The sequence below is a fragment of the Cryptomeria japonica genome, chromosome 11, assembly GCF_030272615.1.
Source record: "Cryptomeria japonica chromosome 11, Sugi_1.0, whole genome shotgun sequence".
NCBI classification, from domain to species: Eukaryota; Viridiplantae; Streptophyta; class Pinopsida; order Cupressales; family Cupressaceae; genus Cryptomeria; species Cryptomeria japonica.
Window position 1 is genome coordinate 517,538,587 of NC_081415.1, and position 72,089 is coordinate 517,610,675.

General features: G+C 33.4%; 1 protein-coding gene across 2 annotated transcripts; it reads right to left on the minus strand.

Moving 5' to 3' along the window:
• Positions 1 to 42,595: 42,595 nt before the first annotated feature.
• Positions 42,596 to 47,701, minus strand: LOC131062279 (cytochrome P450 71AU50). 2 transcript variants are annotated; one of them, XM_057995898.2, is made up of 3 exons: positions 46,760 to 47,701; positions 43,012 to 43,381; positions 42,804 to 42,931 (listed from the first exon to the last, which is right to left on the minus strand). In XM_057995898.2, exons 1-3 carry the CDS (start codon positions 47,654 to 47,656, stop codon positions 42,900 to 42,902), a joined length of 1,299 nt encoding a protein of 432 aa, XP_057851881.2. In that variant the 5' UTR covers positions 47,657 to 47,701; the 3' UTR covers positions 42,804 to 42,899. The 2 variants fall into 2 exon arrangements, with proteins under 2 accessions (XP_057851880.2, XP_057851881.2); XM_057995897.2 differs by having other exon boundaries at positions 42,596 to 43,381; positions 46,760 to 47,698.
• Between the last annotated feature and the right edge of the window lie 24,388 nt (positions 47,702 to 72,089).

Here is a 72,089-nt window from a genome sequence, read left to right on the forward strand (position 1 = left end):
AAAGTACAGTCATGCAAAAGTCATTTAGTGAAATCATCAAGAGTTTTTAATCCCAAAACAAATCTCAATCATAAATAGAAAAGGTGCAATAGTAGGATTGACACAAACCAGATAAAGATCAAGTACGAGAAGCAGTGAGCAAGGTCTTTTACATATAGGGTAATAAAAGTAATGAATAGTGGCCCAAAATTATGCAAAAGGTCAAGAAATAGAGCAAGCTCAAGAGTCAAATTCAAAAGACAAAGACATCATATGATCATTGAGCAGTGATCTGAAATGCAAATAATAGCAAGGTATTGTGACTATAAGATAGAAACCATCCTAGGAGCCTCCAATATATCAAAAGTTGAGAAAGTAGAAAGCTTATAGTACAAAGACAGTGATCACTATAAAGTTGCAGTCAAGTTCAAAGCATTGATTTGTGGGAACAAAGGATTTCATATGGGGATAGAGCAGTCTCATGAAATATCATGACAGTCATAATCATAATCTAAAGAGTAGTAAAATATTCAAGATAGATTGGTGATAGTGCAGTCATTCATTAATTGTTTTGGACATTTCAAGCCATGTTTTTCTAATAGATGGTCAAGTATAGAACAACAACACTCAGAAAATATAGTCTAGAGATATTGCAGTCTACAGTAAAGCCAGTAGGCAGTCATACCTAGTACCAAATAAAATGACTGTAATCAAGTCTACTGAGTGAAAAAGAGCAGGGTATAAGTTTCTAAAAGGTCTTTTCAAACCTTAACAACAAATAACACGTTATTGTTGCAGCATTGTCAAAACTTGACAAGAACAACACCTTATAACCTCAAGAGGCATGGCAGTCATAGGGCAACTCATGTCAAATGTGCAACTCAATACAATAAATAATCTTAGTTTGTAGCCCTATAGTATCATAATGCAATCCTTGACCAAGTATGCATACAAGAAACATCTAGTTCTATCAAGGCACAAGCATCAAAGTCTGAGGTTATGACAACTAGTCAAAAACATCAAGTACAAAAAGGTTAGTCTCAGTCACTAGAACACAATTTGCAACATGCATTAGGAGTTGTCCTCCTTACAAATAGTGCAACATTAAAAAGGTATTATCAAAGCTACAACCACAATTCAAAGAAGAAGCTTACAAAGATAGGACAAAGCTAGGTACAGTCATAAGTCAAGGAAAATACATAGTTGAAACTCAGTCCAAAATAGTGAAAAAGTGCAACAAATGACATGAGAAGTCTAAAGAGGTATTATAGAAATCATGAGTCAAGGATTAATGAAGATATTTTTTGCATCCATGATACAATCCTTAAAAGCATCCATGATACAATCTCAAACACACTTTTTACCATTCTCTTGGTGATTGTGCCCAATTGTGTATGTCTTGCTTATGTATGAAAATGGTATTTTGCAGCTTTCCACTGACGATGTATTTGAAATGTCTTTGATTTAGATATGGCATGATCTTAGTTGTAGAGTGAGACTAGGGAGTTGGACCATCTCAACCATGGTGCGCCTGCATATGTATATAGTTTTGTGTATTCATTAAAGATTTTCATTTAATTTTAATCAACTAAAGGGAAATACTCATGACTTACAAGTAATAAAAAAACTTACAAGGATGAGCCATATTCATAACTTTTGCAGTCCCACCTTGGATATCAACACTAGAAGCAACTCATATTGTTCGTGTACAGACAAGACAATATGGGAGTTCATTATACCCAACAACTTGTGGTGTTGTTGTTCATGTTGGCTCTGTTGGACCATGCAATTAAGATTCAATATATATTATTCAATAAGATTAACTGTGCAACATAATGAAATATTGAAAAGTGTGTTATCTTGTTGAGCTTCGCTTGGTTTCGAGAATAGTTTAATATTCTCTACTTAACAGGGCTAACCACGTGAAGGTGGAAGCTCATTTGGCCCCTCCCCCCCCCTAACATCACTCTATATTCTCCATTAACATCTTATAACATTCATTATTTCTACCATTAATAAAATATAGCATTCATTCATTAATATTACATAACGTTCATTAACACATAACATTGATTAACATTAATTAACATGCAACATTCATCAATATTAATTAACACATATCATCCATAACCATTAATTAGCACATAATTACATTCCCTAACACATAAAAATCAATCATTATCAAATAAGTTAGATTACAATCATTTCTTTCTTTGTTTTTTCTTTGAAGCTATGAAAAGACTGTGGAGCATCGATTTCTTCATCATTTCCCCCCTCTGCCGATGTATGCCTAGTCCTACACTGAGGATGAGGACACTGAAGTGAAGGGGGCCCTCTGCAATAACAAAGAAATGGGTTAAATTAATATATATATATATATATATATATATATATATATATATATATATATATATATATATATATATATATATTATTGTTACAAGTATTTCATTAATTTAGAGAACATAATTGTTGTGCTCTTTACCTGATGGGGCCACATCATTTTGTGTAGCCTCAACCTCAACATGCTGAACACCCTCTAGATCATCTAGAGTTGAAATACTAAAGGTTACATTAATGCTAAACACCAATTGCAATTATATTTGTTTAAAGCAACAACAATGGTCCTCTTTACCTAAGTGGGGAACATCACGTTCTTGATGTTGTGTACCTAGGTCATGCTCCACTTGCTCACCATCAACTACATGCTCTAAAATATTAACAAAAAAGGTTACATTAATTACTACTCTAATTAAAAATTAAGATTTTTAATTGTATTAATAGATAAATAAATAAATTTGAATAGCAAATGAATACCTCCACTACTGGGATGCACATCTGGACCTTCATGTGCAGGTGGTGTTTGACAATTAGCAAGCTGCATTCCAATGACATGCACATTGTTATCATTGCTTGCTTATCTAAAACAAATATAGTCACTTTATGTTGGAACTCAACATCAATTAGATTATTGGTAAAGTAATCAATTTGAAACAACTTCCATTTAGTATATTTACCTGTGTGACGGGTGCACTTGAATGTTGTGTATGCCCACTCAATTCTCATAGCCGATCAACCACGACTGAATAGCCTTGTCGGTAGGTGATTCTTTTGTCATCTTCTGTGGGCACTCTATTGAATTCAGAGCCCTGCATTTTTGCTTGGTACCATAAATTTTGCTTGCATTGTTTGATAAAAAATATATTTGCAATTTATTAATATTTTGATGCAATATTTCGTTTACATGAGGTACTTACAATTCAAGCAACAAGTTTCAATATGTAACCACTAGAGCCAAGTTTGTGTTTCCCATGCTTTTCTTTCCTTGCCTTGGTTGCCTTCGACGTGTCACTCAATCTATAAAAAGTTTGAAATATGTTAGATTATATAAATATAAAGAGTTATTAATTAGTACATAATTACATTCTTAATAGTATCCCGTACCTTCTTCTGGCGTCTAGTGGTGTATTTCCTTTTTTCCTTTCAATTTTCTCCTTGGCATCCAAAATCAGGTCCTTCCAATCCCTCTCTGGAATCATGGGGGGATGCTCGTACTTTAGGTTCCTCTCCAAATGGGTCCTGTATTGGTCCCTCACATACTTTAGATATGTGCCAGCTTTCTCAAGGAGCTTGGTTTTGTCAAAGGTGTCATTTCCAAACCACTCAACCATTTGGTTTTTCAATTCATATTTTAACCTTTTTTCTTGGTCATTCCACCTTTTAAAGTAAAAACAAACCTGTTAGATTCAGAAATGAACTAAATCTACATTTATTACACTTCAAGAAATGGATCAAAGGAAAACTATTCTAGCAATGATATGAAATCAAAAGTGGATTAGGGTTAGTTCACATATGATGTACCACCTTTTATGTATGGTGGGCCCAAATATCTGCAATGCAATGTCACTAAGATGTTTATAGAAAATATCATTGCCTATGAAAAATTCATGGGATCATTAGTCCAAAACAAGTGATCATAAAGTAAATTACAATTAGAGTATATATAATAATAATTTTAAAGTACCTGGAACCTTTTGTATCTTTAAGGGAATCATTTCTTCATCGCTCACCACCAATGTGGCCTGCAACGTTCCCGTGCTAGCAATATGAGAAGATCCAGGAAATGATGGCATGTTATCAGCAATAGTCGCCTCTGGCATATCCTCATGTGCATCTCCTCTTGCAAAAAATGAATCCACTATGAAATGGCATTAGAATTCAAGAAAGAATGCTTGAAGGGAAATAAACACATGACATAAGATAGAGAAAAAGAGGGATCTACCAATAGTGGGCGGGCCAATATGACATGCACTAGAGGATGTCTGTATGCTACGTGTTGACTACATTGTAGTCGGCAATACAGGTGAGGGTAACCTCTGATGAGGCGGTGGCGACATTTGCACAGTAACATTGACAACACCTAAAGAATAATACATTAAATATATGAAAAGTGCAAGAATTGTAAACAAGGATGAACCTTTATTTTGAATATTGACAGTATCAAGTATGATGTGTTTTGGGTACGTAGAGTGATAAGCCAAGCAAGTGATAATACAAGAAAATTGTCATCACCTGAAGATCCTGCAACATCTTGATCGTGGGAATGACTTTGATGAGGGCAGATAAATTGTTGTAAAAACAATATGTACATATTTTAGTTAATGACAAAAAAGAGAATAAAATATAAACCATTATTGAACGTTTGTTATAATTAAAGCTTTCATTACTGCTTACTTGCAATTTTTTTGCTGTCTGAAGCAATAATGCCACCCTCTCTCATATCTCATCAATGATAGGATGCACAATTGCCAAAGCAACAATCTCTTTTCTAATTTTTATAAGAGGCATTTTAAAGAATTTCATAAGGTGTGTGGGATCTTCAAGATCATCATCGCTTAACCCTAATGATTCCACATCCCTAGAAAGGTGCTCAAGTACTGCAACTCCCTTTCCCTTTCCTTGAACATCCATCTGTGTCAAGAATATCATTAACAACTACAAAATTAGTATAAATCACTAAAAAAAAGAACATAATAATGTAACAGTTTGCTTCTATCTACTTTGTAAAATTACAATGAGGTTTACCTTCTCGGTAGAAGTGTCACAAGCTACATCTCTGTCTGTGATATGTGATAGATCCATGTCAGCCTGTGACAAAGAAAAAATATAAAAAACGTTAGCGAAATTAAACCAATAGACTTAGCAAAAAAACTTCACAATAAAATGGTATATTGGATTCATTAATTGGAGGTTGGTTAATTTAAATGGTATATAGTACGTACCACCCCCATGATATTAACTTTATTTATATCTATACGATTCAAACTGTAGTCGATTAGAAGCTCTTCGCCTCCACTTATTGATTTTATCGCACATACAAATACATGATTTCCCTCGCGCACCTCAAATATGCAATTGGGTTGTTTATTAGTTGACCCAAGTCACATACTATTTATAAAACCTGTAATATTCCCTATTTCTTTTGGCCGACCATCAATGTATATAGCCACTCATTTACTTCGATCATTATATTTTTGTTGTATATAATTTATTGACAGTGCATACCTATGCATACTTTTTTTATATTTAACAATCTGCATCTAATGATTGTAATTGTAACAAGGTCCAACAAACTCCATCAATTCTGCAACTCTATTGTAATAGACCTTTATGTTGTCCATGGAAAATTAGCCTAAACCATGTAACGATGAAGGTGCTATGCGATATATCCTATCGTTAACACAAAAATCGATGTTTATTGGAGGAAGTTCCTTGGGCACCCATTTTTTTCTGTAGATGTATGTACCTCAGTGGCACCTCAATGTCACCTTTGGTCTCATAATCATAAGAACATGACCCCCCTTGAGAAAGGAAAAATTTCATGTGTTTATTGAATTTTCTTCTAATCTTTTGACCTCTTGTTGATCTCCCTATTATAGACCTACTACATGTGTCACTTTCATTTTCTATTACTGCATTTTCCTCACCCGAGAAAGACAAATTTGACAAATAACTATTTGGGGGTACCTACACTCCATGAAATGAGAGAGTTAATTGGTAATGAGAGAGAAATTTTGCAAATGAGGGTAATGTTGATGAAGAAGTCAGCCCTAAAGTTGATTTTGGGATGAAAATTGGAATAAGTCCAACTAGGGCCTCAAGTGTTGATAACTGTATTAGATTTGTTGTTAATGTCGAGGTTTGAAACACTGAGGAAGTATGTTTTCCAAGTAATTTTAAAAAAATAAACTATTTCTATAGGGTGTATTGACTAGTTATACCTGTCCATCCATGAGACTGTGCGGGATCCTCGTCAAAGGGGTTCAGGGTCCTCTACAATGTAATTCAATTATCTTATGTTAGCTAAAAATTACATAGTACACAACATGAACAACATTAACTTTGTAGACAAAAAGAGTATTAAATAATAAAAAGATGTTGTCATCAAAATCATTGTAATTTTTTTAATTCCTTACCTTTACTTTATGTAAACTATGCAGGATCCTCAGCTAAATGGTTGCCGATGTCTGTAGTCAACGACCTGTTCCCACCAAGGGTGACAACATCACACAGGGACTATACTTGAAATCAACACCATGAATTGAGCATCATAAGCATTACTTCATTTGTAAGTTGATAAACAATAAATATATATGTATCATAAGCATCAGAAGCATCACATGATGTGTCATCATATATGTAATTGAGCATCACAATTAGCATCACATATCATGTGTCATCATAAACATGTAATCCATCACATATGTATCATAAATCACCATCCATCACATAGGTAATAAACAATCCACATTCTATAAATAAACACAAAGTTCAAAAAATGTCACATGCATCATCATAAACATGTGATCCATCACATATGTATTTTAAATCAACATCCATCACATAGCTAATAAACAATCCAATTTCCATAAATAAACACAGTTTAAAAAATGTCACATAAATAGTCACTCTCCCTATTTCCATCTCCATATTAAAAAGTGCACCATGAATTAATTATGTAATGGCATTAGAATTCAAAACATAATGAATTAATTATGTAAAAAAAATTCTATCAAGAAGTCAATATTAAATAGATAATATACTAATCGCATACCTCATAAATTTCATTCTTCATCATCATGAACATCAAGGTCATCATTTCCAACATCATCATCATCATCATCATCATCATCATCATCATCATCATCATCATCATCATCATCATCATCATCATTGTCATCATCATCATCGTCATCATCATCATCATCATCTTCAACGTCTTTGCCATCATCACCATCACCATCACCATCACCATCACCATCTTCTTCTTCTTCTTCTTCTTCTTCTTCTTCTTCATCATCATTGAGAAGCTGTCGATCATGATCATCATCCACTTCATATTCTACTTCTTCAGTATCTTCTTCTACGGTATCTTCTTCTTCCATCACATTATACTTTATCGGCCTTCCTCTTGGATCTTGTCTAACAACAAATGACCAACCTGGTTTATGTGGAACCTTTGAGTAAAATACTTGCTCACATTGGCCTGGAAGAACATAGGGCTCATCCCCAACTGGTTCAAATGACCTTGTATTTAGCATTATAAAGCCATTATCATGTTCAATAACAGTTCTATCAGGATCATTTTTATTCAATCGTAGCCTATACCATTTGACGATGAACAAAACTAATTTGAAGGAATTAAAGTTACACTCAAGTATATCATCCAAAATGCCATAGTATCGATTTTGAGACTGTTGAGGATGAATGTCACTTCTCGATGAAATATTTGTCACCTCAAAGACTGCAGTGATACGAGAATCACAAGTTTTCTTCGTGTCATCCAACTTTTTTATGCGAAATTTATGACCATTGCAGCACATAGCATTGTGGTGTTTGACCTGCAATATGTCAAACATGTAAAATTTATTGCATTGTGAGTTGATAAACATGGGTGATTAATAAATTTATATGTACCTGTTTATCTCTTAAACCATATGCTAAATCAATTTCCCTTTGCATAACATTGGAATCTCCATTACGATGTGCTTCTTTAACCAATGAAGCCACACCTTCCCATGTTAACGTGCGTCCAAAATGTTGACAACATTCAATCCATACCATCATCCAATCAATATTGTTTACAATATGCAAATGTAGTACATCCCACTCTCGACCAACTGTATAAAAAATAAATAGACGTCTTACAATCAATTTATTTTGAAGATTAAGAATTAATTAACTACAATAACATCTTATAATTACCTCTCACTTTCCTCAATCTACCTTTCCCTGTCAAGTACTCCCCTTTGAATTTGTTAATGGTGTTGGGATCCCAAATGCAATCTACATGGATCTTTGCTGCAAACTTAGGAAGATATTCAGAAATGTACACCATAGTCTGGTATACCATATATCCCTCCACCATAGAACCCTCAGGATGTGCTCTTTGTTGAACCAAAGCCTTCAAAAATTTCAAGTGCCTCTTAACCATCCACATTGACCTAGTGTGTACAGGTCCACACAATTCAATCTCCTCAACTTGGTGTATGAGGTAGTGTTCTTGTGCATTGAAAAAAGATGGAGGTAGACACTTTTGCATTTCACACATTAAATGAGGAATTTTTCTCTTCCAATATTTTATATCATCTTTATGGATTTCTTTACATGACAACCACCTATAAGGTATTCAAGACGCAAAAAAATATATTACATAACAAGTAAAACAAATCACAAATATAATATCTATACAATGAACTAAACAAATATCAATACTTACCTCATGTATTTTCCAAGATCATATATGACTTGCTTGACATTATTGTCGAAGTCATTTGGGAGAGATAGAGGTAGAACGTACTGCAACAATTATAAAATTATCTTTTCAATTTTTTATAACATAATGAAAAGTACACGTACATGTAGTACTTAAATACATACTAAAAACACAAGAGCATGAATTACCTTAATGAAGGTATGCCAATTATGCGTTTTCATCCCTAGCCCAAATTCACTTTTCTTTGATATGAGATTGTTTATGTTCACAGCAAATCCTGTGGGAAATTGAATTTTTCATATGACATCTTTTATAGCATTTCTTTGCTGGTCCGTTAATAACCAAGGAAGCTCACTTATATTAATCTAGTCTCCATGGCTATTTGATTGAATGACATTTATCATTGCATGATTGGAATCTTGAATGTCACTACATATTTTGACAATTTTTTCTTTGTCACTCCTTCCATCCAATATTTTCCATACTGTCTTTGTTATATTCTTTCCAATATGCATACTATCAAACAAATGAACAATTTGTAACTTCTTGTAGTAGGGCAACCTACTAAATTATCGGGGATAACTTTTTAGTCCCTTAGGAAAGTGGTCGTTTATGCCTTCATGACCTTCAAGATCATCAATCACATCATCAGTAAACAAAACAAAATAGAAAAGATGTTTTATGACAAACCAATAGACGGAATGGCATTACCTTGATGATTAATTCTATTATATTCCAACTTCCACAGGTGAGGTGTCATTCTTTGTGGCTTTGATGTATTCTCTTCTTTCCCATTGAAAAGATGTTTTTCAGTATTTCGATACTTATGATTTTTGTGGAGAAAGTGCCTATACTCATCAAACACCTACTTTCCTAAACTTTTTGAATGACAAGATTTCATCTTTGGACCACAAACAGGACATGCAAATTTTCCCTTTGTTTGAAGACCTACAAGATAATGTATAATTGGATTAAATATGATAATTTTTTGAATTATAATGTTCATGCACAACTTAAACACTATAACATACCGCAAAAATGTGTTAGCCCCGGGGCATTGTGTATTGTCCATAGAAGCATCGCATGGAATTGAAATTGTCTTTGTCCTATTGGTCTAGAGACGTCATACATAGTGACACCATTCCATAACTCCAACAACTTGTCGATAAGAGGCTCGATATATACATTCATATTTTTAACTTGGTACTTACCTAATCGAATGAACAAAAACATTACACAATTATTATGACCATTTTACTGCAATATTTATATTTAAATTTAGATGACTATATTTAAATGATAAAATACCTAGAACAATCATTGCCAACATTAAATGATAAAATACCTAGAACAATCATTGCCAACATTATGTGCCCCCTCTTTATTGACATCCATGGAGGAATGTTATTGTTGATAACAAAAACAAGCCACACTAAGTAAACAGATCTCATCTCTCCAAATGGATTGACACCGTCCGCTGCCAATGAAAGCCTGAGATTACGAGGTTCTTCTTTAAAGTGTGGCCACTTTTCCTCTATGTCCATAAATGCTGAACCATCAGCAAGCATTAGAATAATGTCATCTCGACTTCTATTGCATGCATGGTAATCCATAAATTGTGCCAAGCTAGTGCACTTGAATAATCGTTGCATACGTGGAATAATGGGAATATAGCGAAGAACCTTGTGAGGAACCCTTTTTGTTATTTGATATGTTCGATATCTACTGATATGACATTCAGGACATTCAGTTTGAAATTCATGTTGTTTGTGATATATAATATGATCATTGGGACAAGCATCTATTGCTTGATACTCCATTCCAATATCTTTCATAACGGTAGATAATTCTTGGTATGAGCGAGGTAGAATATTTGATGGTGGTAACAAAAACTCACCTATCAATCTACAACAAAAAAATATAATTTGTTATAATAAAGAATATTAATGGTACAACATGATTCACAGTTTATTATGACATATATGACATACCTTAACATACGTGACATTGTTATGTTGGATAAACCACTCATAACCTTCAAGTTCACCAACAACAATACAACGGAGAGAAGAGTTGCCTACGAGCCTTCGTAAAGGGCCTCAGATGCCTTCTCAAGTAGAGGGACATCATAAACAACATCAAGGTCATCTTCATCATCATGATCAGCTATGCGAGTACTAAATGAGTCATGGATCAATGTATTTGTACCATCATCTTCAATTGTGTTTTCTGGCTCATGATCGTCATCTTCCATGGGTTCATTATCTTCAGCTTCAATATTCAAACCTCCATGTTCGTCCACTTCGAAAACCATATTCTCAGGGTTGTGTTGATCCATACCATGTGCTCTGGGGTGCTCGACCTATATAAAATTGATAAACATAAATAAACCGTGATCATGATCTCATCATCACGTGATTTATTATGTATATAAATTGTCAAAATGATATAATAAAAAACTTACCAATGGATGATAATCATGTCCACCTTCAATGTGACAATGCAGCCTACAATGTTTCTTCGTTGTTTTGATTAGAAGTCTTCTAGTCTTTAACCCCTTAAAAATTTTGCACGGACAATAACATTTTCCATCACCTTTTCTTTTCAAGTTAGACCACAATCTAGCAATTGTCTCCTTATTTTGTTGTTCGTTGATATTGTCTGACATGGTCTTTCTTCACAGGCGAGAAAATTGGGCTATAGAACTAGTTATATAGAAGTTGAAATATTAGTTATGAAATCAAGTTTCAGTATAATATACTGAATCAAACTACTTGAAAATAGAAATTATCATCATCAAATTACTTGAAAATAGAAATTATCATCATTGAACAAAGCATCTTATTGAATTTAGATTTCTAGTTTGCTTATGGTACATCACACAACATGGGAAACAAGAAATACTTAATAAATAACAAGATTCATTGATCTAGTATTATCACAATTTGCACTTGGCCTTCAATGTTTTCTCCTCCTAACACTGTTTATCCTTTACCTGTCAAGTACAGAACTCTAAAACCTATGGCTATTAAAATACATAAGACAACATTGTAGCATCTTATAATCATCTGTTATAAAACCAAAGCACTTGGGAGTGATTCTTTTGTTTGTCATAGTCTAGGAAAATGGTGTCTACTGGAGCCTTGAATAATTGACTAGAAAGATTTTTAATTCCTTTTCTTTTTCCTTCTGATTTTTTCGCTGTCACTTCCATCCTCCTAGTCAGATGCCCTCGCCCTTTTCTTTCTTCTTGTTTTTTCATACTCATTGTCATGCTTTGAATTATTTTTCTTTCTTGGCGACTCCTTACTGCTCCCACTGTCAGTTTCACTCTCAGAATCTGAGACTAATGTATCAGAATCTGACGAACTTGATGAACTAGAAGAATCGTCATTAGAGGTAGATTCATCTGACTTAGGAATAGACTTTTGCTGCTGCATTACAAGCCTTGGTATATTCTTCAAATACTCACGTAAACTCTCAGTGATACCACCAAGACCAATAGAAGTAAAGAAATTGATAGAAAGTGAATTTTTGGGATTGTCCTTTGAAGAAATTGAATCAAAAGACTCCTGCATTGTTGGATCGTTCAACCTTTCATTAAGCAACAATATACCAAGATACTTTGCTAGCTCCTGCAAGAGAATATATATAAAAATACGGGAAGAGGAAGTAGTATATTCCTCTGTCAAATGTATATAAGCAAGACAATGCCATGGAAGAGCATCTGTGCCAAGTAAGTGAGCAAAAAAATTTGCAACATTACATAGTTTATTTGTTTCCAGTCTGTGTATCATAGAATATTGTTGTACAAAACACTTATCAAAAAATTCCTCATAAATTTTATTGATCATACATAATATTTGCCCAAGAATACCATAATAACGAAGGTATGTTCTCTCTTGACTAGGTTCAATGTTGATCTTTAGTAGCTTATGACCAGCTTCCTCAAAATCAACACTTGACATGATTGTCAAATAAATTGTACGTCTTAAATTGACCAAGTTTGTCTCTATCTCATCCTGTATTCTCAGTGCTTCCTCACCTTCCTCTTCATCATCATCATCATCATCATCATCTGAATCATCACCTTAATCATTCTCCCCTTCTGCTTCAACTGAAGAAACATCTCCAAGGACATCTTTCTTCATTTTTTCATAGGTTGCCTCATGCTCTAAGAAATTAGGATCTGGCTTGAAAACATCCAAACCAACTTCTTGATCAAGTTCATCTTCTAGGAAAACTTCATGTGTTAACTAATCTAGATGCACATCTGGATGACCCTCAAACTTAGCTTTGTGAGTTGCAAAAAGGCCTTCAATTAAAAACTGTACTCATTTGTCAATTTCCCCCTCATGGAGAATACCTCTAAATCTTTCAAAAATCCCATAGAGACCTTTGGGTGAAAGGTCTTGCAACAAAGAACCACATTATTTCATGAACCCAACATCAACCTCTACACTGTCATCTATGGGGTTCTCTAGTAAAAGGGTGAGAAGTTCCAAGGCAATGATCTCATGTGCAACTTGTTGATTGACCAAATGAGCTATGAATTTGGCTGCTGCTATCAACATGTGCTTATCATTATGTTGGCATGCCCTCTTAAGTTGCAAAATTATTCTTCGCAAAAGTAGATTGCCAACTTCAGAAAATTTTGTACTTACCACAGCAACCAACACAACAAAAACATCTGTAAATCCAGGGGATGCCATTTGGGATTTCATACAATACCTACAAAATAGACCCCTCCCATGGATGAGATTCTCTGCAAACAAATCTAGAATGATGTTATTGATGTTAGATGCATTTACCTTGTTTACTAAACCATTGATACTCTTCCGAAGGGCATCCCATGTCATGCACTGGTATTCCACACTGCTCTTGTCTTCCACATCTTTCATCATTTGAGCTAGCTTAAATGGGGAAATGTAAACACCCCCACTTCTTCCAACACCCTTCTCAGCTCCTCTTACAACACCTTCACCATTCCCATTTTGAGATGGAGTAGACACAACACTAGAAGTTTTCACTTCCACTGCCTCTTTGTCCCTCTTGTTTCTAAAAGCCCCTTTACCACTTAATTTGTGCTTATTTCTGTACATAAACCCATCAGGAAGCATGAGTTTTTTCATATAAGCTTGCCCAAATATTTTACAGTTATTTTTCATCAAGATTCCCTCAGGAGCTGGCAGATCCTGCTTCCATACTTTAATTATGCTTTCTCAAAGGACAATCCTAAAAATCCATGCATTGCAAACAACTTTTTACACCTTTGTTGGTTGTGGTGGCATCACAGAGAGTTTACATCAATAAATGAAGAACATGCCAATGCTTTTAATGCAGCAGTAGAAGTCTATCTCTTATTCAATATCTCTAGTGAAACCCCCATGATCTTTTGTTGGAGTAGAATTTGTTATATTCTAGAAAGGGTCTTGTCCTTTGTTGATGGGATATTCATCTACCTCAATAAATAATTGTTCTTTTCTCCAACAAGAAGTGGAACTAAATGAAGATCTAGCACCATGAAATGAATCCTCAAAATGATTACTATAGTTAGTTTTGGTAGATAATAATCTGGGTAAAATGCTAATGTGGCTTTAGGAAACATTATATACTAGCTTAGAATACTCTAACAACTTTGGTGAGACATGCTACATGCAATTAAGTCTCCATCAGTATCTCTATTGTGTTTATGGATTGTGATTCAATGTACTCTTTTTATACATGGATTTTACTTTCAACTGAGGAGGTTTGTATGTACTTGTCTTTTGATTGTATCCCTATTTCAAGAATTTCTTCTATCAACAAATAATTTGTTGTAAGTTGTACAAGTGGAAGCTTGAACATGCCCTCCATGCTAGCCTTGTTGATACGTTCAACACCATCTTGTGCAACAAATCTTTAGAACTCCACTATTTCATTGAAGAGTGAGTAGTAGGGACAATCTAGGACACTTACAAAGGTTTTGCAAGAGAGATAAATAGACCTAAATATTATGGCTTAGTAATGATCAATAGGTAAATAGATAAGAAACTCTCAATATCAAAATGACTTTCTCAATTGTCTTTACTAGAAATGGATAGATCTTCTAATAATGGCTTTATGACTATATGTCAACTTTAGACTCAATCCAAGAAGAGCTATAACTAATATGCGATATCTAGATTTATGATCTCTATAATATAACAATCCCATAATTATGTTTCCACACATCTATACCACAACACAAACATCATGCTAGTGTTCAGCCATAGCAATTGATGTCCTAATTATAGAATGTGAAATATGCACATAACTATGAATAAAGATTAAGAAAAACAAAGAAAGATGCTTATTGCAAACATAAATGACTAATGGACAAGAATTGAATTCATTGTAGATAGTTTTGAATATCAAATTCACTTATTTGTGTGCATTTAGTAGCTCATGTACTTGTGGCCAACCATTTATCTCTTTCATAAATTAAACACTTATTAATAACATTAAATGGCTGAGTAATTATGTTCTAGTTGAAATTGAAAATAAAATATTTTATTTCAGGATAGCTCACACTATTCCCTATCATATTTTAGACTCTCGGTTTTGTTAGTAGTGGTTTGATGTCTTTGGAGCTGATCATTGCATTTCTTTAGTTACGTTTGCAAGCGTACTCCTAGCCTGTGCCAAAATGGGAGCTTTGGAACAGGGTATGGACAGCCATCAAAGCATAAAAGATAGAGGAATTTTGTCAGATGTAGTTGCAACTACTCTGTTAGCATGTATGCAAAATGTGGAAGCATAGACAAGGCACAGGAACTATTTGACAGATTGCCTCAAAGAAATGTGGTTTCCTGGACTGCAATGATTGTCAGATATGCACAAAATGGATTTGTTGAGAAGGCTTTAGAAACTTTCAAGAAAATGCAATCGGCAGGTGTAAAGCCAAAGTCCACGACCATTGCTACTATCCTCCTTGCCTGTGCCAAAATGGGAGATTTGGAATAGGGTATGGACATTCATCGAAGCATAAAGGATAGAGGAATTTTGTCAGATGTTGTAGTTGCAACTACCCTGGTAGACATGTATGCAAAATTTGGAAGCATAGACAAGGCACGTGAACTGTTTGACAGAATGTCTGAAAGAAATGTTCTCATGGACTGCAACAATTGTTGGACATGCACAAAATGGATTTGTCGAAAAGGCTTTAGACACTTTCAAGCAAATTAAATTGGAAGGCATAAAGCCAAATTCCACAACCTTTGCCAACATCCTCCCTGCCTGTGCAAAAATGGGAGCTTTGGAAAAGGGTATGGACATCCATCAAAGCATAACAGATAGAGGAATTTTTTTAGGTGTTGTACTTGCAAATGCCCTGCTTGACATGAATGCAAAATGTGGAAACATGGACAAGGCTCGTGAATTGTTTGATACAATGCCGCAAAGAGATGTGATCTCATGTGAACAATCAACACACGTGTATATGGGAGGAAGGGATTGCTGCTACAAAATTGAATGCTCACTCCTCAATCATAGTTCTATGGTTTTATGAGATTAAACTAGGGCAATTAACCACCACATGTATAGTTTTTGCAACATGAAATTAAAAACTAGGGCAATTTGAATCTACCTCCTGGGTGGGATTGCAAGTAATGCCACAAATACCTTCGACGCAGGTTTGATGTTCTTGGGGGTTGAAGTCACCACAAATGCCTACGTGGGATTGCAATGCACAAATGAATTCCCCTCTTCTTTTTTTTAAGTAATGGCCATTGTCATCGAAATTATGACGAACTCGAGCACTTTTTTGAAAAAAAGAAAATTCTCATTGCTAATGCCTTCTTCGTCGAAACCAAATGGCAAATTGTCATCGGAATTACGACGAATGCGGCCATTTTTTCAAAAAAAAATCAAATTTGGCCACAATATACCTTCTCCGTTGGAAATCTCAGTCAGAAATCTAGTCCAAATATATTAGTGCCATCTCAGATCCCTATCAATCTAGATGGTCTGCTGAACCTTGGAAAGATGTCTCCTGAGGGAAAGCTCATGCTTGCAGCTATTGTGAAAGCTTAGGCTAGCCAGGACTTGGTGAAGTCTGAATCTAAGGACAAGAAGCTAATTTTGATGTCAGTTGGTGTTTTGTAGAAGGTGCCCCAAATGTACGGTTTGATTCCAATAACAACCCCTTTGGTAAATTGGTGCAATTAATTAACATTGTAAATACAAGTTTTGATTCTTTGGAGAAGACTGCTACTCATAAATTTTTAGATAAATTTAAGGATATTAGAATTCATACATTCTAGAAGATGATTGAGGATGATAGAGTGGGATTAAATAAGAGACTGTAGATCATTTTTGATACATTATCAGAAGGTGGTAAATTGTATAAATCTTGCCTAATTTTTCCTAAGTTCACTGTTGACATAGACAAGTAGATAGGTATTTGCTAGGGCAAGCTTGCTGGTATTTCTCAGTCTTTTGATCCTAATGTAACTCTAGCCAGATGTATTTTAGGGAAGATTATAGCTCTGAATGATTAGATCTGAAGCCTCCAAGCAAACAAGGACAAAATTTTGAGAAATGTTGGTGAACTCCAGAACCTGGTTACCCCTTGGTTGGATACTATGTTAAGAAATAAGGTAGATTGTATGAAGGAGATGGCGTGGCCTGTGTCGTCTGACCTAAGGGAATTAGAAATTCATGCTACTGTATTTAGTGCATTCATCACTATTTTGGATAACTTGAAGAGTGAGTGGTATACTCACCTAGGATTTTTGAAGACTATTTATGCTGACATCTTCAAGTATTTGTAAATATCTCTGTCTTTGGCATTGTTGTCAAAGGGAGAGAGGAACGGTGAAAAATATACAGTATTGAAAAGTGGAATTCTTTGTCTAAGGGGGAGAGGAACGGTGAAAAATGTATAGTATTGAAGAGTGGAATTCTTTGTCTAAGGGGGAGCCTTATAAATTCTTTTGATTCTTTTGAAGTGGTGTACAATGCTCAACACTTAGTCATTTTTTACGAGTGTTGCCATCAATGCCAAAGGGGCATAATGCTGGAAATTGACACACATTTGATGGTTGGCTATTGGTTTAGGGTTGTTATTTATGGCCACTCTTCATGGAGATTTGATCCGGTGGTCATAATTATTTGTATCCAGAAGCAAGTGCTAACCAATAGCTTGTTAACTGATATTTCAGGAAGAATAGAGTATTTTAGGTTTTGGAAGATTTTTGATGATTGTAATGCATTGAACCATGTTTTTGTTGATTGGGCCGACTTAGACACATCATTTTATTACCATTTTGTTGATCCGCATTGATCTTTGGTGATCTGGTCACGCTGACATGTGACTACACATTACACTTGCAGGGTGACATGATGTATGATATATTTTATGGTTGTCAGTATATAAGTTTGGTGTGAATAATCTTTTTGGTGCATGATACGATTGTATGCGAGCGAGAGGTGATCAAGAATACTTTGTAGCACAGTTTTTTATGCGTATTATTGATCTGGTCAGTGTATTTATTACTTAACCAAAACTCATCCAAATTTTTTTTATGCTATTTCAGAGTTCACTTACTGTAATTCATCACTGTAACAACTTTGTAAGTCAGACAGACTTCCTTGAGGGTTGTAGCCTTTTGGGTTATTGTAATTGAGCACTGAGCTCTAGGAAGTGTGCCTAAATGCCTGTGCACTCCCATTTTGTAACATTGTTTTTCTATTAGCCACAGTGGAATAATATTGTGGGTTCAAATCCCATAGTGGTTTTTCTCATTTGGGTTTCCACGTAAAAACACCGGTGTTATGATCTTGTGGTTATTTGTTTTATATTTCTGTATTTCAATTTCAATTATTTGCTTCTGGTGGTTGAAAGTTGTTGGATTTTGCCAAGATCAAGAGCTCAATGAAATGTACAAAATAGAGGCATAATATGGGACAAGAATAAACTGTATTCTCATCAATAGAAAATGATCAATAACAATGATTCAATAGTTGCATATAATGTAGATGAGCCTGCTTATATAGGCAACGCTAGGGATATGTGAGCACACAAACATGACATGTGGCTCAATAAGAAACAAGGGTAGGTAGGAAATAGGTGTGGGTAGGTAGGAGAAATAATATAATAGTCCACATGAGGTGGATCACCCACTAAATGTGGAGTGTAACAACAAGATCAACACCATAAAAGGTGGAATTTCTCCTACACACACTATCCCAATGTGGCACAAACACCCAAGTGTCTCATACCCAAACTACTATGAAATGCATTATCCTAAGTAAACTTAAGTAAAGTGTAATAATATCCAAGATGAATAATTATTTACACCAACACCCCCCCTTAAGTGCAGCTTAGGGGAATGCACTTAAGTCTACAATGCAACTAAGCAAAGCAAGATGGGTCCTGACTACGAGGCCATGCTAGGTACCCATGTACAAATGCAAATGCATGCAAACCAATGCAATGAAATCTCTCACAAAGTGGGGAAAGAGAGAAAAACCCAATGGGAAAAAACCCTCCCCCAAAAGAGAGATGAAAAGCATACAAGAGAACTCTCATAGAAGAATGTGAAGGACAAAACCCCATGTGAGGAAAAAGTCCCCCCCATATGAGAGAAGAAGAGAAGTCAAACTATGACCCCCCCCTCAATTGAGAATCTGCACCACTGATAGAAGCTCGATGTATGAAGAAACTGCTCCATGAACATCGAACAACATTCCTCCCCTTAGGAAGAAACAAAACCAAAGGTGTATCCATGAAGTCTCCCCAATCATGAAGGGAAGATGTATGAAGAAAACTCATGATGAAAGGAATCTCTGAAAACTACTCAAGTGTCCCCATGTCGATGCTAAAAGATACCCCTTCCAAAGGTGGTAAACTGTGCCACACTGCTAAAAAAGGCACTCCAAGATCTAGTGGAGATGGATGTAGAACATGTCCCAAAGACTCACATGTCTCCTCAAAACATAAAGAGACCTCCTCCAACTGCTGTACATAAGTATCCACAATCATTTCAACCTCGAAAGAATGATCATGTAGAGAATGAACAAGAGGGTCAGAGTGTGCCCTCGCAACAATCGAAGAAGGATCATCTTCATCAAAGAGAAGATGGATGTCATCAATGATGTCTCCCAAATTTGCAATGTAGGATTCCATAAACAAACCTGCAATGTCTGTCAAGTAATCATCCCATGAATCTGAAGCTGGAAGACAATGAATATCCTGCTGCACTAAATCACATGAAGGCAAAACTGTTGCACTATCTGCATCATCAGGTGCAATAGGTGATGTGATATCAATATGAGGAGATGAAATACAAGACTCAAGAACGGGGTCACATGTGAGAATCCCCATGTTCAAGTGTCCAAAGTTCTCCTCAAAATCTGAACCATCACAAGAAATGTGATCATCATGTGTAGAATCATCAAATGTGAAATCATCATCATCAATAAAATCTGAAAAGGAGTATAACTGAGATGCATGATCAACCACCCCAGTCGCAATGATAGCTCTAGTCTCCATGTCTCTAATGAAAACTGAGTCAGGTGTGAACTCCACAACTCTCTTAGTTGCGCCATGTGTGATTTGATAGATAGAAAGGAGATTGTTTGTCAAGTGGGGTACACACAACACATCATTGAAGGAGTTATCCCCAATGTCAATAGATCCTTTCTCAATCACATCCATGTATGTATGATTGCCCATCAAAATCTGTTGCATGGTGCAAGGCTCAAATGTAGAGAACATAGATTGTGAAGATGCCATATGATGAGAAGCCCCTGAATCTAGAAGCCATCTCTCTGAGTCATGACTAATAGTAGCACATAGAGCTTTTCCTTTTCTTGTTCCAAAAGAGTGAGTCTTTCCACTTGTAGAAGCCATAAATGCTTGCCCTTTTCCTTTTGAATGTGAGGAAGTGGAAGTTGTTGAATCATCCTTCTTGTAGACTTTAGGCAAATCAATGTTATGCTTTTTGATGATATGTGTGAGCTCATCAATCTTCTTAGAATGGCAACGATGCTCCTCATGACCAATCTTTTTACAATAAGCACAAGTAGGTCTCTCTCTCTTTGGTGAATTATCTCTCTTGGAAGAGGATGAATCTCCTTGTTGTGGAGAAGATGTTGCTTTTTCTTTAGGCTTTGATTGCCACTTCTTCTTGTTTGAGTTGTCCTTTCCTTGATTTCCTTTGTTTCCTTGATTTGCCACTAATGCTTGAGACTTAGAAGCCTTAAGAATGCCCATGCTTATTAACTTAGTTTGTTCCATCATCAACATTTCATTGAAAGCATCAAATGTAGGCATTGTGTAGCTTGAACCCATTGTCATCCTATGGGTTTGGAAACTCGAAACAAATGCTGCATATTCTTGTGGAAGCTTGCCTATCAAGTTGAATATCAATTGAGTATCCTTCTTATCAATGCCACAATCTTTGAGTTGTGCCCTCAACTCATTTGCCTTAGTGATATAATCTTGTATAGTATCAAAGTTCTTGGGATCTAACATGGTGAGATCACTATCAATTTGATATCCCCTAATCTCATCAACTTGACCATACAAGTCTTGAAACTTTTGACAAGCATCCTTGATTAGAGTACATTTCTCAATATGAAAAACGAGATCCTTTGATACATACTTTCTTAAGGTACCAATTGCCATGATATTTTTAGTGAGCCAATCTAAGTGACCAACTGGATCAGCCTTAGGATCAACTGGAGCAACAATAGTTCCATCAATGTAATGAGTGAGTCCTTTTTCCATAAGTTTACTCCATGCATCAATTTTCCAAGTAGCATAATTATGTGGAGTTAAGAGAGGAAACTTAGAAGAACCCATAGCAGCAAAAAAGAAGGAACACAAGAGCACAAAATCACAAGAGACACCCCCCCAAATTCACTCAATCAAAGTACCCCCCCCCCAAAGTGATGATTTTGGCACTTTATACTTAGTGTGATTACAATGAGCCACTTGCAAAACAAGGCAAAGTGGACTTATGATGCAAATTTTACAACTTCACAAATGAGATACAAGAGACTTCAGTCAATAGTGCAATGAATCTAACTGAGATTCAAGCAAATATTCAAGTACCAAGAGAGCCAAAAATGGCCAAAATATGAAAGTACAATTTCTACTTACAATGACATCAATCTGATAGCATCATGTGAAAGTAGATGAAAAAATAAACACTTTCAAAAAAAATGGAACCTGAAAAGGAGGTCGTATGACCCCAAACGAAGCCTCTGAAGTTGCAAAAACTGGGATTACTCAGGTACAGTCACCAAAAACTGCATTTTATGAAAAATCAGTGCCATCAAAATCAAAAAATTTCTTCACCACTATGGAGAGCATGAAATTCTAGCCCATTTCAAAAAAAATTGCACCCAAAAAGGAGCAAAAATGAGCAAGTTATGGCCATTTGAAGTTGAACTGCAAAATCAAAAATGCAAATGAGAGGGGCCTGCCAAATTTTTGAAAAATGCTGACGTGGCGCTGACATCACCAAGTCACTGGGTTAAATTTGACGGCCGTATGACCATCGCAAAAACTTCGCCCTTTGCTGACTGGGTGTCTGTACTGTACGGACAACTAACTGTTCAAGTGATTGTGCAGGTGACTGTGCAGTCGTAATGTACGAAATTGCTGATGTGGTGCTCTGTGTGGCAAATGGCATGGCATCCGTACCATATGGAAAGCTGACTGGGCACAGGTGACATGGCAGACGACTCGGTGTATGGCAGCTGACTGTGTGTACGGTTTTACCCGTGGGCCAGTGGCCACCTGCCACGTGGCGGGCGCGAGATTCGCCGATCTGGTTGTTCGCCGGCGGAGCGAGCACTGTTGGAGAGGAGAAGCGGTGGGAGGAGCCGCTTGTGGCACTATGCGGAGGACCGGGAGCAGCGACTGGTGGCGAGGACCTACGAATGGTGTCTGGAGCTGTGGCCAGGAAGCGGGGGAGGCGCCGGGAGCTGGGCGGCATAGGTTGAAGCGGCTGGATAACACTGCGGTGGCAACGGGACCGGTGCTGCAGCGGGCGCCGGAGATGGGAGGAGCCGACGCAAAACCTGGGCACCGACGACGTCGATCTGCGGGACGACGGCGTATACCGGTGGGGAACGTGGACAGCAGGGAGGACACGGCGTCCGGAGCGGTCGCTTCTGACAGGTACGGCAGCGCCTGCAACCTGCAACATGTAGGTACGGGGTACGGGGGTTCTGTGGACCCCCAAACACAATTTTTTTTTTGATTTTTGATTTTTCCTGAAAAATAATTAATTTTTTTTCGAAATTCGTACAATACTAGCAAAATTGGAGAAAAAAATTTTCTCACCAAAATAGGCCAACTTTATAACCAAAATTCATGGAAATGACCTTCTGGACGCAATGGCGGGGTCGGATCTGGTCTAGGATGCCTCCAAAAGATGCAACTCCTCAGATCTGCCTCTTGACATCGCAATAATGCCTCTTCAAGATGAATCAATGAAGCCCCAATGGCTCTGATACCATGTTGGATTTTGCCAAGATCAAGAGCTCAATGAAATGTACAAAATAGAGGCATAATATGGGACAAGAATAAACTGTATTCTCATCAATAGAAAATGATCAATAACAATGATTCAATAGTTGCATACAATGTAGATGAGCCTGCTTATATAGGCAAGGCTAGGGATATGTGAGCACACAAACATGACATGTGGCTCAATAAGAAACAAGGGTAGGTAGGAAATAGGTGTGGGTAGGTAGGAGAAATAATATAATAGTCCACATGAGGTAGATTACCCACTGAATGTGGAGTGTAACAACAAGATCAACACCATAAAAGGTGGAATTTCTCCTACACACACTATCCCAATGTGGCACAAACACCCAAGTGTCTCATACCCAAACTACTATGAAATGCATTATCCAAAGTAAACTTAAGTAAAGTGTAATAATATCCAAGATGAATAATTATTTATACCAACAAAAGTTAATTTTGAAAACCTGCTAACTAGTAGATCACTAATTCACCCCCTCTCAGTGATCCTTGATTCCAGCAATAGGATGGTGTCCAATGTTAAGGGACAATTTCTACCTGGTGACTATGCAATTCATACCTTTAGAAAGCTTCAATATCTCAAACAAAAAGAGATGGATGGCATGGATTAGATAGAGGAGTTTCATAAGTTGAGTACTAGAGTAGGTCATGTTGAGGATGAAGTTGAGAAGATGGCAAGGTATGTAAATGGGTTAAGGTTCAATATCCAAGATGAACTGAGTCTTGTCACCTGTAGAATGGTGGAAGAGTGCTTTCAATTGGCTGTTAGGGTAGAAGAAAAGTTGAAAAGAAGGCAAGACAAACAAAATAGGGGCTGAGGCAGAAATATCAAGGGAATAGGTTCATTTTCTAATCCAAGGTAGTTATTTGAAGGTCAAGAAGATATAAGAAAAGGTTAAGAATAAGGGTCAGATTAGAGAGGTGGATTTAGAGGATGTAGATTAGGCTTTAGAGGCAAATTTGAAGGTCAATAGAGAGGTTATAATGCATTCATAGGAAGGTGCTATAAATGCAACAAGTTTGGACATCAAGAATGACAATGTAATTGAGGACGTGCTTCTACTTCACATGGAGGAGAAAGAAGAAATCAATTGGTGTAAGAAGAGGACAATGAGAGTGTAAACTCTCCATTAAAGAAAAATAACACATCTAGACAACTAAAGGGTGAAATATTTTTTTTTTAAGATTAAGTGCATTAATTATAACCATTGCACGTCTAATAACACAACAGAAGACTAACACATGATTTCCTAAGGGTTACCAACGAAGATTAATCATAAATTATATTAACACCATGGTTAATCCAATTGTTCATCTAATTAGGAAAATTAAATGCTTAAGACAAAATCTACACATATATCTAAATTCCATAATGAAAGAATCAAAGTATTCCAAAGCAATTATTTTCCCATGGATCATATATACAAAAGATCAAAGCAATTGAATTAACATACATTCCAATGATCCAATATTACAATATCCATAAATACATGGCTTCCAATAATACCATGGATTACAAAGTTACAATATCAAGGTTAAATAAAAATCTGATACAATGACCACAAGGTCTCAATTGAACAATGATCATGAACAAGAGCTGGTACATGAACCATGAACCAAGAAACACCAGCAAAGCCTTCCTCACCTGAAGATACAATCCAGAACATCCAATGGGAAGTGGCACTACCACCCAACCATGTGATCCCGAAATGGAACCACCCCACCGTGCTAGGAGACAGTAGAAAACCCTCAAGCAAGCAAAGTAAGACAAGTATGAAAGGAATACAAGACTCTACAAACATCCATATAACTCAACTCACAAAACACTAGTGACTCTAAGGAAAGAGTGTCATCGCATAACTTAATGGTTACCATGGTAGGCCTCCTAGGTCCCGACTCTCTGTCCTGGTAACCTCTCCTGGCTTCCGGCTCCAACTAAGTCTCATGCAGACCCTACCAATCCTTTCATGAAGACAAGGTGGTAATTTTTCCATTCTAGGCCTTCTCGTAAGATTATGAACCCTGTACAAGAGCTACACCTATGCACGAGGTACATTATCTTAATTAATATTTATTTCACTCCCCCCCAATATATTATTAGGTTATCACTTGTTAACTAAATTTCGATGGGTTATCCTATCATCCACTTCGGGCGGCCCCCGCTCGAAAGCCACTCTCTCTCATAGGACACTAATAGGAAAGGTTTCTCTATGAGAACTCTATGGTGAAATAGACAACCATAACTAATCCTGACAAAACATAGGTGAAGGATACACAATCACTAACCCAAGATTGACCATTTGGACAAAACACACAATGGCTCATATCAACAAGGTTATACAACAACACCTGACCAAGGAGATATAATAACATACGACATAATGATATCACAACCAGAATTGCAATGAAATTAAGCTTGACTGCAAATACCATTTACACAAGATCCTAATACAGGCAATATTTTCTTAAAATAGCCAAATGCATAAATAACTTGCAATTAAAGAGTTTCCTGACAATAAGAATTACAACTATATTAAATAAATCAATTTTGTCATTTGTCCAATAAATTCACATATGAATTAATCTCCTAATGTATTTCGAAACACAAATATAAAATCTAAAAATTATAAGCTTTTCTGAAAACACCCATACTATAAATTGAATTATATATATATATATATATATATATATATATATATATATATATATATATATATATATATATATATATATATATATATATATATATAATTGTATGCATACCTATATATACATTATATATATATATAATATACTTATAATTATATTACATATATATATATATATCAACTCATAAATTAATTTTCTTAGTATTAAAATAATTCTAAAAATAATATAATGGTCATAATAAAATAAACTTATATATATGAATATTTATATATATACATATATCATATATAATAAATTTATTTTAAAAAGAATCAAATTAAATAACTACATAGAAATCTGAAATTTCATATTTTGGTTTACTTGAAATACAACTGGGAAAAAAAAGGCGAATTTAATTACGACCTTCTGCTCCCTGAACGGTAACACGTGCTGCCATCGGTAGCACTACTACCGCACGGTAGCAAATACTACCACCAGTAGCATACTACCGTCGGTAGTGGCTACCGATGGGTTTTTATTTATTTATTTATTTTAATTATTATTATTTTTTATTTAATTTCCTTTGCTAAATACAATAAAAATAAATTTCCAATACCAATGAAAATTCTCTCTCACATAATTTTATTATATATATATATATTTTTGTTCTAAAATTAAAATAATTAATTTTCCAAGACTTATATATCGCAATAAATTTAATTAATAATTAAATTTATTTTCTAAAGTCAATAAACCATTTCACAAAGATCCAATTATTAAACAAAGACTACCATAGCCCAATCTCAGAACAAAATCAAACAAGAGGGAATGATTTCTCTGGTAAATCTCATTCCTCCCAAATCTTGCAATTTCCATGCATAATAAAAATCTTGGAAAAATTTGCCATAATAAACTCCCAATTTTCTCAAAATCAAATCCACAAACACTCTGGAAATAATTTCTTTTCATAAACTAGAAATTAACATTAGGAATGGACTTTAGCCAAGAACAAGAAATAATCAGACAAGATTTTAGATTAAACAAAACATCTTAACACACACATCAATCAGAGAGATAAAATAAATAAAACTATTTTCTTTAAAACAACAATCAAAAGAAGCCACCCAACCTAGTATAGCTTTTCTGGAAGAAATCCGTAGAAGAGCCCTAATCTTTCCAATAAATTTCTTCACCTAAATTCCTGATCTATTTCCTGTCCCCTCTAAAATAATGACCTATTCCTCTTTTTAAACTAAATTTCTAGGTTGAATATTTTTTTTCCCAAAAACCTAAATTTAGTAATAAAAGCAATTTTATTTTCTTTTCCAATTTTCTAACAAAAGACAAGTTAACATGCAATAATTAAAAATCATTTTTCTTTCTTTTCTTTTCTCATGCAAATTAATTAATATTCTAGATAAAGAAATTAAAGCAATACTTTAATTCTAATTAATTCTTTTATTCTTTTATTTATTTAAAATTCTAGGAACAATAAATGAAATTAATCTAATTTAAATTTTTCCACTAAAATTTGAATTAAATATATTTCTAATATCATGCAGCTTGCAGTTTAATGCATAAACTTCTTTTAATTAATTAAATTTATAATCTCAATGCATACATAATTCAACCATGAGATAACTCTATCAACTTAATTAATTAATTAAATCCACTAAAACACACAAACTAAGCAAACCTCAAGCAAATACTCATAAAAAGATAAAACAACAAAATACGAAGGCCGAACAAACTGACAGGATGACCAACTGAAAACACTCACACGAGTGTAATTGAGTAAAATGGGGTCAACTACTATCTCCTCCACTTCCATCAGAAAATATAAGGAGCGCTCAGACCTGTGAAGCCAGGTGGAGACAATACCCTATACCTACCCGGTACTTGTACTTGCAAAATCTTGCATCACCGAACCACACATGCATATATATACAATATAGAAAACACGACATACACACCGATGAAGGAGAATTGTGACGTTCCTTGTCTCACCGAAATGAGGGAAAGAAAATCGTCCCCTTGCATCCAATACACTCACAAACACACAACATATAATTACACATTGCAAATAAATTATGCATCTCATATCCAGATAAAGCATGAAATAATGTCATAAAAGTCTAAATAACACATCATGGTAATGTATCCATTGAAAGTAAACAATAATTAAATATGAGTCTAATAAGTCCAAACGAGTAGGGGTACTACAATGTTGCTCTAAAAGTTGGTGAATCACTAGTTAATGTTAAGAAGAACTCTCATCAAAGCACTGGTAGAGAAGGAGTCATCACATAGGAACAATCTCTTAAAATCAAATTGTAAGTGCTTGGGTCAATTTTTTAAAGTTGTAATTAATTCAAGAAGTACATATAATATGGTTTCAGTTGAGATGGTTGAAAAACTTATGTTGCCTAAGATACCACATGCTACTCCTTACAAAGTCTCTTGGTTGAATGGGGTCGATATGTTTTGGTGAATGAACAAATTTGGGTGGAGTTCAACATAGGAGGGTATAAGGACAAAATTTTATGTGATGTATTACCCATGGATGCATGATATTGGTTGCTAGGGAGGCGTTGACAATTTTTTGGTATACTATGTATGATGGGAGAAGGAATACCTATGAGATAGAAAAGGATGGGATATCTTATGCTTTCACGCCCTTGAAAGAAGAGGATAAAGGACAAACCAAGAAAGATAATGTTTTTGATCAAGTGAAAAGTAGGTTTTGAAGGGGCCCCAAAACCCTAATACAAAAAGATAATCAAAAGATAAGATAATAAAGACCAGCTAAATAGAGCAAAACACAAAAAACAGACAGCTCGGAAAGACAAAAAGCTAGCAAGAAGCCAAAAGAGGGAAAGAGAAAAAACAGAGAAAACTAAGGGACAACCATGAGAAACAGACCCTAAGAAAGGTTTATGATTAGATCCATTGCTTCTTGCTCCAACTAGACCATAGAGGCAACAACGCTTTTCAAATCCTCTAGTTCCTTGGCATGTTGGGTCATCTTCCTAGTCAAGAAAGCTAATGTTATGATGGTAGGCAGAAAGGAGTTCCTAAAGGTAGGGAAGAGAAGCACACAGACCTTGCAACGACTACTAAGCTTGGAGATGTTATGACAGTAGTCTTGAGAAATGATTTGATTTTGGAGGAAAATTATGTTGAGTTGGTCTTAAGATCTACTACATTAAATGTCAAGGATAAATTGATCTTGGAGATCCAAGGTTGGCTTAAGAAGTATGTTTCCATGATGGTGAGAGAAGTGTTCCATTCATTTCTTTCACAAGGGGATGTTGGTAATTCTTTCACACCAGAGGTTAATAAACTTGAGCAAGCATCTGATATAGGGGTACAACGATAGGTGGAAGAGGTGAGAAACAAAGGTGAAGAGGTTAAGGAAAATTTGCAAAAGGATATAGACAAGTTCAAACATACACCTAAAGTGAAGAAGTGGGGAGTTTGTTACAAGGATGTAGGAGGTATGGTAGAAGGTAATGATGCAGGTTTGACAACATTCTCAAATGATAAAGGAGTCAAAAATCATCCATCAATCAAGTCTCTGAATTTGTAGCATATCCAAGGTGCCAAAGAATTGAGAAAGACAAGAGATAGTGCCCATTTTAAGTATTTGGTTCATTGGAAGGTATACCAAATGGAGTTATCACTTGGAGGTTAGAGAATACTTGATCAAGAAGGATTCTACTATTTCCACATAGTAATCCTCAATGGGACTTGAGTCTATATTTTCGAGGGAGTATAGTGTAGGAGCACCCTAGGCTTAGTATGTTCAAAATAAGAATTTTGGTTTTATTTAATGTTATTCCATGTAATAAGGAATTTAAGACCATGTTATGTGTGTTGGACTCCATATTACATCTCTAGGTGTGTTGGAGTGTCCAGTTGCACAAGTTGTCAATTTTGCTAAGTGTTGCCAAAATTGCAAAACATAGAATATGAAGTGTCATAAGTTGTAAATGTGGGAAATTGAATGGTTGTAGTTTTAAAGGTAGTTAGTTATTGTTGAGGATCTATTGATAAATTTTTTAAAAGGCCTTGTATGGTCGACAATAAGGGTTTTTTTTAAATTTTTTTTGAAAGGTTTGGAAGCAATAAAGTTCTATTTTCCTGCAGTTTTTGAATGCTTATTTTCTATTTTCTTGGTGGGAATAGATACATATGACATTTCTATGACCTAAATGTGATATGGTTGGAAACATAAATGAGTTACTTTTCATTTGGTTTTTGTTTTGTTTAATTTCATTAAGTTTGGAGAAATTGATGACAATTTAAGTGAGAGTAACCCGAAACTCCACCTAAATGGTGCAAGAGCACCTAAGTTGCCATCAAGCCTCTATGAGGAAAATTATGAAACCTATGTGTTTTGAAGAGTGAAATTAGTAAATAAGGTCTTGAAAAAACATATGTGATGTAATAAGTTTATTAAGACCATTAGTTTGTATGTGGAATCTTAGTAGGGTTCCCATTGACAAAATTTGTCAAAGTTGTCATTATGTGAGAAACATGTAGTAATGGGTCTAACATGGAATTTTATGATGTATAAATGTCATATGGACCTATTTTGTCTTATTTGTATCAATTTTGAGTCATAATGGTCTTAGGTTGGGTTTATGTCCGATTCTAGGCAAAAAATGTCAAAGCAACTTTTGTCAATGTTAGTGATATTGGTTCAAACAGTGGTTATAGCCATTGGGAGGCCTTGGAGGAATTATAATAGGTCCTTCCCATGATAAAAAAGTGGGTTGGATGCAATATTTTGTATGAAGAAGAAAAAAATTAACAAGAAAAGTATCAAGTTTCTGCATTTTTTTAATGTAGTAGACTGTTCCTGAGTGTTTTTCTCTATAAAAACTCATTCATTTTGCTTGGGAAACAATTGGATCTTTTGTGAGAGTCAATCTAGTTTAATTTTCTTCTAGTATCATCTATTTTCATTGAATTTTTGAAAAGTTATAGTAAGTTTTGTAAATACTATAAAAAAACCTATCTAGGGTAGGCAGTGAGTATATAAAATGTAAAACTTTATTTGTATCCATTGTGAAACCCCAAAATTGGGTGGAAAAGTGTATCATATTATGCTATTTAATGTTAATGTTCTTGTAGATCCCCATACATCATCTTGCACATGCCAAATGAGGAGGGTATGACTATTTTCCTATGTCTCAGACTGAGAACACATTATGTTCATGAGTTTGGAAGGTGTGAGTTCATTTAATGGTTTGGGAGACTGAGGGAGGGGAGAGAGGGATGCAAGAGGAACCCTTGGTGTGGTTTAAAGGTTGGAAAATTGAGAAGACATAGAAAATAATAAGAAACCCTTGACTGTTCTTAGAGAAACATTCTTGATTGTGACAGTTTAACAGTCCCAAAGAACACAATAGTTTGCAAGGTTGGAAGGGTTCGTGTGGATGAAGTTAATGAGTGAAGGAGGGTAGAAATACATTGCAACCATTCATAGTGTTTGGGGTTCCTTGGGAAGGTGTATGGTCTCAAAATTTGGATTGTCTTAAAACATGTTGAATACTATCCTAAAGAGGAGTGAAAGGGAAATGATCTCATGGTGGTTGTTGGGTGTTTAGGGGGGTAGGAAATCTTGTTTGTGCAAGCTGAGAAACCCTTGTAGGTTGTATCAAGAGGGGTATAGGTTTTGTGAGTATCCATTGCATGATGAGAATGGAGGTTGGAGTCCTTGTGAAGGATTGGTGTTGAGCACGTGGCTACAAAGGGTGTATGAGTGTAGGAGTGTTGGATTGGGTTTTGATCATGTTGTTTTGCCCTAGTTGAGTGAATGCCATTTGTTGGAGGAGTGTTGAGAATCATGGGTGAGTTGTTGGACTGTTGAAACCTTTTGAGTAACTAATGACCTTGTGAGGGGTTTGTGACTGAGTGAAGAGTTATCACCTAGTTGGATAGGTGAGTTGGGACAAAGATCTCCCTTAATTTGTTAAGTGTATTAGAGTTATTGGTTTTGGAGAAAATGGCAAAACTCACTTATCTATCATTGGATCTTGACAAAAATTGGAGGAAATGTCTATCTTAGGATTATCGACAATATTAGTAAAGAAATTTCCTTAATTGTTTGTTTTACAAAAGTTATGAATGATTGTTTGACTGATATCTTCATGTAGTAGGCCAAGAAACCATGAAAGGAGTACCAAATTGTACAAAGGGAGTTTGGAAATGTATTACTGGCAAGTGAAACATGTCATTGGATCTGTAAAGACCCTGTTAGGATTGGGAAGTGTTTGGGAGATCTCTAGAGACCTATTTGTTGTGATACCCTAGAGTAGTAGGTCCCAAATTAGCCCTACTTGCAAAAATAGTAGTCAATTTTGAGCATTTCATTCCAAAACAACCCCACCTACAAACTGGATATGTCGTGAGTGTTGGAGTAAATAATTTATATATTAATTATTCAATTAATTTTATTAATTCACTAGATAATATGTGCCTTAATTAGTAGTTAATTATTGTCATTTATTATTTAGTTAATTAATTAATTAGAGATAATTAATAAATATTTATCTCCATGCATAATGCAAACTAGGAAAAACAAACTATGTTTAGATTTTGAGAGTTTCATTCATTTAGTTAGTCTATTATGTTATTTGTGCATACATACCTGATTCATGCATTATATTTTAACTCTCAGTCTATCTTGTAAAATCCACCATTTAGGGTTTCTATCTTTAGAGTTAGATTTCTTTATAAGGATGCCATATCCTTCATTGTAACTCAAACAATTTCAAAGCAATTCAATCAATTTCATTGTTATTTTTTTCAATTATTTTCCTTTAAAATTATCTCTTTATGTGTGACAGGTATTCTTGCAGAAGATAACTGGGCTTGTGGGATTCACATTTCACGAATTCTAACATGGTCTCAGAGCTCTAGATCTAAAGATTCTTATTCATTTTTTTGGAGATTACTTGCATGCACAAAAAATCGTTCATCTTCGGTTAATTTATAGCACACAATTAGTTCCAAAAGGCTCGAGAAAGTCAGGATCACCTTTTGTTTCATTGAAATCAGATACATGGAGTTCATTTTGCAAGGGTTTGAAGTTTGAAGCATTTCTCTATTCTAGAGGGTAACTAAAAATTCAAAGTGTTTTGGGCACAAATGGACCTCACCATTGGCTTCAAAAGGTGTTTCAAATGAATTTTGATATTTAATTTGCCTATTTTTAGTGATGGGGGCATCTGGGGCATGATTTTTTAATTGGCACGCTTCACAAGGCACACAAATCTGTATGGTCATACCGCTTGCATGTATGTCAGAAACTTTTTTCTAAAAAAAAATCAATGGGTTGGTAAAAAAAATAAAAAATTGATTGCTAGGTTTTTAATTCAAAAAAAAAAAAAAATCAGTCAGTGCATGTTACAAAAAGACTTTTTTTAATAAAAAAAAAGAAGTCAAACCTTCAGCAACAAAAGTACCATGCATCAACACGACATTAGCGGTACGGACCACCATGCATGGCCCTTGTGAACCTATTTGTGTCCTAAAAGAGGGGGTTTTTCTTCTTCTTTTGGCCATAACTTGTGCATACAATATCGAAATTGGCCAAACAAGATATCGCCAAAAAGCTAGTTTTGTCTAATTTCCAAATATATGGGTCCCATCATGTGTTTTTGTTGTTGGTGCATTTTATACTCAATTGAAGTCAAAATTTGTTGTTGGTGCATTTTATACTCAATTGAAGTCAAAATTTGTTGTTTGCACTCTAGGGGCATATCTTGTGCATCCAGACTCCATTTTTCGCAAACGAGATAACATCGAAAAGATGATTCAAAGCTCTATCCAGATCTTAGGTCCATTTTTATAGACTTGTTACCAAACCACTGTTTCTTCCTTCCGATGTCAACCATTTTTTTTTGGTCCTATTATGCCCTTCCTGTGATTGGAGCTCCACCTTTCTTGTCTCATATCTCTAGTTTTTTTAGCATAATGGAGAATAGAATTTAGATTGATTTTACCTATCATGCCTTTCCCTTGTAAGCATTATGGGGGGGTTTCTACTGTTGGTGGTAATTCTTCCTTGGTTTTGCATTGGAGGTTCTATGTATTTAGTACTTGTTCTTATGTACTAAGAAGATGCAGTGGTTGGTTACCCATGCATTTTGGTGAGATGGAATACTTACCATATGGAGACTTTTACATTCCTATTTCTGGAGGTTCTTTTTCAACATCATAGCAGTCATTCTACGATAGTAATAGCAGCTTCTTCACGCTTCAATGTTTCTTCATGCTTGTCTTTTATTTCTCTTTTGGAGAGGAGTTTTGTCCCCACTGGGTTTTCTCCTTTGCTCCATTTCTGAGAAACTTGTAAGTTTGTTCATGGGTACCTCATGCGGATTTATGTTAGGATCCATATTGCATTCATCTTTGCATGCCTTTTTCTTACTTCTTTTTTGCTTCTCTCTCGAGTTGTGCATTCAAGGGGGTTGTTGGAGTAAATAATTTATATATTAATTATTCACTTAATTACATTAATTCACTAAATAATCAGTGCCTTAATTAGTAATTAATTATTGGTATCTATTATTTAGTTAATTAATTAATATTTATCTCCATGCATAATGCAAACTAGGAAAAGTAAACTATGTTTAGATTTCGAGAGTTTCATGCATTTAATTAGTCTATTATGTTATTTGTGCATACATGACTGATTCATGCGTTCTAATTTAACTCTCAGTCTATCTTGTAAACTCACCATTTAGGGTTTCTATATTTAGAGTTAGATTTCCTTATAAGGATGTCATATCCTTCATTGTAACTCAAACAATTTCAAAGCAATTCAATCAATTTCATTGTCATTGCCTTCAATTATTTTGCTGTTCAATTCTCTCTTTATGTGTGATAGTTATTCTTGCAAAATATAATTGGGCTTGTGGGATTCACATTTCACAAATTCTAATAGTGAGGTGGCCAAACGGGTATCTGAAACTGTTTCTTTTTTGTGCATATGAGGTCTACAAAAAAAGTCATGCTTTGTCAAACCCTTTTGAAGGGCTACTAGGAGGTAGGCCTAATTGTGAAGCAACCACCATTGACACAAGGTCAAGTTCAATTTTGAATGCTTGTTTGAGTTAGTTGGAAGGTAATTATCTTGTCTCTGCATCACTACCTCATTTTTTCATTTGTACACCATTATTCTACCAAATTGTTTAGTGGAAACACATCCAAATAAATATTTTGGATAAATCTGTACTCAATGGGATGTTTCATATAGTTTGATTTTGTTAAATTATATGTTTGACCTCTTTTTAGGCTATTCTTGATTGTTGTTGTGTTTAATAATTTGGAATTGATTTTAATTATGTTTCTGTTCCTTTGAAATCATATTTCATTGTGCACAAAAATAAAGATGTTAGAAAAACAATGAGATTAAATAGCACAAATCATTGAAAAGAAGATCTAATAGAGTGAGTATAAATAATATCTTATTCACTAGAAGTGGAGTATTTAGAATAAGATTTGTGAATTATTAAATTTGAAGAATGTCATCTTGAGTGACAAAATTATAATCTGTTTTCTGAAGAGTGTTCCCACAAAGTTTTAATCTTTAAGGTATCTAACATAGGAGCATTTTATGGATTGAGCAATCATACATCACTTAAAAAGAGTTTCCTTTGACTTTACTATGTTTTGGTTTGAAATATTTTTAATTAAAATAATTTGGGAAGGGCCCCAACCATTGAAAATATAGCACAATCCATCTAAAACTAGAACTAGAGAAAAGTGGTCACACGTGAAACAAAATAGGGCAACTAGCCAAACAACAGAGTTGGAGCCAAACAGGTTACATCAAATTTTGAATCAGAGCTTTGAGACTACTTATATAATATTCTATCCCCAAAAGACTTGTTAGTGGGGTACTTCTTCTTATAATGAACAATTGTCCAAGTACATCCATTATTACAATTATAATAGCTTTGACCCACATGAAAAGGTGGGTTAGCAACAACTGAGATAACAACATTACCATCAGAAACAACATTATTAAGGACATCAACAATACCAATAGAAGTAACAACAAAATTGTTAACAACATCAATTGGAAAGACAATAGACACAACAACACTCATTGTATCGACATAAGAAGATTTGATCAGATAGACAATACCTTCAGGAAAGTTAGTAGAAAGATGGATAAGAGTAGAAGAAACCAGCGCAATAAATAGACCCAGAACCAAAGACATGTTTTTGTTTGAAATGTTCGTTGTGATTTTTGACATACATTTTCAAGTGTGTACTTGTGAATCCAAGTAATCTACAATATTACTACCAAGAGCACTATTGTGACATTAATGCCATTTATGAACATGTAGGTTCAAGAACACTTACATATGTTAATAGAGAAAACCTTTATGACCTTTTAAAGAGTAAGTGTGTAGTTGGATGGAGGAGTAAAGTGTATGCTATAGAGTGAGGGAATCATACATTTGCGTCGGTAGAGAAAAGTGCATGGTTGATTAGAAGCAAGTGAAGTTTATCTTAACTTCAAGTTTAAGCATCATGTTCCTCAGAAGTTCTAGTGATGAATACTGACGAGACAAGATCAACTCTTTCATTTTCTAAATATTTTAGTAGACACAGCTATCCATGGGCCAGCTTTAAACGAACGCGTCTATTCTGGCTCCGAAACGGCAATACGGATTGACTAACACGCGTGTTAGTCACACATTTTACACCGTTGATTTTGCAATAAATGGCTGCAATTGACTAACCTGTCGCTAACACGCTTTACGAAAAATTTGTTTTGGAACCAGAATAGCTTCAGCCGCCTTAAACAGCACACACTAAGCCTTGACCACTTAGGTGGCTGTGGGGCCCATTCCTTCCACTTAGACATTCCATTATTGTCCGTTCCGTTCAAATAAACTTCACCGTTAACTTTCAAATTCGAAATGTTCCCGCTAGAAGTTTCATCGTACGCAACAGACAGATTTCCATCTACCTCTATTTTTATTTGCAGCGTACTCCATGCCTGTGCCAAAATGGGGGCAGAGCTTCCGAAGAGGGTATACATCCTTCAAAACATAACGGAAGGGCATGACTGTAAAATGACAAAAATGTGGAAGTACAGACAAAGGCACCTGAACTGTTTGACCAGAGGCCTCAAAGAAATGTGGTTCCATGGAGTGCTATGATTGCAGGATATGCAGAAAATGCGTTTGATTAAGAGCGTTCAGATACTTTCAATCCCGTGCGAAAATGGGAGCTTTGCAATAGGGCATGAACATTATGAATAAACAATGTAGGAATTTTGTCTGGCGATGTAGCTGCAATTGTGTCCTGGCAGACATGTATGCAAAATGTATAAGCTTAGACAATGCACGTGAACCGTTTCACAGAATACCTCAAAGAAATATGATCTCATGGAACAGCCTGGATACAGGATAGAAAGAAAACGGATTTGCTAAAATAGCTTTAGAAACTTTCAATAGAATGTGATTGGTAGGTAAGTTTGGACGTCAAAAATAGTAGCATTTAATCCACTGTTGGCATTTAATCTATTATTTTTAGAAAGAGTAAGTTGTACAAATATAAGCTAAAAAATACACATTTGAATGTGAATTGTATGTGTAATTATCTTTCTCTAAATTTTTTAAAAATAAAATTTAAAAAATTAATAAAAATTGAAATAAATAAACACAATCAAATTATATAAGCATGATTAAAAATGCCAATAAAAAGGATACAAGCAAGTGGCTCATTAATGAGTTATGTATAATAAAATAGATGATCCAACTAACCTATTGAATTCATATTAAAAGGCTTCACTGTTTAGATCGGACCTGAAAATTTTAAGGAGCTGAATAATAAATGATAGATAACAGTTTGGCTATGTAGTAAGGATTGGCCCAAAGGAAGAGAAGGGTTTTAGTAGAGAAGATTTGAGGAGTTGTAGAGTTTGAGAAATAAGAATGTGAAGATTAGAGAGGAAAATAATGTAGAGGGAGGGAGGCCTTTGAAAGGCCATGTAATCATAGATTTTTTGTGTGTTCATGTGATTGGTTTGGAAATAAACTATTTTTGTTTTCACTTTGCAATTAGTAATTGAATGGAAATAGAGAGTCTTTGTTTTATGTTGTGTGTTCTTGAATTTCTAAGTTGGTAGGCAAACTGGGAGAACTCTGTCTTGCATCAATAAGGTTTATAACCATAAAAGAAATGTAAACTAATTGCAAAGAGAAATCTATTGGGAAAAATTATGTCACATATTTAGTGTGTCTAATGCTATATAATGTCCCTTACTAGGAGTAAGCATGTACATTATCATCATTTATCATGCCTTCATTTAGATTATTGAAACAAGAGAATAATTAATTATTCATAATACAATCAAGAATTATTATATTTAGACCTCATCCTTACTTCTTTCCTAACCTTGAAGGAGGATGAGGATTTGTTGTCATAGGGTGCTTGGAAACCAGTCTACAAGTAGGTTCCCTCAAAGTTTCAGGACTTCTTCCATACCCCATCTTGAGCGTACCTATCTTGTGAATATTCACTCCGCCTCTCCCTACACACACCAACCTATCCTCTTGAAGGAAATAGTGAATGATTAAAGACCATACCATTAATAAAATAATCTTTCATTTATTATGAATACATAAATACATAAATACAATTAAGTATAAATCTGATCTCCCTATTATTAAAAAATGCATATCTTATTGACGATACTTCTTTATATATATTGATACTTGAATAAATATAATAATTTTTATTATAGTTATATATATTTTCTCATTATTCCTAATAGAATGCAAACATAACATATCATAAATGTAAATAAGCATATGATCACAAGTAAACTTTAATGTACCAATATGTTGTTCTGGTTAACGATAGTATTTAAGTTTGATTTCTTCTTTGATGTGAACTTAACATCTTTTTTTCTAATCTCCTTTAATACTTGACAATAGTTGTTATTATAAATTGAAGGTATATTTATCTGAGTTCATTTTGTATGATTCCATCTTCTTAAATGCATAACCATTATATATTCTTGAAGTCGATATGTAGAGTCATCCTTTCTTACAAAGGAGGTGGTCGTGTTTCATAAGGTGGTGTCTCTTTCTTACAGGTTGTTGTCCCTTCAAGTCTTCCATTTAATTATTAATTACTATTAATCTAATTATATCGATTTCATATTCATTCCTCTTTACTCAATTTTATTCCCTGATTATTGTCAATATGGTGATCACTACTTTTGCTAAATGAAATTGTTTCTTTATTACTACCCTAATCGCAACTTCATGTCATCACTCACTAAGTTAATAATTAGTAAACTAATGTTTGTTTCTTCCTAATAAACCATTGATCCTATGCTCCTTCATTTGCCCATTTCAATATTATTAATCTTAATTACTATTGTAATCATATTAAATCATTTTCATAATGGGATCATTTCTTATATTGTTGATATAATTACATGAGGTCAACCTTGTTCTTTTGAATTAGTTCCTTAATCATGTGTATGCATCTCATCTTATCATTGAGTATATATCACTTTAGCTATAAGTTTTGAATCAAGTGCTTAATATTTGATGGAGAAGAATCACTATTTCTTTTTTTTACTTACTTGTCTAACATAGGTTATAAAAAATTGTGAAATCTTAAAACTAAGACAATTTTCTAAATATATCTATTTATTCTTGATATGACAATGAATATTGCTATGGTATTCACCATGGCTTAATCGAGGTCATGATAGTCCACCCTTCCCGAAGTTTTCTTTCCTCAAGCAAATTTTAGTGTTCAATCCACCTCTTCTTGGGGATGTGATTCTTATGGTTGGGGATAGGCCATGGACTTAGTTGTTGGATTATGAGGGCCTCCCCTTCCTTTGTCATCATTGCTTCTCTATTACCCACTTGGCCATAGATTGTTCTCTCTCATGTTGCAAAGGCATTTCCACTTGGTGGAAGGATGCTCATGGTGATCACCTAACATAGGCCATAAAACATTAGAGTCATTGCAACCTAGGAATGATAAATCATATTGTCTAGATCAAAACCATATTTGGGTGTGTCTGTTTTTTTCTTTTCTTTTCATAATAATCTATTGTGCTTTATTTCACTCATCATTGGGAGCTATAAGAGATAGTTGGCATCTTTCATATTTCAAAGAGATGCGACCCAAAATAACCTTCCCAGAAGGTGAATTTGATTCACATTTAATAAGGGGTGAATCTTTCTACATAATACGAGGTTATAACAGATTTTCTTATAGTTCAGTGGTATAGAGTTATCATTCAAACCATCAAGTAACTCAAAGAAGAAAATAAATCCATTAGTAGACTATTAATAAAAAAATTATGGGGGATAACATCTTTTCCCCACAAATTTTGATTATCTAATTTTCATCTATACTTGTGCATTTTATAGCAACTGAACTAAAATCTAACACTTCTAGTAATGCAATAGCATAACATTAAAATAAATGCCATGTTTAGGTATGGTCTACTACTTTCAAAGAAATGTCAATGCCAAAGTCCTACAAAATATCAAAATCAACAAGGATGCAAACAATTTTTTTGTGTTAATTAGATTATTTATGTTTGTCATTATATCATTTGTATATCAAAAAATCTATAAAGGACTACATCCAACCTTTGATACAATTTAAAAACCATGAAATTTCTAGGTCATCTTTTGTAAGGGACCACCAAGTTTTAAATAAATATTTATATTACTAAAAAATGGAATGTTAGTAGCTATAAAAACAATAGATGAAGTAAATAAACAAATTATATTCTCAAAACTCTTTATGACAAACAATGAAAATTGGGGAAATACAAATGTTTGAGGCTTAATCTTTATTTTGGGTGATGCTTGCAATAAACCTAATTTGAAATATTTATTTAGTAACTTTAAATTAAATGTATTTTTTTCAATATTTCTATAATATATTAATTAATAATTATTAAGCGGTTATATACCTCATTACATATCTATAAATGTATATAGACATAAATATATACAAATACATACTTACATATATGTATGAAAAGGATTTCCCTCTTAAATTAAAATTTAAATATTTTTCAATAAATTATTATTTTATTTTTCAAAAATATCGTTTTAATATAAATTTAACTATTAATTAATAACGAAATATTTTAAATACATATTTATAATTTACATCAATATAATTTTAAATTTATATATATATTAATTTTAATAATACTTAATTATTATTAATAATAATAAATGTATATGTTTTAAAATATAAACCACATATATTTTAAATAATATAATTTATAATAAACTATAAAAATCTTCTAAATAAACGAGAGGCATCAAGCAATCTTTTAAGATATTCCATAATTACATTATTAAGCAAATTATTTGCAATTATCCTTTAATTCTTCCAAACCCAAAAATGAAATTGACATAAAAACGTCAGACAACAAAGTTTAAAATAAATCAACCATAAAGAGCTAAAAGGAGGAACACAAAAAAAATAATTCTAAAAAAATCTGTCAAACAGTTCACGGATGTCCATACCCCGTTCCACAGCTCCCATTTTCGCACACGCTGTGAAGATATTGACAAGGTTTTTTCACTGTCATTTCTAGCTGGGATCACGGAGACGGAAACGGAAATGGACAAGAGCAGACCTTGACAAAGGTAATGGGCCCACAATTGCCACGTAAGCACGGTCAGAGGCTTAGTGTGTGATGTTTACGGAAACGGATAGGAGCAGATTTTGACAAAGGTAATGGGCCCACAATTGCCATGTAAGCACGGTCAGAGGCTTAGTGTGTGATGTTTAAGCCATCCCCTTTCGATGAATTGTTGTGAGGGTTGTTGATACCTTTTGTTCTAAAATTGAACAAATAAAATCTATTGTTTGAAACAAAAAATATCAATTTTTGTTAGGAAATGTACCAACAGTTGTGAGGAAATGTACCAATAGTTGTTAAGAAATGTACTAATATTGTAAAAAATAACCAATCAGGTGATGCCATGTCAGCTGCACAACTATTGGAGTCTCTTTTGCATGCCTATTAGTTTCACTTTTTTGGGGGGCTGTTTTGGACACCTTGACAAAAAGCATGCTGATGTGGCATCCTATTTGATGATGTGGCCCTGAAACCGTAGTTATACGCAGGGGACTTGCCAAGTAAGCTGTTGTAAAAAAATGAGAGTGATTTGAAATTTCCAAATAAAATTTTGAAAAGCGCGAAGTTAGAGTGCACAACTACTGAATCCTTTCCCCTAGATAATATCACAAAAAATGCAAATAAATCAACTACTTAAATACCAAAAAATCGCACTACTACTTAAATACAACTACTGAATCCTTTACCCTAGAAGAAGAAGAAAGGAGTACGTCGTTCTTCTCTTTCGATTTTAGTGTTTTGCAGATGAGAATGTATATCTTGATTTGAGGGTGTTTGTGCGGCTTTGGTTCACCTAAATCAATTTGAGGAGCGATTTCAATTACATTCGCTTTTCTTAAAAAAAAAAAAATTAAGTTGCGAGCTTATATCAGAAATTTAAAAAATTAAGTTCTGAGTTTATATCTGAAAATTTTTGTTAATGATAAAATATTTTTTAAAGGGTCTCAATTTTTTAAAACAACTATAAAGCTGTCAATAACAAAAATAATTACACAACACGAAGACATTAGATAAAAAATTGCCATTAAGAAACTACATTATACCATAATTAGGAAACTACATAATACCATAATTAGTTGTACTAAGACATTCGAAACAAAAATATATACAAGGAAGTTTGACACTAATAATCTACGACAGAACTGTGAAAATCTCATGTTCTTCATAAGAGCTAGACTTGTGACTGAAGGATGTCAAGCGGAAGGCGGGGAACTGGAATGGCATGAAGATGAAGTTCCCTTGTCATTGTATTTCCAAATGTTTCAGACATATCCAGATTATCAGCAGTAACCCCTCCAGGAAGACTCCAGTTAAAGCAGTGTAACAAATGTGCAAGTCCCAGCTGAATCATGCACAAAGCCAAATTAATCCCTGGGCATATTCTACGACCTGAACCAAAGGGTATGAGCTCAAAATCCTGACCTTTCACATCAATTTTGCTTTGGAAAAATCTTTCAGGTTTGAAGAAATCGGGCTCTTCCCAGGCAGTTGGGTCTCTCCCAATAGCCCATGCATTTATAATGACACGAGTGTTTTGTGGGATTTCATATCCTGCAATTGTGCAGTGTTTCATAGATTGGTGTGGAAGCAGCAGAGGACCAGGTGGGTAAAGACGAAGTGTTTCTTTTACCACCGATTGCAAATATTGAAGATGGGGAAGATCAGATTCTTGTACCATACTATTGCGTCCCACTACTGCATCAAGTTCTAGCTGAGCTCTCTCCATGGCTGAAGGATTTCTAAGCAACTCACACATTGCCCATTCCAGTGTACTTCCTGAGGTATCTATGTCCTGAAAAATACCCAACACAGTGAGATAATTTACATAGTTATGAAAAATGAAATACTGAGAAATTGTTTCAATATAGCTAATCAACAGAGCAAAGCCACCCCTAAGCTTGGTCTATTTTGCAACTGCTAGTTGTTGTATATATTTTGTATTAATTAATCAAAAAAATTGAGATAGTTAGAAGTTCTCAGTTGATGGGATTGTGTATATATTATCATTATTGACATTCTAACCTAAAAAGTTAAACAAAATTAGAGATGAGATTTCTACAGTCCATGCTAAATTGATATAAGTTTCTGGATTCAGCTGTGTAGATGATGAATCACTGAGTGTGACTCGAAAAATTGATGCTAAAAAATTCTTACACAGCTGAATCCAGAAGCTTATATCAATTTAAATAAAATTATTTAATTACACAAAATGAGTAATGTTTTGAGGCATGCATTATATAAATACAACATCTTAACAGTGCTAACTCAAATAAGTGTTCATCTGATTTGAAAATTAAATAAATAATTTTAAAATTAAAGCACAAATAAAATACATCTTAAATCTTAGACTCTTTTCATTATCAATATAATCAAATATAATTTAATTTAATGAAAGAATATGAAATGATATTGAATTCATCAAAATTATAATTTTTAACATAATTTTTGATTAATTAAAATATATTTTTAATTTATTTAAGAAAATTAGTTTTTATATATCTTTAATTTTTTTTATAAAAAATGATAAAGTTTATAAAATAAATTAATTTATAAAATTAAAAAAAAAAATCAGTACTTTCAATTTCACTATATTGAAATATAGGAATGATATTATATATAATATTTAGTTTCATTTTCATTTCATCTAACAAAGAATAAATGACTATCATATTTTTTTTTCTAAACACATTGAACAAGAAAAAATAGAGAAAGTATAAAAGCCACTTTTATCATTCTTTTATTTAGAGATCTACTCAAAATGTCCACATCCGAATTTCTATAAATAAATTGAATGAAAATAAATTGAATAATAAGTTTATATATATATATATATATAAATAATCAAAATTATTAAATAACTCATAAATAAGTAAACTAAATTCAATCTTAGAAAATACATAAAAAAATAATTCTAAAATAAAATAAATCTTAAATTAAAGAATTGAATTTCATTAAACATATATTAAATATTTTTTAATATAGTAATATTATTAAACATATATATTATAATTTTAATATTATCAATTTGAAAATATAAAGAATATTGTTCAAATAAGAATTCATGCCATAAGAATTCCATTTATTCTTGATGCTAAGAAAAAAATTTAGTTCATCTCAACTATAAAACAATTAAGGATTTTTTGAAACATGTAATGAACAGTGAAATAAAAAGAACATAAGGGCAGGTCCCCATGCTGCTCCTTAGCTTATTTTGGCTAGTAGTAGCTGCTCAACTTTTTGAGGAGCAATTTGTGGAGCAGGTGGCCCCATGGATAGTAAAATGGCTACTTAATAATATTTCTTTAAAAAAAAATTATAAGCAAACTTGTAGGCAAATAAAAAGGAGAGCCAAAAAACATGGTGAAGCCACATGCCATTTTTTTCAATAAGCAGTCACTACTTATTTCATTAAAATAGGGAAAGATTCCAATTTATCCTTTTCCCTTAATTAAAATTTTACAAAATTTTACATGAGAACACCTAAGCTGCTTAAATTTAAGTAGAAAATGCTCATAAGCAGCCGCATGGGGTCATGGGGTAATATTTTAAATTAGATTAAAAGGTCTAGTCTATAATAATAATATGATATGGAATATAATGACTTGGACATATTATCTAAAATTATCAAATAAATGATATATCAAAATAATAAAAGTAAACATAAAAATAAAAGTAGAAAATGTATAATTTGGTGATTCTATAGAATATTGTATTTATAAAAAATAAAATGATATATCAAAATAATAAAAGTAAACATAAAAATAAAAGTAGAAAATGTATAATTTGATGATTCTATAGAATATTGTATTTATAAAACATGATTGTTTTCATTTGACTATAGTAAATAAAATAAAAGATAATACCTTTTAAATAATTTTATAATGCAATATACAACAAATACTTTATTTTATATATATTTTTTAAAACTTAGAAATTCATAAATTATATATATATATATATATATATATATATATATATATATATATATATATATATATATATATATATATATATATATATATATATATATATATAAAATAATCAAAACAAAATAAAAATATACATAGAAATCACTATATAATTTAATAATAAATAATTATATATTTTATAAAATAATAAATAACATATTTTAGAGATAGTCATATAGCTAAATATGGAACACATATTATAATAAATAAAATCATTTTAACTATTTAAAAGGTGTTCTTAACAATTGGAGAATGAAAAATATCATATCTCTGTTTTCAACGAGAAGGATATTCCTCAAGATTATCTTTTTCTAAGAAAGTGATTATAATAAATCATTTTAACTATTTAAAAGGTGTTCTTAACAATTAGAGAATGAAAAATATCATATCTCTTGTTTCAAGGAGAAGGATATTCCTCAAGATTATCTTTTTCTAAGAAAGTGAAAGGGCTTAGCCAAAATCAACAAGCTAAAAAGATTTCCACTGGGTAGACCATTGTTTAATTTCTTGAGTGGGTGATTTTGGTTCATTTCATTGTGTCTTTCGATTTCTTGGGTGCTCTCACCTCTAGTGAGACCCATCATTTTAGATCTATGACTCTTATGTAATTGTTTCAATGTCTCCCACTTTTATGTAATTGTTTCAATGTCTCCCACTTTTATCTAATTAGAACATTTAGAAAAATGAAATTCATATCCGAATAATTTCCAAAATATTATATATATATATAAATAAAATTAAACTACACTTTTAAAAATTCCTACAAATCAAAATAATTTCCAAATATTAAAAATTATTATCATTAAATAAAAATTATATTTTTATTTAAAATATTAGTATAAAAAACTTAACTAAACTAATTTATACAATAAACACACACATATATATAAACACACACAATCTCACTTTTTTATATATATGAACCCGATAAACACATATAATATTATAGTTTGCAGCTCTCAAGACCATGCTAGCTAATTTAAAAGGTGAAATCAATTAAAATATCGTTCAACCCACCTGCTCCATCTCCCACAGTTTTACTGCAACTGTTTACAAGCTATACAATTAAGTTAGGAATACAAAAGATAGATAAAACAAATCAGAGTGCAGATCAATCAGAAATTATAAGTGTGCACATACAAAAGACAACTGAAAAAACCAAAAAATAGAATGAATCACATAAATTATAAGTATTTACGTACAAAAATGACAGTCCTGATGTGGTCTCTGGTAATCTTGATCTCCATGGATTCATCTTCAGACATACAAAGCAGTACATCCACAAGGTCCTCACAGTCCAAATTACTGGATTTCTTCCTTCTTTCTACATGTTCATCCACAATCCTCTCAAAATACCCATTAAAAATCTTGGTGATCTCAGCCTCTCTCTTCTTAAGGCCATGCCAATCAAGCCACCTTAACAGAGGAATAAAATCTCTGTAATTGAATCCACTTAACGCAGGAAGCACTTCATCCAAATATTCTTTGAATGTCTTCTCACCCAGATGAGATTCATAGCATTTCTTCCCAAAAGTGATTCTAGACAAAATATTACTAGTCAAATAAGTGACCTCTTTGCTCAAATCTGTAGCCAAGGAATTCACGCCACCCTTTGCATTTATGAGCGCAGTCTCAAGTATAGACTGCATCATGGCAGACATTTCTTGGGCTCTCAGGGATTTGAAGGAATCCATCCTTTTGGGAGAGAGAATCTCCTGAATGAAGATTCTGCGCAGCAATTTCCAGTAGGGACCATACTGAGCAGATGCAATTTTGTATGGGCTGAGGATGTAATTATGGTCTTCAATCACAGGGCGGTTTGCAAATATGCTGTCATGGGTCTTGAGGACTTGTTGAGCCATCTCTGAGGATGATAATACAATGGCTGGTTTAGAACCAAAGTAAAGAGTCATAATTGGGCCATATTTGTGGGCAAGAGTAGCGAGAGATCTGTGAGGAAGAGAGGAGATTAAATGAAGATTGCCAATTATGGGTAAGGGAGTTGGCCCAGGTACCATTTTAGACATTTTTCTCAGATTTCTGACAGCAATGAGTAACACAATTAATAGAGGAATCCATGCTGCTTCAAGGATTTCCATTGCAAGCTCAAGCCAAACAATCGCTTGATCCTCATTTATACTAGTTCATGATTACCTAAACTAGTATATATAATTATATATAATTAGGTACATGATTACCTAACATTTAATCTGAGATGTTTGTAAAAATACACAATGTTGTCTCCATCAGGGGTACGTGGAGAATAGTGTGGTCGAGTATTTTGAATATTAGTAGTCCCCATCAGTAGGATTGCATTGGTGAGTTGCAATACATAGTCAATAGTGGGCCAGTTCATCATACAGATGGAGATTTTGTGAGTCGGTTGATAATGGAATTAGTTGCGTAGAAGGAAAGACTGGGAAATTGGTATACTGGGGAGGTTGAGTCGTATAATACTGATAAAGGAGTCAATAATACAATACCTGTAAAAGGTATACCACGTGGTTGTTGGGAGGTCATTCTTTTGATTACTGTTTTTCCTGGATTAGATTTTCAATTTCTAATTTGCCGATAGGCAATTCCCCGTGGGGTTGCACCCCCACCGGAATTGTCTCACGCCGTTAAACTATGGTTGTTTTCCAGTTGTGGGGAAATTGGTTTCATTTTTAGTTTGGTGATTCCCAGAAAGGTTTATTAAATATAACATAGTACTTTGGGGCTTTCCAAAAAGGCCCGCGGTGAGTAGTTGGCAAAGGCACGGTCATGCAGCTGGATATTGCTACTCCTTCCCACGTGTTTGCTGCGTTCCACGCGTTTATATCTTGTCATTCAACAGCTCTACCAGCTAACAATTGTCGTGCATATGGTTCAGCATCGCCAGAAATCAGGGTTAATATTATTGTCAAAAGTGACGAAATTAAGACAGGAGAAAAAACAAAAAAAACAATATCAAACTTTTCCAGGTTTGTTTTTTAGTTTATCTGGCTGTTATAGGGAATTGTTTTTCAAGTTTGTAATGCATCCTTCACAGACAGAGAGATTTGGTAGTCTGTGCATTACAGACAAAATCAAATATGACACGGCACGGGCAAAAACAACAAAACCATGCTATTCCAGGTATTAGATCCCTCTGCATGGTCTTATCTTTTATTTATTTGGTTTGGAACTGTTAACCTTTTGTTGATTCGTCCATTAAGATTAAGCAAGAGATTTCTCACCCACAAATGTGTTAATAACTTGTTTTAAACATAACCCATCGTATGCTTCTTATCTGAAATGAAATTTAATTATCTCGTTGTCTATACTGGAATGCAATTATAGCAAAGGGCTGTGTACATCCAGTAAAGGGCTTGTGCAACCAAAATTCCTAGGAATGCAATTATAGCAAGATCCAAACTCTTGAATTTTAAAATTTTGTTTCATATAAAAATTTTACGCATGTCACAGAAATCCGTGCAAAACAGACACAACCATGATTCAAGATTGTGTTCTTTTTTAATTCTTGTATTTCTATGCATATCATTTTTAAACCAGCTTAAGGTTAGCCTAATGGGATAATGGTGAGCCCATAGTATTAAATATCCCGTGCCTCATAATTATGAACATAATTAATATTATAAAACAAAAAAGTTACATATAAACTAAATTATGTAGTTGTATGTTTCATAGTTAAATTATTTTTTATGTTTCCAATATTATATTGTTAAATTAGCTGTTCAATATATAGATTTTGTTTTTGTTTTATAAAATTTTAATAGATTGGATATTGATTCGGTGGAGATCAAAGACATTGTTCCCCATCGGGTGATATGATAACAATTAGGTTTCTTTTCTAATTGGGCTTTTTATATTAAAAAATGCATGAGCTTGCATAATCAAATTAAAATATTTAGAATTAAAAACAGTTCGATGCAGTTCCCTATTGCCATGGTAGGGCCCCTCCATCGAATTATTTAGAAACAACAGTGAAAGCATTATAGAGTGTGGAAATTTGGTACCATCAATCGGCTGTCTTTTCTTTATACTTACAAGTATTTCAAAAAAAACAGACGATTATATTATGTCTTTTATAAATATAATTAAATTTTGCTAATGTTAGAAAAAAATCATATTAGGTTTTGATAATAAAAATAATAATGGTTATGTCAGTATTGACATAACTTGATGGTTAAGTTGTGGTGTGTTGTTCTTGTCATGTAAGTTCAAACTCCATTGAGTGTTGTTGTTGAGTGTTTTTATTGGGAATATCTCACAGGTTCAAGGCATATTTGCAATATTTCATGAAATGGGCCTTTAATAGAAGAAAAACAAATATTCAATTTTATATTCACTAAATTAAAAAAAAAATCAATTAATAAACTAGTTAGATACAATATTTAGTTAGATTGGAAGACGGAAATGCATCAATGCCCCCCCCCCCCCCTTGGGGGATAGTTAGATTGGAAGATGAGATGATTTTAAAGATGGCATGAATTGATTCTCGAAGATGCTAGAATATTAGAACCAATTAAAAAAAATATTGTAGAATTTATAAACTTACTAGCAACTATTTTGATTCACTCTTATTAGTGTAAATACTAGAAAAAATATTAGTTAAAATCCCCTCATCATGATGATAGTGACTATAAGTTTTTACACTATAAAACACAACTTTAAAAACACCCTTCAAAATGATAGCAATATACGTATTTTACTATAAAACCTAACTTAGAAAAGGAATATTAATTATATTAGACCTCTATAATTAGTCACATTAGTAATTGAAAAAAAGGCATAAAATATATGATCATGGTAAGGAAGGTAAGGTATAGGTATAGGTACACATGTATAAGCAGGATAAAAGATATTATAATGAAAGAAGGAAAATAATGGAAATCAAGAATGTTGGATAAGGATTATATAAGAACAAATCAAAAGTAATAGATATAAGCAGGATAATAGATATAAGCAGGATAAGGATGTAAATATTCAAGCATGAATATGAGAAAAGAAAGGTCTTTTATATGAATGTTAGTCACAACCTACAAGATAAAATTAGTAATATTTTGGCTCGTCTTTTATATGAATGTTAGTCACAACCTACAAGAGAAAATTAGTAATATTTTGGCTTGTCAAACTAATGCCCTACCGGATTCTTACCTGGGGTTACCCCTCATCTCTAAATCTCTATCCTCTCAATTATGGAAAAGAAAATTAGTAATATTTTGGCTTGTCAGACTAATACCCTACCGGATTCTTACCTAGGGTTACCCCTCATCTCTAAATCTCCATCCTCTCAATTATGCAATGTGATAATTAAAAGATTTCATAAGAAGTTAGCTAGATGGAAAGGGAAGCTTCTTAGTATGGCAGTGAAAATTCAGTTGGTTAAATGTTGTCTTAAGAATATTCCACTCTCTTACCTCTCCCTCTTTAAAATGTCAAGATTTGTTGCTGTCAGGATAGAAAAGATCCAAAACTGTTTCCTATGAACTGGAATCTAGGAAAAAAATAGACTATCACTTGTGGCCTCAGATAGGGTCTGTTGATGATTAAGGTAGCTAGTCTAGGGATAAGAAAAATTTAAGTCCTTCAATGGTACCTTAATCTCCAAAGTTCGCTGGTAGTTGATTGAAGGAAAAAAAGGATTGGACAGATATTATAAAACCTAAATACTTCAGTAATGCTAGAAGATGCTATTTTCCAAATGAGATTGAATTACCCTCAGGATCCTGCATTTGGAATAATGTTGCAAAAACTAAAGCTATCCTTAGGAAGGGTGGAAAAAGATTAATTGGGATTGGCAAAGGAACCAATTTCTAGGCTGATGTGTGGATTAAAGATCACACCCTCTTAGAATTATCTCAATTCAGGAAAATCAAGCAGATTCTGACCAATAAATGTGGGAATTTAGTTCATCATTATATTATATGACAAGGTGATAAGGAAAAATGGAAAACCATAGAAGATGGGGTGCTTCGAAAATGGGGTACCTCAATCCAACACTGTGACCAACTAGTTAGAGAGGATCAATCTCTAACTTCTCTTTTAGCTGATTGCACTTTATTCTCCCCTCATGTGGAGGATTAATGGATCTGGTGGCTAAATCCCTTTGGAGATTTCTTAGTTAAGTTAGCCTATGATAGTATTATGGGAGACCCATTTGAAACCTTCTATTGATAAAACATTTAGATCAAAGGCCTTACTCCAAAGATCAATTGTTTCTGGTGGGCTACTACTCATGGAAGAATTTTGAGAATAGATAATCTAAACAAAAGAGGGTTTTCCTTTGTTAATAGGTGAATTTTATGCTATAAAGAACTTGAGAGAATTGACCACTTGTTTTTGTATTACCAATTTTTCAAGGAAATTTGGGAAGAAGTGCTAGGAGATTTAAAAACTTGTTGGACCCTTCTGGAGAATATGAAAGACCTTATGGAATAGTGGCCCTTAACCCCTTATACTCATCTTGTTACTAGGAATCTTTAGCTCCAAACTTTGCTTATTATGGCTTGGAATATATGGAAAGAATGAAATAATAGAGTGTTTAGGGATGTAGCTAGAAGTATTAAGGTGCTATTTTTTTTATAAATCAACAAGTCAAAGAGAGCATTAATGTGAGTCAACCACATAAATCAAAAGTTATGCCAAGTCTGCTTGACCTAAGATTAAAATAGAGATGGAGAATTCGTCATATTCTTCTAAGGATGAATTGGCACAAGATGATCTTAAGGAAAAGGTGCACTTGGACCCCCCCGGAGGAAGGCTGGCTAAAGTGTAATTTTGATGGTTGTTCAAAAGGGAACCCTAGTTTATCTAGAGCAGGAGGCATCACAAGGGACTGCAGAGGGTACATAATAGAAGGGTATTGTGCAAACCTTGGAAGGGGTTCAAATAGAAGAGCAGTATCGATGTTTGCATGGATGGGCCTTGTGTGCTTGCACCATCATAATGGCATCAATATGATTCTAGAAGGCGACTCAAAACTTGTGGTAAATTGCCTAAATGATACCATGAAAGCCCCTTCGGAGATAAGAGGAGTTTTTCAAAAGTGTAAAAGGCTATTCAAAGCCTTTCTCAAAATAAAAGTGCAACATATGTACAAGAAAGGAAATGTGGCAATAGATGAGGCTCCAAATCAAGGCTTAACATAAGAGAAGTGGTGTCACTTTAATTATCCTAAGAGCTCGTTGGTGTTAACGAATATTTAGGCTAATGAAAGGTTAAAACCTTTCATGGGTGATTCAATCAATTAATTAAAGTTGTAATGGTTGAGGCTGCCTCTTTTCTTTAGATTTCATGAGTGCCAATAAATTTCAAATTTAAATTTCTCACCCGATAACCTATAATTTGATGAGTAGGATGATTATTCGGCTAATTGGGATGATGTGTAGACTGCCAAGCTGGCATGTTGATGATGAGCGTGTCATAAATTCAAAAGGTCTAGCTGGTAGTATGATGCCTTTTCTCTCATGCCTTGTGGTAATTTTTAAGGATGGTGATATCATTTGTTTCTCGAGGAGCCTTAATTTCTCATAATATGAAAAGAAGACCCACATGTGTGGATAACACAAAATATCAAGCCAAAAATAACCTTTTAAATGAGAAATTTTTAATGGAAGGATGACCACTTTTTTACTCTCCATGAAGGGGTACAATAAGGAATTGTTTGTGAGGTTCTCTAATTCCTAGCAGAATGGAGTAGTAAATGTGGGTTGTATATCATTTGTGGTCTCACTGGAGCTAATTGCAGAAGTTACTGGGCCAAAGAACTAAGGAAAAAAAGTGGAGAGGCAGAGTTGCGATGATTATAAATCCTACATGAAGAAGTTCTTTGAGAAACAAGAACTACCGGTAGTGGTTCAAAATGGGTATGGTCGCTCTGTTCTCCCAAAATCCTATCCCATAGTTAGTTATTTAATAATGAAATATTTTACCTTGAGAGGGTCATTATTCTAAATTTCATGGGTACCATTTTCCCCTCTTAAATCATATTAGGCATAGGGAAAGGATTAATTTACCTTATTTCCTATTTACCTCTCAGGACAAAGCATGGAGTTGTGTCACACTTTGGGCCAATTGAACGTAGTCCGACCGGATTGAGTCAGGCTAGACTACCCCAAGCCACGTGGCACCACATGGTGCTTGCATGGCACTGAAATGGCGCTAGGTGTCTGGTCAAACTCATTTTGGTTGGACTCAGTTCGACCAGACTCCCCTTTGTTCAAATACTTTCATTAAAAAAAATTTAATTTTTTTAAATTGCTATAACTAAGTTTAGTCCGACTAGACTATGTTTAGCCGGACTCAGTCTAGCCGGACTAGCCTATGTGTCATGTGATTTGGCACAAAAATGGTAAAAAATTCTGTAATTCTCAAACTTCTCACTTGTGCTCAATTTTTCTTCAAGCAGAATATTTTTTTACAAAAATCTAAAAATACCCTTTTGTAGAGCTTGAAGTCACGAATATAGACATATAATTTTTTTAGTATTTTGATTAATTATAATATTTCTTATTAATTAAACATTACGAGTAGCTTTTTAAATTAAGAAAGATGTTGATTAGAAATAAAAAAAAATATTTAATGATATTTAAAAAAAATTAAAAATATTTTTCATTAGATGAGAGAATCTTCTTGAAAAGGGTTTTTTTTTTGTTAATGAGAAATTTAGCAGTCAAAAGGTAACACAGAATGAAAACTATCAAATTTAGCTATGTTGGACTTCAAAATATTATAACGAGAAAAATATAGATCAATTTTTTTTTTTAAACACTACATATATAGGTTCTCTATTTGGAAAAAAAAAAAAAAGAAGTTCATTTTCATTTATTTTGATGACACTGACTAGAACCCCTGATTTTCAACATTTTTTAGCAATGAAAAATATGTCTTTGATTTTATTAAAAAAATATCAAAATTATTTACAAATTTTTTTAAAAAATAACAGACATAAATTTCATTAAAAATTTGATTAGTTTACATCATTTCAAAATTCAATTTAGAAATGTCACTTTTATGCAGTCAAAGTTAAATAGTTTTAGCTATGTTGGTTGGTTCCTTTATAAAAGTGTGACATAGGTTTTGCTTTTACCTTCCCTAGAGTCTTCTATTTCTAATGGAGAAATCCACCTCTCTACCATTAATCTATATAATGTACAAGTATACCTTTGACCACCTGAACCGAAGTTGTCTGCTCCCTCTTCCTACCAATGTCGAGCCGAAAACTGATAAATAGGGGCTTTTTGTTCAATTTGAGCTAATTGAAACAAACTCCATGCATTCGCATAATTCCGCTCCGCTGACTAAACATAAGGGTAAGAAGTCGATGGCGGTGCAAGAAATTGAGCCCCTTGAGGTTTCCTTTCTCAAAATTAACTTGGACAAAAGGAAATTGAACACCCTCCAAAATTATCCCTATCAAAGGTAAGAAGACTGAGAAGGAATTTGAAAGGAAGAGTATTACCATTGATCTTGACCTGCATGACTCAAAGAATATAGGAGGAAAATATAGGAGAGGGACAAGAAGGAGAGTAGTTTAGCAGAAAGAAGATCTACTAGGCTATTGGCTAAGGAAAATAAGGATTTAACCGAGACAAAGGAGATGACCATGAATCCTGAAGAGGCCTTCAATCGAAAGGAAGAGGATGATATCTCTAATTAGGATTGAGAGGATGAGGAGTTACAAGATAAAGAAGAAGAAAAATAAGAATAGTATAAGGAGGAGATGGAAGATGAGAGCGATTCCTTAGAGGATTCAAAGGATTTTCACCTAAACACAACCTTTCAATTCTCAGGAGCATATAGAAATGGTCCCATGTTCACTGAACTTTCCTTCAAATAAAGAAAACAACAAAAACCTGAAGGATTAGAATATGGAGCTTAAAGAGAGAGTACTGAAACTGGAAGAAAAAACCAAAGACTACAGGTAGCATTTTGATAATATTTGTGAGGCCTTTGGTTTTCTCTATACCATCACAAATTTTATCATGAGAAAGGATACCATGGGGCTTGTGTCCAAGCTGAGTAAGATGAAAAAAGAAGGTGAGGAAACTAGAAAAGGAAGTGAAGGCATACGAGAACAATGGAGACGTGGAGGATAGCCAGAAGGACACCTGAGCTATCCAATTTTACAAGCTTCATCAAAATTGGAATTTGATTAAAAATGATTAAGGTGTTGTGCTTAGTTTATTTTTTGTGTAATATTCTACTAATGATAGTAGCAGATATAGTAAGTTTCTTCAAAATAATGAGGCTTGTGTGCCATATGAATCAAACTTTTATTATGGATGTGTTTATGGTTTAGTTACTTATTTTTGTTGATATTTTAAACACATATATTATGCTGAGGAGATGATGCTTAGTAAATACTATTGTGTTTAGTCATAGAAACATGTTAATTTTTTATTACTTCCGAGGAACAACTAGTTGGGCTTTCTTGGCTGGCTACTTGATACTGGTCTTTTTGAAGATGCATTTTGCTTTTGTTGCTTTGTATGTTCAGGGCCCTTTTCCTACTAACTTAATAAAAAACATTTAACATATGAACATGATAATCATTTAAAAACATGTATGTAAATATTTTAAGGATATATATAGCTTAATATTTAAATATGAGAAGCATTTAGACCATGGAAATAATAAGTATAATAATCATAATGGATGTATTTATAATAATCATGTAGCATAAGAAGTATAAGAACGTCATAAATCATGTAACATAAGAACATGACAAGAAACATGTGAAAATATAGATTGGAAATATGATATATAACAAGTGATGTACTAGGAGTACTTGCCTTTACTATATTGCAATAATAACATTTGTTACCTAGTCCATAATGAGGTAATATTCAACAATTTATGTAATTGTTAAACATTGATTCCTATAAGTATATTATAATTAGTTTGGTATATTAGATTATTTTTTAAATATAATCTGTTATTATTATATTAAATTATACATTTATTAATAAATTATTATATTAAAATAACATCTAATATATAATTTGATATGTGAAACTTCCATTTTTAAATATTAATATATTATAACAAATATAATATCTGGTATCGAAGTACATGCTAAAATAAAATATTTTTTAATTTATAAGTCACATAATAATTTATTATATTTAAAGATAATTAAATTTGAATGAAGTATTAATGGTAATACTTGTAATGAAATAGCTTAATTTTTAATTTAATTATGTAAAATCAAATCAATCTAAAATTGAGAAAGTTATGTCTTGTATGCTAAATTAATGATGTATTTTAATTTAAGTTTTTTTTTTTTAATTAAAGGGTTAAATAGGTTTTGAAGGGACCTAAACCCCTATATTACAAAATGTTGCCATCAACAAAAAATTAGTAGAATAGAACTAGACTTATAGCCAACCAAAAGATAGAGGAAAGAGACCAAACAACAAACAAGACACCAAGCCAAGAAAATAAAAAAGTTACATAAGGTTCTTTAAGAGGTCAACAACCTCAACCTCATGCTCGGCAAGCTTCTTGATATCCTGCAAGTACTTCAACAAATCATCAACAACCTTCTTGAGATGGGCCCTAGTACAGATACGTGGACCTTTACCCTCTTCAACACCAACCTGGTTTTCTTTGTCCTCCAAATCAATGAAGTAAGGATTTCCTTGTTGCAACCTTTCAAAATTTTCAACCAACATCCTCATACTACTCGCAAACCCTTTAATCACATTTTGGCTAAATTTGACCAACTTAACTAGGTTGGCATTGATATCCTTCATTTTTGTTTCTAAAGCCATAATAAACCCTTCATAATTTGTTTTCAAACTGGCCACATCCATCACATCCTTTTGAAGAGACGTAACTACATTTCTTCCTTCTTTATCAACCCATGAGTCACCATGATCCACACCTTCATTTATCCTTACTTAAATAGACCTGGTCTTAAGGCTTATCTATCTAATTTCATGGAAGTACCATTTAAGCATATATTGAAGGTGTTGACTGTTGCATCCCTAGTGAGACCCTAGACATCATCATGATTCACCTTATGAAAATTGAAGTGGGGAGAATTGATACAAAAAATGGCGATCTATCACCTCTATCCTTAGAAACCTCCATAGGATATCTCAAAGGAGAGGAATGGTGGTAACTCTATTCATCAAAGTTAGAGGAAATAGAGGAGGCCTTCTTCTTTTTGCCTATCCTCAAAATTTTTCTAGAACTTGGATTTCCCCTTTTGTTTCCAACCCTAACCTTAGATTCCTCTCTAGTATCCCACCCCTAATCCTTAAAAACAACAAAATTTAAGTCTTCATCCTTCAAAGGGGTTGATAGGAATGTAAATTGATGATATTATTCTAGGATTTATGAAATTTCATCCCATGTTTACAATTCCAATCTAATACATTTCCAAACATTACCTTGGTTTTATGAAGGATTAACTCGAATTAATGGTGTTTGATATGCATTTTTATGTTTACCTAGTTAAACAAATACAACTTTTCTAATTGGACTTTTTATATAAAAAAATGCATGATCTTGCATAATCAAATTAAAATATTTAGAATTAAAAATAGTTCGATGCAGTTCCCTATTGCCATGGTAGGGCCCCTCCATTGAATTATTTATAAACAACAGTGAAAGCATTATAGAGTGTGGAAATTTGGTACCATAAATCGGTTGTCTTTTCTTTATACTTACAACTATTTCAAAAAAACAAATGATTATATTATGTCTTTTATAAATATAATAAAATTTTGCTAATGTTAGAAAAAAATCATATTAGGTTTTGATAATAAAAATAATAATGGTTATGTCAGTATTGACATAACTTGATGGTTAAGTTGTGGTGTGTTGTTCTTGTCATGTAAGTTCAAACTCCATTGAGTGTTGTTGTTGAGTGTTTTTACTGGGAATATCTCACAGGTTCAAGGCATATTTGCAATATTTCATGAAATGTGTCTTTAATAGAAGAAAAACAAATATTCAATTTTATATTCACTAAATTAAAAAATAAATCAATTAATAAACTAGTTAGATATAATATTTAGTTAGATTGGAAGACGAAAATGCATCAATGCCTCCCCCTTGTAGGGGGATAGTTAGATTGGAAGATGAGATGATGTTAAAGATGGCATGAATTGATTCTCAAAGATGCTAGAATATTAGAACCAATTAAAAAAAATATTGTAGAATCTATAAACTTACTAGCGACTATTTTGATTCACTCTTATTAGTGTAAATACTAGAAAAAATATTAGTTAAAATCCCTTCAACATGATAGTGACTATAAGTTTTTTAGTATAAAACACAACTTTAAAAACACCCTTCAAAATGATAGCAATATAAGTATTTTACTATAAAACATAACTTAGAAAAGGAATATTAATTATATTAGACCTCTATAATTAGTTGCATTAGTAATTGAAAAAAAAGCATAAAATATATGATCATGGTAAGGAAGGTAAGGTATAGGTATAGGTACACAGGTATACACAATAAAAGATATTATAATGAAAGAAGGAAAATAATGGAAATCAAGATTGTTGGATAAGGATTATATAAGAACAAATCAAAAGTAATAGATATACGCAGGATAAGGATGTAAATATTCAAGCATGAATATGAGAAAAGAAAGGTCTTTTATATGAATGTTAGTCACAACCTACAAGAGAAAATTAGTAATATTTTGGCTTGTCAGACTAATGCCCTACCGGATTCTTGCCTGGGGTTACCCCTCATCTCTAAATCTCCATCCTCAATTATGGAAAAGAAAATTAGTAATATTTTGGCTTGTCAGACTAATGCCCTACCGGATTCTTACCTTGGGTTACCCATCATCTCTAAATCTCCATCCTCTCAATTATGGAATGTGATAATTAAAAGATTTCATAAGAAGTTAGTTGGATGGAAAGGGAAGCTTCTTAGTATGGCAGTGAACATTCAGTTGGTTAAATCGTGTGTTGAGAATATTCCACTCTATTACCTCTCCCTCTTTAAAATGTCAAGATTTGTTGCTGTATGGATGGAAAAGATCCAAAAATGTTTCTGCTGAACTGGAATCGAGGAAAAAAATAGACTATCACTTGTGGCCTCGGATATGGTCTATTGATGATTAAGGAAGTTGGTCTAGGGATAAGAAAAATTTAAGGCCTTCAATCATACCTTAATCTCCAAACTTGGCTGGTAGTTGATTGAAGGAAAAAAGGATTGGACAGATATTATAAAACCTAAATACTTCAGTAATGCTAGAAGATGCTATTTTCCAAATGAGATTGAATTACCCTCAGGATCCTGCATTTGGAATAATGTTAGAAGATGCTATTTTCCAAATGAGATTGAATTACACTCAGGATCCTGCATTTGGAATAATGTTGCAAAAACTAAAGCTATCCTTAGGAAGGGTGGAAAAAGATTAATTGGGAATGGCAAAGGAACCAATTTCTAGGATGATGTGTGGATTAAAGATCACACCCTCTCAGAATTACCTCAATTCGAGAAAATCAAGTAGATTCTGATCAATAAATGTGGGAATTTAGTTCATCATTATATTATATGACAAGGTGATAAGGCAAAATGAAAAATCATTGAAGATGGGGTGCTTCGAAAATGGGGTACCTCGATCCAACACTGTGACCAACTAGTTACAGAGGATCAATCTCTAACTTCTCTTTTAGCCGATTGCACTTTATTCTCTCCTCATGTGGAGGATTAATGGATCTAGTGGCTAAATCCTTTTGGATATTTCTTAGTTAAGTTAGCCTATGATATTATTATGGGAGACCCATTTGAAAACTTCTATTGATAAAACATTTAGATCAAAGGCCTTACTCCGAAGATCAATTGTTTTTGGTGGGCTACTACTCATGGAAGAATTCTAAGGATAGATAATCTAAACAAAAGGGGGTTTTCCTTTGTTAATAGGTGAATTTTATGCTATAAAGAACTTGAGATGTTTTTGCATTACCAATTTTTCAAGGAAATTTGGGAAGAAGTGCTAGGAGATTTAAAAACTTGCTGGACCCTTCTGGAGAATATGAAAGACCTTATGGAACAGTGGCCCCTAACCCCATATGCTCATCTTGTTACTAGGAATCTTTAGCTCCAAACTTTGCTTATTATGGCTTGGAATATATGGAAAGAATGAAATAATAGAGTGTTTAGGGATGTAGCAAGAAGTATTAAGGTGCTATTTTTTTTATAAAGCAACAAGTAAAAGAGAGCATTAATGGGAGTCAACCACATAAATCAAAAGTTATGCCAAGTCTACTTGACCTAAGATTAAAATAGAGATGGAGAATTCGTCATATTCTTCTAAGGATGAATTGGCACAAGATGATCTTAAGGAAAAGGTGCACTTGGACCCCCTCGGAGGAAGGCTAGCTAAAGTGTAATTTTGATGGTTGTTCAAAAGGGAACCCTAGTTTATCTAGAGCAGGAGGCATCACAAGGGACTGCAGAGGGTACATGATAGAAGGGTATTGTGCAAACCTTGGAAGGGGTTCAAATAGAAGAGCAGTAGCGATGTCTACATGGATGGGCCTTGTGTACTTGCACCATCATAATGGCATCAATATGATTCTAGAAGGTGACTCAAAACTTGTGGTAAATTGCCTAAATGATACCATGAAAGCCCCTTTGGAGATAAGAGGAGTTTTTCAAAAGTGTAAAAAGCTATTCAAAGCCTTTTTCAAAATAAAAGTGCAACATACGTACAAGAAAGGAAATGTGGTAGTAGATGATGCTCCAAATCAAGGCTTAACATAAAAGAAGTGGTGTCACTTTAATTATCCTAAGAGCTCATTGGGATTAACGAATATTTAGGCTAGTGAAAGGTTAAAACCTTTTATGGGTGATTCAATCAATTAATTAAAGTTGCAATGGTTGAGGCTACCTCTTTTCTTTACATTTCATGAGTGCCAATAAATTTTAAATTTAAATTTCTCACGCGATAACCTATAATTTGATGAGTAGGATGATTATTTGGCTGATTGGGATGATGTGCAAACTACCAAGCTGGCATGTTGATGATGAGCGTGTCATAAATTCAAAAGGTCTAGTCGGTAGTATAAGGCTTTTTCTCTCATGCCTTGTGGTAATTTTTAAGGATGGTGATATCATTTGTTTCTCGAGGAGCCTTAATTTCTCATAATATGAAAAGAAGACCCACATGTGTGGATATCACAAAATATCAAGCCAAAAATAACCTTTTAAATGAGAAACTTTTAATGGAAAAAGCAACTTTTAAAAATCTCACCCAATTTGGCAGTTGCTTTCATATCTACTCTTTCTACTATGTGAAGAATTAGATCAATATGGGGCCCCTCTAAGAAGAACACAACTGAAGAGTTGTAAAGAACTCTATAACAATGAAGAAGTCTGGGAGCTCTTCCATAATGTTGGGATCTCTTCCATAATGCAAGGATGACCACTTTTTTACTCTCCATGAAGGGGTACAATAAGGAATTGTCTGTGAGGTTCTCTAATTCCTAGCAGAATGGAGAAGTAACTGTGGGTTGTATATTGTTTGTGGTCTCAGTGGAGCTAATTGCAGAAGTTGCTGGGCCAAAGAACTATGGAAAAAAAGTGGAGAGGCGGAGTTGCGATGATTATAAATCCTACATGAATAAGTTCTTTGAGAAACAAGAACTACCGGTAGTGGTTCAAAATGGGTATGGTCGCTCTGTTCTCCCAAAATCATATCCCATAGTTAATTATTTTATAATGAAATATTTTACCTTGAGAGGGTCATTATTCTAAATTTCATGGGTACCATTTTCCCATCTTAAATCATATTAGGCATAGGGAAAGGATTAATTTACCTTATTTCCTATTTACCTCTCAGGGCAAAGCATGGAGTTGTGTCACACTTTGGGCCAATTGAGCGTAGTATGACCGGATTGAGTCCGATCAGACTACCCCAAGCCACGTGGTGCCACATGGTGCTTGCATGGCACCGAAATGGCACTAGGAGTCCGGTCGGACTCAGTTTGGTTGGACTCAGTTTGACCAGACTCCCCTTTGTTCAAATACTTTCATTAAATTTTTTTTTTTTTTTTAAGTTGTTATAACTAAGGTTAGTCCGACTAGACTATGTTTAGCTGGACTCAATCCAGCTGAACTAGCCTATGTGTCATGTGATTTGGCACAAAACAGGTAAAAAACTCTGTAATTCTCAAACTTCTCACTTCTGCTCAATTTTTCTTCAAGCAGGATATTTTTTTACAAAAATCTAAAAATACCCTTTTGTAGAGCTCAAAGTCACGAATATAGACATATAATTTTTTTAGTATTTTGATTAATTATAATATTTCTTATTAATTAAACATTGCGAGTAGCTTTTTAAATTTAAAAAAGAGGTTGATTAGAAATTTAAAAAAATATTTAATGATATTTAAATATATATATATATATATTTTTCATTAGATGAGAGAATCTTCTCGAAAAGGGTTTTTTTTTCGTTAACGAGAAATTTAGTAGTCAAAAGGTAACACAGAATGAAAACTATCAAATTTAGCTATGTTGGATTTCAAAATATTATAACGAGAAAAATATAGATCAATTTTTTTTTTAAACACTGCATATATAGGTTCTCTATTTTGAAAAAAAAAAAAAAAGTTCATTTTCATTTATTTTGGTGACACTGACTAGAACCCCTGATTTTCAACATGTTAAATTCACGGCTCTTTGCCTTGGTCCATTTTAAATAACTGCTAAACATGGAGAGGACCCATATTTTCTCCAAAATCTAGAAGGTGAAAATTTGGAATTGCCAATGCATGGACAATTCCTTAAAAAATTATTTTCTTAAGTGTTTCTTTCCCATGCAAAATAGATTTAGGTTATACATTTTGTATATATTCCTTTTACAACTAGTTTGGTATACACCCTAAAGTTTGTCTTCTCATCTTAAGAATGTTGCTTAAGCATCTCCAACTAGAGTTGCTATTAGGATTGTTTTTAAGTTTCCTAAGGTTGGGATTTTTGTTTTTCTTTGGTCTTGGAATTCCTTTTCTTTGAATCATTTTCGCAGGTATTCCTTTTTATCAATGACTTGTTTTCCTAGTTGTGTTATGCTTAAGTTCATCCCTTAATATTTTTATATCGTTCGAGACTAACCCTATGTCCTAGCGCTTCCTTTTTAGAAAGTGCTTCCAATATATGAAAATCTTAAGCCTTTTGTGTTCCTCTAATTTAAATAAGCTTTAGGATTTTGGTCCCTCTTGCATGATATCATAGGGACATAAATTAATTCACGTGCCTTAAGTAGTTTTTATGTGGGCTTTATTTTTTGAATTCTTCAGTACACATTGAGATGTTTTATATGCCTTATTAAGCTTTCGAGTGTCATCTGATGTGGTATCTTTGTGACATTCCAAAGCTAAACTTGCTACTTGTTGAAGCATTTTCTTCTTCTTACCAAGACATTAGTGGTTTTATTTATCATGAAAGTTCTACAATATCAAACTTGAGCACTCGGTGAGCTATTTTCAAGCTCTTGCCAAGTACCAAGTACTGCCATATATTGCATGCATTAATCTACTCAAATCTTGACAAATTATTTATTTGTGGTGAGTATTGAAGGAGGATGGTTGAGAGATGACATTTAAAAGTAACTCAACACTCATTGAGAGGCTTTTATTTTCTTGGGAAATTTTTCAATTAAGTGGAGACAGAGTGCTCTATCAGTAGATGAAAGAGATACGACATGTCAACTGAGGATGTATAGAGATGGATTAGGATATTTCAGTGAGCAATTGAGGACTAAAAGTAAGGTTGGTGATAAGGAAACTAAAGGTAAAAAATGGGCCCCTCGAGTAGGGAGATTCAAATTTCATTAGTAGTCATGAATTATTTTTGGTCCATAGTTCAAATTCAAACATGTGTCATGCCCATTTGTACCATCAAAGTTCACATGAATAGAATTAAAGGAAGAAAAGAGTGGATATTTGTTTTCAAGGTTCAAAGTAGAATTCAAAGCAAAGAGGAGAAAAGGCTAAGGTTCCTACGAAGAATTTTGACCACCTCCAAATTTTTCAGCTAATTTTTGAAGACCTAGTTAGTTAGTTTTTTTTGTTCTCTGCAGTCAATTTGAGTTTGTTTGGAAATAAATTTGGCTTCTTAGTTGAAACCCTAGGCTAGAATATTTGTAAAATTTGAGAAGGGTATTCATTTAGAATCCACTAGATGTCTACTTCTTATAATATTTCAAAATAACATTAGCTAAAGGAAAAAAAGACAAAAAAAAGAAAAGAATCTTCATGATGATTTAATTGCCTTATTGCTTGGATCCTCATATAGGCTGAGAACTGGTTCTCACACCTCTAAATTTTTTGACAAACAAAGAAATTTCAAAGAGACCTATTTTAAGAATAGGGGGCACCATATCTTCAAGTTTTTCTTCTTGAATCAAAATTCAGAGATCCTAGAATGTAACTCTTGGAGGTTACGACTCGCAAGACTGGTCATCCTAAATGTGTTCGTCAACTTAGACCTAATTAAGGCCTTGACCAACTATTATAACCCTATTGTTAGGTTTATTACTTCTTCTAGTGGGACCTTACTAGGAATTAGTAGGGACAAGATACTAGAAGTCTTTGATATGTAAGATTATTGGGATTATACTACAAGGATTGATCTAGTAGGCTAAAAGTAGAATATGAAGTCACTTAGGGGTTTTATAGGAGGAAATGGTTACATATACACAAACCTAGATATAGGGGTAACCTACATCACTTTGCCAAAATAGAAAATCCTCCATACAAGATAGACTTGTTTTATAAATACTTTGAGATGACATACTATGTAGTATGTCAAGTGTTCGGATATGAAGGAGGTACTATGATGGATGATGAGATAATATTACTCACTTGTGATTCCCAAAGTGAAATTGAATATAGAACATATGATTAGCCCCAATTTGTTACATATGCCATCCATAATGCATTGGTTAAACTTCAACATGGTGGCACCACTTTAAATTTTAAATGGTATTCTTATTGATGTATATGTTATTATATCAAGGACAACAATATAACGTGTGGGGGTCTAAGCTTCATGTAAGGGTTCTTGATTTTAATAGGACTAAGAAGATAGTTCTATTATGGAATTCAATTCCCGAATGTGGCTATGAGTACTCTAAAGCCCTCATATTTGAGGAACATTTTGTTAAATGGATTTATGTTGCATGTGGTGTAGAGCTCCCATGGTGAACAAAATAACTGATGAATTTCTTGAGGGAAAAGGAAAAATAGTAGGAATTCAAACTTAGCATTGACCACAATTAGCTAGACTAGTATATGGTTGAGGATTCCACATATATCATAATTTATGGATTTAATGAAAAGAAAAATTTATTACCTTCTTTTGTGCCAAATAGGTTAGCTTCTCAAGAGATATTTTTTCATATATTTGAAGCTTCAATCCTATTTGAGTTTAGTCCAAGGGGTCTTTCCTTCCTATGTATTTGGAGATTAGTCACTACATGATAAATACTACAAAAGGCTATGAGAAGGTTATTGAGTTTCTAAAATATTCCGGCTTGTTGGTAGGATTAAAAACAAGACAATTTCACCTAGAGGGGTACGATTGTTCTGCTAAAAGGGTAGTTACAATAAGAAACTGTGAGCATGAGTTTTTGTTTGGTGAGGAATTGATGAGGAATTGCAAGTCTTATGACAAAGTGCAAGAAAGAAGGTGCACCTATTTAAAAGTGAAAAAGATGAAAAGTAGATGAAGGCTACAAAATCCATCCTATCAAGGCATATTTATAGATGAATTTGATAGAGTCAAGAGGATGGAGCTATTCATTCAAAATGCCCTTAATATTTTGGCCAACTTGTCCACTCCTCCATCTCCCTCCCAATTCCATCAATGTTTGCAATAGGAGGATTGGTGCTAGCCCCACCATTAGCTCAAATATCTAATCCAATCCTCCAATTTTGCAATGTCACAAGGAATTGATGAAAGAGGAGAGCAACAACAAGAAGAGGAGGTGGAACAAGAAGTGAATTTGTAGCCTTACATACCCCCTAGTGATAAAAATGATGACATTGTTGAAATAATTAATTACTTGGCTAAAGATGTAAGAAGAAAGGCTTCCAAAGCCTTTTTATCTCATGATAAATTTATACATTCTAAGGAATTCAAATTTCCTTATACAAAAGGAAAGAGAGATTTAATTGGCAAACAAGTTGACATCCCTAGTGAGCAATGTGAAGAATACAATAGGAAATTTAATGAATGTGTAAAAGAAGAGTTTAAGGAAATGACACCTGAGAAGGGAAGATAATTGTTAAAGGAAGCTAGTTGCTTGATGATTCAATAGATGAATATCTCATTCTATATTGTATTTGACAACTTGAGGAGAATAATGATGAGAGAGGCATTGGGAGTGTCTATGGATAAGGGTCTTTTATTGGAAGTAGAGACTACTACCTCAAAGTTGTAAATGGATGTCATTCTTGAGAAGGATAAAAGAGAAGAAGAAAAGAGAAATTTAGTCAAGATGCTACAAGAAGTTGTATCCTTGAAAAGAGAGCTCAAAATGAATAAGTTTAGGATGGTTCAAAATCTCATTAAATCCAAGTTTGAGAAAATATTGCCGCATCTGCAGTTCTTGTGGACAAGGCATCAATAGATTCTCCCAATTATTGAAAAATGGAGAAAGATTGAGATTAATTTGAAGCTTGTGATGAGACATTTGTCTAAGAAGAAGAAACCGCTCTATTGTATACACAAGTATTTTAGAAATATTGAAGATGAAGTGGACAGGCCATGGGAAACAATGGATAATGAGTTGGAAGTTACAATTTTAGAAGTGAACAAGTTGCTAATAGAGAATCACAGGTTTCATGGATAGATAGCAAAGGCTCTAGGAAAGTTTGATAAGTTGTAGGGTACTAATTCCCCACCCTTTAGAAAAGAAGATGGAAAGTACAAAACTGAGCAAGAGTGGAGGGTAGAAATTGGAAAATTTATTCTGCACAACCTATTTGATAAAATCATAGATGATGCTGACAAGCTTGAGGAGAATTTGTAAAAGAAACAAGACGTGTTGTATGAACTTTACTATAGTATAAGAATTTAAAATAAACACAACGCAGTCATAGTGACTCCAGCATACACCAACATGGATGCTTGTAATCAATTTCTGATGAAGGACAAATTAATAATAAAGTAGAAGAAGATTTTAGTGCCTTGGTCATGTGACCAAAGTAATTTTGTCTTATTTACATCTCATTTCAAATATGACCTATAAATGCCATCTCAACAGTCATATTTGGTTTCTTCTCCAACTCTACAAAAGGTGTAACAACCTAGGAAATGGCTCAAGTGGAATCATTGTTAATTATGTGTCATTTGTCCTCTTTTGTGCTTCTTGTGTCAAGTGATGTCCTAGGTATATTCTTCTATTGTAAAGAATCTTGACAAGTGGAAAATCGACTTGAAGCTTTGTTGCTCCCTTGTTTTTGTAAAAGAATTTTTATGCACATCAAACTTGATAGAGTACATCTTTGGTGAATTGTATTGTTGTAAGCTTAGACATTTAATGAAAATAGTACCACAGTAACTTTGAGATGATTGGGTGATTAGATAAGTATGATCTATGTGTATAACAATAGGATGCATTTATAAAGCATGTGTATGAATTTATGAATTGTGCATGTGACTTATGTTAAAACTATTAGAAATGTGAATTTGTTCCAATAGATAAGGCACTCATAAAGATTGTGATATACATTTATAGTAGCCAAATATGACTCATAGTATTTTTTTATTATTAGTTTAGTAGGTCATTGTTTTCGTAGAATTTTTTTCTCTCAGTGATGAATGTACTCAGTATATATCCAATTTTGAATGAATTTATATTTTGAGATTATTCTATTAGGATTCATTTGTTTACAAGTAATATGTGTTATTTTGTGGTCTAAATCTGATAATATTGCAAAGGTTTACTTAGATAAGGCACTCATAAAGATTGTGATATACATTTATAGTAGCCAAATATGACTCATAGTATTTTTTTATTATTAGTTTAGTAGGTCATTGTTTTCGTAGAATTTTTTTCTCTCAGTGATGAATGTACTCAGTATATATCCAATTTTGAATGAATTTATATTTTGAGATTATTCTATTAGGATTCATTTGTTTACAAGTAATATGTGTTATTTTGTGGTCTAAATCTGATAATATTGCAAAGGTTTACTTGTCTGGGTCTTGTAGAGCATGTGTATGTGTATAACAATAGGATGCATTTGTAAAGCATGTGTATCTAGAATTTTGCATGGGACATGTTAAAACTATTAGACATGTCAATCTGTTCCAATAGATAATGCACTCGTCAAGATTGTGATATGCATTTTTAGTAGCCAAATATAACTCATAGTATTTTTTCTTTATTAGCTTAGGAGGTCATTATTTTGGTAGAAATTTTCTCTTAGTAATGAATGTTTTCTTTATTAGCTTAGGAGGTCATTATTTTGGTAGAAATTTTCTCTTAGTAATGAATGCAATGACATGTATTCGGTATATATCCAATTTTGAATCAATTTATATTTTGAGATTATTCTACTAGGAGTATCTGTTTACAAGTAATATGTGTTATTATGTGGTCTAAATCTGATAATACTGTAAAGGTTAACCTGCCTAGGTCTTGTAGACTCTGAAGAGTGGAAGAATTACTTATTCTTGTTAATTGTCAATTGTCTCAAATTCCTCCCGATAAAGGAGAGCTAATTCTTAGGAGAATGTGAAGAAACAAGTGGAGCAACCAATGGAACTCACGACAATAAAATAAAATTATGCATATGGTTTCCTATGAGTTACTCATCATGGTCCCAAGTTTTTCAAATCTAAAGAAGGCACATGAAGACAAAGATAAAATTAAAATTTGGGTAAACATTGAAGACGACCTGAATTCCCCCAACGCTTTGCATTATCATGGAATGTTAAAAACTAAGATGTAACAGATAGAAGTATGATTAAAAAATAGAGGAAGGTCATGACAGATAAGCCCCTATTTTCAAGAATCTATAGGGTAACTTGGGTCCTCCAAGAGTGCACAAACATATAAAGACAGTCATCGCCCTTTGTTTCCAAGTACTTATAGAGTAACTTGGGTCCTTCATGGTGGCACACAACATAAAAACAAGCACGGGGGGACACAAACAAGCATGCTCTAAGCCACAAGATAAGAGGGGTATTGTCTAGAAGATCTCCACCATTAGATGATCATCATCTTCCCAATCTTGATCATATGGTGGAGGAGGATGAGCCTAATGAGGGACAACCGGGAGGGCAACACCAGTCCACCTCACTTGCCACAAGAGCTAAGAACAATGCAACTTCCACATTCTCATCCAAGAACTCCTAAGGGAGATGGTCAACGATTGTGTAAATATCATAAATAATGTCAAGATATCCTCTAAAGAGTCAAACAAATGCCTGTCAACCAAGACAACCGAACAAAAACTAAAGAAATACAAACTAAAATTAAGAAAACTGAAAATGTTTATTTTACGGTGTTGATTACTAGACTACTTGCATTTTCCTGCACTAGATATGGCCAAATTATGACTCTTTGTTTATAAAATATCCATTATGTTGTGAGCACCATAGATGACTCAACGAGTCCTCAATACCCCTGACAACAGGTTTGCAAACTGCCCTTTGATTGAAGAATATAATTTTCTTAGTATGACCCCTATTCAAAATACCTATGCCTTCATTAAGGAGCTCCTCTCTTAAAAGGATGGATTTAATCAAATCCTGAGAGCCCATTAGATGTTTGCCATGGCACACTCTATACTTGAGAGTACATTCATAAATGCAAAGGGTAGCATGAATTCCTTGGTTGTAGATGTGAGTAAAGAGGTCACTTATTTGACTAGTAATATTGTGTCTAGAATCAAATTTGGGAAGAAATTATTTGAATCTCAGATAGGTGACAGGACATTCAAGGAGTATTTGGATAAAGCGCTTCCTTTGTTATGTGGTTTTAATTATAAATATTGTATTCCTTTGTTAGGGTGGCTTGATTTGCATCACCTTAATAAGAGAGAGGTTGAGATTACCAGGATTTTAAATGGGTATTTTGAGAGTATAGACCATGTTGAAAATTGATGCTTTGATCAGTTTGAGGGAACATGCAGTTCCATCGTAGCTTCAATTCTGTCATTCATCAGCATACTGGAGTTCATCGATGACAATGCTCAGTTCTATTTTTAGTTAGTTACTTTGGAGTTTAATTTGCAGTTTGAAATAATTGTTAGTGGACTCAGTTGTGTATGTGTATCTGCAGTTTCAATGAGTTGGGAAAAGAATGCATGCAATGCATTCTTAGTTTAATAAAAGCTATGTAACTCATTCAAGTTGAATATTTAAAGATCTATTGGTGTTCAGTGTTTCTTGTTTGCAGTTTTTCTCTTATGTTTCAATTTTTCGCTTCAGAAGTAGTCAAGGTGCAAGAATTAAAAATTCAACCAAAGTGCTAGAGAAGGGATAGCAGAAAGAAAGGATTCGAGTTATATTGTCAAAAGGAAAAGTCGCCCAAGGGAAGATTCATTACATTGGAGTATAGAAAGAATAGAAAGAGGAAGTGTAATATCATTGCATTCTATCTTTAATTAATATTATAATTACTTTTTGATGTAACTGATATGATTTTTAATTTTTTAATATATATATATATATTCTAATTAGAATCATATTCATAAACTAGATTGAACATTAAACTGAATTAAATATTAACCCTTATTAAAAAAGGTCTAATATTTTTATCAAATCCTTACAAATTTAACACCCACCCTAAACCAAATTAAAAGATAATGATAACCCTAACCCTAATTGTAAACCAAATTAACCATAATATAACATTATTATATAAGGGCTAGGGCAAGGGTTATATTTGGTTTAGTGCTAAATGACACCCTATTTTAAATCAAAATGATCCTTAATCATAAAGCTAATTAAAATTATAATTAAATAAAAATTCATATCATTGCATTCTATCTTTAGAGTGTATTTCAATTAGCTTTTATGTGATTTCAATCCCCATATCATCCATAAATGCATAATATAAAAAATGAGATTTGTGAATATTATATTTAAGTGTTATTCCCACATAACCAATTCCTATTTTAAAAATAAATATGCATTGTCAATTGTTAAATAGTTCATTAGAATTCATTATATTTAAATAGTTAAATAGAAACTTAAAATTGAACAATTTATTCAAATCTTATATTTTTAAAATCTTAATATATATGATTAATAGAGAAAAAATGAAAACTGGTAATGAAGATTTTTTTTATTAGAGATGATGATTACTATATTTAAATTAATGTTAAACATATAATTTTACATTTAGAAAATATATTTGAATATTTTCAAAGAAAATTTTAAATATATTTGAACATTTGAATATTTTTAAAATAATAAAAACCATATTTAAATATTATCATGACATTATGACATTGAATATTTATTTTGATGATTGTAAAATCACATTTTAACAATTTTTATTCATCACCAATTTTCATTTTTTCTCTATTAATCATATATTAAGAT

Bases quoted from the DNA above. Each gene is read 5' to 3' on its own strand.
- LOC131062279 (XM_057995897.2), bottom strand. From the start codon at position 47,656: ATGGAAATCCTTGAAGCAGCATGGATTCCTCTATTAATTGTGTTACTC. The intron at 43,382-46,759 runs GTACGTAAATAC...GGTATTTTTCAG, and splicing joins ACATCAGGACTGTCATTTTT to GACATAGATACCTCAGGAAG.